This window comes from Nicotiana tabacum, chromosome 7 (genome assembly GCF_000715075.1).
Source record: "Nicotiana tabacum cultivar K326 chromosome 7, ASM71507v2, whole genome shotgun sequence".
Lineage (NCBI taxonomy): Eukaryota > Viridiplantae > Streptophyta > Magnoliopsida > Solanales > Solanaceae > Nicotiana > Nicotiana tabacum.
Window position 1 is genome coordinate 139,103,307 of NC_134086.1, and position 71,400 is coordinate 139,174,706.

At 39.1% G+C, this 71,400-nt stretch overlaps 5 protein-coding genes across 5 annotated transcripts; 3 read left to right on the forward strand and 2 right to left on the reverse strand.

Moving 5' to 3' along the window:
- Nucleotides 1-31,426: 31,426 nt before the first annotated feature.
- LOC142162323 (uncharacterized) lies at nt 31,427-32,078 on the reverse strand. The gene is made up of 3 exons (XM_075218665.1): nt 32,026-32,078; nt 31,687-31,852; nt 31,427-31,630 (listed from the first exon to the last, which is right to left on the reverse strand). Exons 1-3 carry the CDS (start codon nt 32,076-32,078, stop codon nt 31,427-31,429), a joined length of 423 nt encoding a protein of 140 aa, XP_075074766.1.
- Nucleotides 32,079-33,276: 1,198 nt separating this feature from the next.
- LOC107832163 (ABC transporter G family member STR-like) lies at nt 33,277-37,095 on the forward strand. Its single transcript, XM_016659975.2, has 4 exons — nt 33,277-33,957; nt 34,231-34,410; nt 34,559-34,827; nt 35,290-37,095. The coding sequence occupies exons 1-4, from the start codon at nt 33,589-33,591 to the stop codon at nt 36,965-36,967; spliced, it is 2,496 nt and encodes an 831-aa protein (XP_016515461.2). The 5' UTR covers nt 33,277-33,588; the 3' UTR covers nt 36,968-37,095.
- A 4,069-nt stretch (nt 37,096-41,164) lies between these two features.
- Nucleotides 41,165-44,846, forward strand: LOC107832175 (calcium-transporting ATPase 12, plasma membrane-type-like). Its single transcript, XM_016659991.2, has 3 exons — nt 41,165-42,133; nt 42,292-42,845; nt 43,026-44,846. Exons 1-3 carry the CDS (start codon nt 41,308-41,310, stop codon nt 44,667-44,669), a joined length of 3,024 nt encoding a protein of 1,007 aa, XP_016515477.1. The 5' UTR covers nt 41,165-41,307; the 3' UTR covers nt 44,670-44,846.
- Nucleotides 44,847-48,628: 3,782 nt separating this feature from the next.
- LOC107832186 (G-type lectin S-receptor-like serine/threonine-protein kinase At1g34300) lies at nt 48,629-51,253 on the forward strand. Its single transcript, XM_016659999.2, has one exon. It carries the CDS (start codon nt 48,666-48,668, stop codon nt 51,030-51,032), a length of 2,367 nt encoding a protein of 788 aa, XP_016515485.1. The 5' UTR covers nt 48,629-48,665; the 3' UTR covers nt 51,033-51,253.
- Nucleotides 51,254-51,457: 204 nt separating this feature from the next.
- LOC107832192 (perakine reductase) lies at nt 51,458-55,429 on the reverse strand. Its single transcript, XM_016660009.2, has 7 exons — nt 55,266-55,429; nt 54,713-54,883; nt 53,781-53,984; nt 53,353-53,525; nt 52,970-53,066; nt 52,688-52,841; nt 51,458-51,805 (listed from the first exon to the last, which is right to left on the reverse strand). Exons 1-7 carry the CDS (start codon nt 55,317-55,319, stop codon nt 51,624-51,626), a joined length of 1,035 nt encoding a protein of 344 aa, XP_016515495.1. The 5' UTR covers nt 55,320-55,429; the 3' UTR covers nt 51,458-51,623.
- Between the last annotated feature and the right edge of the window lie 15,971 nt (nt 55,430-71,400).

Consider the following 71,400-nt stretch of genomic DNA (forward strand, 5'->3'; position numbering starts at 1 on the left):
AATTAATCTTCAAATTAAATCCAACAATATTATAACAAAGATTCATGATTCAAACAAAATCAAAAATTACAAACCAAAACATAAACTCACATTAATTCACTAGATTAAAACGAACTTCAAACAATCAACAAACACGAATTAAATCTAAATTAAACAACAAAGAACGGATTCAAGCGATTAAACTAACATATTTCTATATTACAACTTAATTCTTTTAAACGAATAAAATAAACCGAAGAAGAAATAATTGATTGAATTTCAACTTGAATCTAACCATATTAAAATTAAACTAACAATTTCTTTTACAAAAATAAATAAAAACACATGAAACAAACTGAAAAATAATTAATTAAATTTCAATTCGAATCTAACAACATTAAAATTAAACTAACAATTTCTTTTACAAACTAAACTAAAATTAAACCAACAATTTCGTTCACATTAAAATTAAACTAACAAGTTCAATTTGCATCTAACAACATTAGAATTAAACTAACAATTTCTTTTACAAAATAAATAAAAGCACATGAAATAAACTGAAAAACTAATTAATTAAAGTTCCATTTGAATCTGAAAATTAAATCAACAAAAACACATGAACAAACTAGAAAATCAATTCAACTATAAGCACGAACAAAACAAGAATCAAACATTTAACTATTTTAGATCCGAGAATATCAAAACAAAATACGGACAAAATGAAACTCAAATCCACTAACCGGATTGAAGCGACGCCGAAGATCGAATGGAAAGTAGTTTGGTTGTTTGGAAGAGGACGAAGAAGGAGACGTAATAGTAGCAGCTCGATGGCATGAAGGACGCAGCATCCAGGAACGAGCCGGAGAAGAGAAAGCAACCAACGTGACGGGCAACGCACAACGGAGAAGACCAGCGACAGGCAGCAACTACAGTGACGCATCCATGGCTACATCAACACGACGGAGAAGAAGTAGCGAACTGGAGCTTGTGGACGCAGCCATGGTAGCTAGGAGAAACAGTGAACGGAAGAAGCCATGGTAGCGAACTGGAGCTTGTGGACGCAGCCATCGTTCCTAGCTGGATGTAACGGAAGCAGCAAAGGCGAGCTGGAGCACAGTGACGGGCAGCAGCCATGGACGACATCGGATGAAGAACGCAGCAGCAGCAACGTCGGAGAAGAAGAAGCAACGATCAACGTGAACTTGAAGAAGAAGAAACCCTCGCGATCTTGAAGAAGAAGAAGAAACACGGGCAACGGGTGTGTGTATATTGCGTTGCCGTGGTTGTGTGTGTGTGTGTGTATGTTAAGGAGAAGAGGCGGGGGAAGGGCAGCCATTGATGAGTTTGTTTGGAGCTTTTTGGAGAAGAAGATAGAGAGGGGGGGCGGGTAGGTAATATTTTTTTTTGGGTTTTGTTTTGTTTTGTTTTTGGTAAAAAATTGAAAAAATGAAAAATGAAGAGGGGGAGTTGGGTCTTTGGGTTATGGACTGGGTCGACCCGGTTTCAAATGGACCGGGTCATGAGGAAGGTTGGGTATTTTTTGGGCTTGTGGCTTGAATTTGAAGAAGAGCCCAATTCCGATTTTCTTTACATTTTTGTTTTCTTTTCTTCTTTTATTTTTCTAAAACTAAATTCTAAAAATCCTTAAATTATCATATGGAACTAAATTAATTTATAAAAGCGCAAATTAACTCCCAATAACAATTAACACACAATTAAGTAATAATTAAGCATGAAATTGTACAATTGGACATTAAATGCTAAAAATGCAAAAGATGCCTATTTTTGTGATTTTCATTTTTGTAAAACAAACTTAATTACTAACAATTGTAGGATTAAATTCTAAATGCAAATGCGACATATTTTTGTATTTTTTTATTAATTTAACAAATAAACATGCGCAGACAAATGTGAATAATTATCCAAAAAATACCACAAAAATTCAAAAAATTGCACACCAAGGAAAATTATTTTATTTTGAATTTTTTGGGAGTAATTCCTTCATAGGGCAAAAATCACGTGCTTACAGCTGCCCCTCTTTGCCCGAAGACACGAAGGGTTTTCGTGCAAAGATAAAGTGAGCGATTTTTGCCCATCCGAGTACTCCATGTGAAGCATTTTTTGAAAGATTTGACCGAACCTTTGCTTCAAAGGTTTCCTACATATCTTGGGCTGAACAGGAATCAGGTCAATGTAGTTCGGGAAGTTTTGGTAGCTGGGACTACCGTGGGACTGCAATGTTGCCGTTGTTGCATGCTACTTTCACTTGTTTGCTGACCTCCTTATTACACCATGCTTAAAAGAAAATAAGAAGCTAGGCTAGACTACGGATCATAAGATCTCATCTATCTGCAACTTGTTCTTGATGCCTTGCTTTCTTGTCGGCTTGTGTTTCCTCCGGTGCTTTTCTTCCGTGAATTTTGGGATGGCCTTTTGCCTTTCTGAATACCAGTTTCATCATTTTGCTCGGTCCGCCGGGGATATGGCTTTCTTCATTAAGCTTTTCGGCGGTTCCTCTGGGGATACAACTTTCTTCATCAGATTTGTTATGTTGGGCATAATTTAATGTTCACAGACCGCTTCTTTCAAGACGCGTATTTTCTTCCTTTTGACTCATGCGCTTGAATTTGTGCTGGTACCTCTTGTTGCCCCCTTCTGCTTTCCGGTGCTGGGGATTTTTATTGTTTCCTGCTGGGGATTCCTGTTGTAACCTTGTGCCTTCCGATGGGGTTACTGATTTCAAAATCTGAAGTATAAGACTAAAAGTATTCCTCTCGTTATACAGGTGGGCGCCTGAGTGTAAAATATGAAATGTATGCCCGCATTATACTGGTGGGCGACCAAGAACATGAAATGAACAGACAGAAATGTATTCCCGCATTATACTGGTGGGCGCCTAGGACATGAATTGAAAAACTGAAAGGTATGCCCGCATTATACTAGTGGGCGACCGAGGACATGAAATGAAAAGACAGAAATGTATTCCCGCATTATACTGGTGGGCGACCGAGGACATGAAATGAAAAACTGAAAGGTATGCCCGCATTATACTGGTGGGCGACCGAGGACATGAAATGAAAAGACAGAAATGTATTCCCGCATTATACTGGTGGGCGACCTAGGACATGAAATGAAAACAGAAATGTATACCCGCATTATACTGGTGGGCGACCTAGGACATGAAATGAAAAGACAGAAATGTATTCCCGCATTATACTGGTGGGCGCCTAGGACATGAAATGAAAAACTGAAAGGTATGCCCGCATTATACTGGTGGGCGACCGAGAACATGAAATGAAAACAGAAATGTATACCCGCATTATACTGGTGGGCGACCTAGGACATGAAATGAAAACAGAAATGTATACCCGCATTATACTGGTGGGCGACCTAGGACATGAAATGAAAAACATAAATATATTCCCTTATTATACAGGTGGGCGCCTAATGGTAAAGACATGAAATGTATTCCCTTGTTATACAGGTGGGCGCCTAATGGTAAAGACATGAAATGTATTCCCTTGTTGTACAGGTGAGCGCCTAATGGTAAAGACATGAAATGTATTCCATTGTTATACAGGTGGGCGCCTAATGGTAAAGACATGAAATGTATTCCCTTGTTATACAGGTGGGCGCCTAATTTCAACAACAACTTTGAAAATAAAATGTCATTCCTTTCTTTAGGCTAGCGAGATTTCAACAACTTTTAAAAATAAAACGCCTTTCCTCTCTTCAGGCGGGCTCATGCCTTCAACAACTTTGAAAAATAAACGCCTTTCCTCTCTTCAGGCGGGCTCCTGATTTCAACAACAACTTTGAAAAATAAAATGCCATTCCTTTCTTTAGGCTGGTGAGATTTCAACAACTTTTAAAAATAAAACGCCTTTCCTCTCTTCAGGCGGGCTCCTGACTTCAACAACAACTTAAATTTTAACATGCCATTCCTTTCTTTAGGCTGGCGAGATTTCAACAATTTTTAAAATAAAATGCCATTATGTTCTTCAGGGGGGCTCCTGACTTCAACAACAACTTAAATTTTAAAATGCCATTCCTTTCTTTAGGCTGACGAGATTTCAACAACTTTAAAAAATAAAACGCCTTTCCTCTCTTCAGGCGGGCTCCTGACTTCAAAAACTTTGAAAAAATAAAACGCCTTTCCTCTCTTCAGGCGGGCTCTTGATTTCAACAACCCAAAATATCCTATTTTGAGGGTGGATGGACCCAAAATATCCTATTTGATAGCGGATGAACCCAACATATCCTATTTTGAGGGCGGATGAACCCAATTTCTTCAACCTAAATGTAAAGACTGAAATGTATTCCAACTTCAAAACTTGAAATTTAAATTGCCATTCTACAGGTGGGCTCCTGACTTCTTTAACTTAAAATTTAACAATCTCCGTTCTACAGGCGGGCTCCTGACTTCAACAATTTCTTAAATTTTAACATCTCCATTCTCCAGGCGGGCTCCTGACTTCAACTCTAATATTTTTAAAAAATAAATCAAGCTCCTTTCGAGCTTTGGAGAAAGATTCATCGGACTAAGATTTGATATCTCAGGAGAAAATTTCATCAGACTAGGACTTTTATCCTAGGAGGAAAATGTAAAGATCAAAGGTTTGAGAAACTTACCTTTGTAATTCCCTTTTTTTCTTTTCTTTTTCCCTTGTGCTGCTTTGTTCCTGTTTCAACTCTCAAGCAAAGAAAATTTTATTAGTTTTTTTAAAATGGTGGCCGATTTGTGGCCTTGCTGGGGGATGGTTATCTCCTTTGAAAAGCTCGTGTTGTCTTTCACCGAAACTGTTGGGGATAACACTACTGAGAAATTATTTACTTACCTGTTGGGGAATAATATTATTGGGGAGTCTCCTTTCTTCCCCTTTTCTCCAAAGCCACTTCCTTCAAATCTTTTCTCTCTCAACATTGCTGGGGATAAAATGTTATCCGCCGGGGATAACGTTGTTGAGGATAACATTGCTGGGAGATTTTGATTCCTTCAAAACTAGTGCTTCATTCTTCTGAAGGCTGCTAGGAATGATACTGGCCTTTTGCTTTTTCCGAGCACAAGTTTTATCCTTTTGTTCTGTCCGCTGGGGAACAACTTCCTTTATTAAAACTTGTTATGCTGGGGGTAAAACTGGTTCAAAGACCACTTCCCTTGAGACTGGTACTATCTTTATTCTTCCCCAACTGGGTATCTGACTTTCAGAAAATTTTCTAAATGAAAGGAAAATTTTCTTCCCCAATTTGATAATCTCTTGTGGCATGCATTTCTGTCATCATTGCCATTTCGTTTACTTGTTTCAAATCAAACAAAATTTGTTAGTTTAAAACGCGGTGGTTGGTTGTGATACTCCTACTGGGATGGCTTTTCCCTTTTCCTTCCCTGCTCTGCGTTCCAAAACTTGCGGGGATGATATTATTTGTTGGGAATGATCCCTTTCTGCTGGGGATATCCCTCTTCTTTTGTGGCATAGTTCGGAAACTGTCATTTCCCCAACCTTTTAGTCTCGCATGAATTTCCCAAATCATGCTCATTGCTCTTCTTGATTTGTCCACAGGCCTTGGCCTTGAGGTTTATAATCTTTGATTTCGGCAAGGGTATCCCTCTTGACACTCGTCAATCCTTTTGTCAATTCCCTTTTGCTGGGGATATCTTTCTTGACACTGGCCTTGGGCTTGTTCCTTGCTGACTATACCACTTGGATGTATTAGTCAGATCTCATCTTGCATAATTGGAAAACTGATGGCCTATTTTGAAGTCATTTCCCACTGGTTCTGACCAAACAGACTCTAATGGGGAATTTTTCTATGAAAGGAGAAAGATAAAAAAAAGGAACCGAATAAAAGACAAAAGAAAAAGATGACTCTTTAACAAAAGAAACTATAAACAAAAATCTATCAAACGCAGATATCGACTCTAATGGTCATGACATGCACATGTGGCCTATCCTCCACCGTCAATCGTCTTTCAAGATCTTCATTTGGCGATTCCCCATTTGATTCTCAATTTTATTCGACTTGTAGTGCCCGAAGGGTTTTCACTATCAAGCCTCTCTCATTCATTTTTTCCCAGCTTACATCGCCTTAGGGTGTCCGTGAAGATTTTCACCGATAAGAATCTCTCATTTGTATCACTTTCCAGCTGGGGATTTGGAGTGTTGCCGGTATGACTCTCTCTGCTGGAGATTAAAGTCCTTTCTGTTGTGGAACAGAGTGTTATGTTCACCAGTAAGACTCTCATTTGTCTGACTTGACATCTTTTGGAAGACTGATCAGAAGGTCTTTCTTTGGACCGTAATGTGGGTTTTTGGATAGGCTAGAAAGAAAGGGTATTTAAAGGCTCAAAAACAAATCAATTTGAGGTTCAAAATTACAACCTTCGGAACCATATTTGTTTACAACAAGCGCAACCCTTGCCCCAATTTCTTGCTTGAGAATTATTTATTTATATTATTTTTTTTAAAATTTTTATTTCACCATGACCGAGCCGTGAGGCGCCTATGTATCCTCTTTAAGGAATCAGGTCGAACGTAGTTCCCAATTCCTATGTTTTCTTCTAACTTTCTTTTGTTTTCGTTATCATTTTTCTTTTCTCTTTTTTTTTCTCATTTCTCCTTTCTTTTTTGTCGTTTTTTCTTTCTTCTTTTTTTTTCTTTTCTTTTGTTTACCTGCCACGCTTGTGTTTTCTAGTCGTTGCTACTGATTCCGAACGAGGGGTACGAAAGACAAATAAATAAGGCTCAAAAAGGGGTAACGAAGGATAAAGTATTTAGGTAGCAGAACAAAATACTTTCGTTATTCCAGTCTTCAAAACATGTCTAGTGCAAACAACACAATTAAACAAAGATTTGTAGCCTCTTCTGATGGTGCTGGACTTGACAATTATATTCACACATTTGCTTTTTCATTTGTCATCTCTAAAGCACTGTTGGGCAACACTCTCAATCTCATTATCATGAACGACCCTCATGTCAATTTGGCGAATCTTGCCTTTTAACGGTTTTCTTTGTGTTTTACTTGCCCCAGTTCCATATGACTCGAGCTCCGAATAATTTCAAACCGTCCTTATTTCCTTTAAATGTTTTGATCACTTTCCCAGAGTTTTATGATTAACTTTTAAGATTAGACCCATCTGTGCGCACATGTCATGTCACTAGAATCGGCGCTGAACAAAATGATAAAAGGATCAAACAAAAAGATGAATGGAAATAATAAAAGACCGGATTTTGCATTAGATTACCGGTGAAATGGTTTGAATAACAAAACAAACGAAAACAAACCAGAATAAAATCCTAAAACAACCTGGACAAAACTTAAACAAACCGCTATGACAACAGAAAGATGAGACAGTTTGACACAAGACAATATCCGAATTACAACCCTAATAATCCGAACAGCAGAAATGACAACAAAATAAGCCACCAAAAGCTTCTCTCTTGCTAACCAAGGAACGGAGTGTCCTCCCACTTCATCAAAACTGGCATCTTAGCCACTGAGCTTTGCATCAGTATCACCCAGACCATTGCCAACTTCAATATCATCAACCTTAGTCAACAAGTTCCCAATAGGACTCGAATGCTTCTGTCATCAGGCCTGATTCCCGCAAAGTGTGCTTTTGGATCTTGTATTTCCGGCTTACCACAAACCAACCACCTTCTTTCTTTGTGATTCAAAACAAAACAGGTTAGAATGGACTCAGTCGGTCCTCATTATTAACAACATCTTTTTTTCTTTTTTTTTTCTCTTTTTTTTTCTTCGATTTTTTCATTTTTTTCATTTTTTTTCTTTTTTTTCTTTTTTTTTCTTTTTTTTGTCGTGGTCGAATCTTATGGAGATTGCCTACGTATCATGACCCCGCATGAATCAGACCTTGCGTAGTTCGGACCAAATGAAAGGTAACAACAGTGAGACATTTTTTTCTTTCTCAATTTTCATAATAAAACAAACTGGGTTTCAAAAGTTGAAAGATGACCAACAAACTCAAAAATCAAACAACCCACATATTCTAGTCAAAAGATTTATAACCTCAAAACAAAAAGGCCAGCTTCCTTTCCCCGTTTGACAAATGCAATCAAACGGCTATTTTTGCAAATGTGACCCCTTCCCAATTTCACATGAACTTTGAGGCCGGGGAGGATTATTTTATGACACTTTACAAACTTGTCCATTCTTTTACGAAAATAGCCTTTCGACAACTGAAAGATACTCTAAGGCTATTTCGGCAAGAACGGTTTAAGACGCGGCCGAAGCTGGCTCGGCTTATTTTTGACAAAAAATCCAAACGGTATTCACCTGACCACTGACTCTCTTTTTTCAAATTATAATAAAAACCTGGTGTTGCAAACACGACCCTTCAGCGCCTCGGGGACGAAGATTTTTAAGGCTGTGTGGGTCAACTGGACCAAAAATCCTAAACATGACCCAAAAGGTGGTTGTTTATGCAAAGTTAGCCTTCCGGCGTCCCTTTCGGGAACATTCGGCTATTTTTGACAAAAACAGCATCACCCTGACTTATTTATGACTCTTTTTATCATTTTTCAAAAATAGAAAACTCAACATTGCAAACACGGCCTTTCAACGTCTCGGGGACGAAGATTTTTAAGGCTGTGTGGGTCAACTGGACCAAATCTTAAAAAATGACCCAAAGGTGGTTGTTTATGCAAAGTCAGCCTTCCGGCGTCCCTTTCGGGAACATTCGGCTATGTCTTGACAAAACAGCATCACCCGACTTATTCATGACAAAATTAAAATTTGACATTTTTTTTTGTTTTTTTTTGTTTAATTATTTGTTTTTGGCTATTTTAGCAAAAGGTGGGGTTGGACCCGATGAGGGTTGCCTACGTATCTCACATCCGGTGAGAATCAAACCCGCGTAGTTCGGGTAAATTAACCGAACTATTTTAAAACAAGACTCTTTTTCATTTTCATTTTTGGCATTTCATAAGCAAAAAATAAAAGAAAAAAAACTGCTTTTTAAAGATAAGACTCTTTTTTTTCTTTTCTTTTTCAATGAACAACATATTTTTCCCAACTAAAAATAAAAGACTCTTTCCCTTTTCAACAAACAATAAAACAACCTATTTTTCCGAACTAAAAATAAAAGACTCATTCTTTTCTTTTTCCCCCAACAAATAAACAACCTAAAAATAAAAGATTCTTTTCTTTTCTTTTCCCTTTTGAGTAACACAAACTTATTAAAAAAAAATTTCGTTTTTCATTTTTTCAAAGTTTTGGCAGAGTTTCGACAGTATTTGGGCATTGGTTTTTTTCCTGAAAATATGCAATTAACTCTCCATACTGTTATTTCTCTCTTTTTCTCTTTTTCTCACTTTCATAGTATTCCCGATATTCAAAAGCCGATCAGCATGCAAGCCCGAAATAAATAAATGCACAGAACACAAGTAGGATGCGTCAAGATGGTCTTTTCATTTCAGGTTGCTAGTCCTAGACGGACCCAACCCGTGTATTGAGTCCCCTAGGTCAAATGCAACGTGATGCAAATAAGCGTTCCTACTAGTGATCCGGCATGAAGTCACGTTATTCTATGTTCAAAACCTGGGTCGGTGTTCTAGGCTGTGTACCCGAGCGGACAACTCGAGTCGAGGAGGGGGCAACTTACCGGGAACCAAAAGGTCATCCGGCTTCGTAACTTGTCCGGACTCTTTCTTATTTCAGGGTATGACACTAACAGAATAGGGAGTCTCAACCAGTAAGCACATCCCCGGAGGTGAAGAGAGAAGGGTTTCGGCACAATTTATATACAGTTCAGATAATATCAAAGCGATAAAAGCAGCATTTAGTACATTAGGCTCAAACATGTAAAAATCAGATAAAGCCAAATATAACAATTTATCTAAGCTCGAATTTCTAACCCTGAACCAGTGGTTCTGGGTTAATAGTCCCCAGCAGAGTCGCCAGAGCTGTCACACCTCCTTTTGGCCGCACCCGCAAGGCGCAGAGGGAGTTTTTCCAATTAAAGGACAATCGAAACGGGATTTATTTGTTTAATTCAGAGTCGCCACTTAGGAGATTTACGATGTCCCAAGTCACCGGTTTAATCCCGAATCGAGGAAAAAAATGACTCTGTTAATAGTCCGTGAACCAGAATCCGAATAAGGAATTCTGTTAACCTGGGAGAAGGTGTTAGGCATTCCCAAGTTCCGTGGTTCTAGCACGGTCGCTCAACTGTCATATTTGGCTTAAATATCTGATTTTTATACAATTATGAACTTATGTGCAAATTTTAACCTTTAGCCGCTTTTATTATTATTTATTTATTGTTATTATTTTACGGAGAATTGCAACATTGTGAAAACGTATTTCAGACCACGTCGCAATCAATGCACCCATGGTTATCGACACATTTCGACTCCGTTGAGATTTGGATTTGGGTTACATAAATGCACACCCATATTTAAGAAAATGATTTGTTAAAGACGCGCCTAGAACGATTAGCGTATTGTTGTTTTGGGAAAGGACGTAAAATTTCTCTAGACGGCCAACTCCGATGTTCTAAGTAATTAATGCATACATTTGTGAGGGCCCCACAATCTATACATTTTACTAGGCGAGGCTCATCTCATTTATTTTAAATGGACAAATCCTAAAGTGACTACATTTTTTCTATTAAAATTAGTCTCTAAAATAAATAAAGAAAATCCTAATTAATTACGAGCCTTTTTTTATTTAAGAAAGCATGATATACTAATTTCTAGATTAATACAAATATTGATGAAAAGGAATTTTACAAAAAAAAAAAATCGAAATTATAAATAAAAATAAAATTCGACAACTAATATTCAAAAGAATCAAATATAGCTAGATTAAAACTCGCATTGTTATAAAAACTATTGAGATTAATTATTCATAACTTTTTAAAACTAGATTTAACCATAATTACTAAAGCTTATTAGAAAGTTTATTAAACTTAAACATTCTTCTAATCTTGTTTGAACTCAAATCATGCCTTAATGCCTAATTCATGAAATTTAGTTCAAATTCATGCCTTAGCTAAATTTAGCTACTTGTTTACGATTAACCTACTGTTGATAATCTTAAAACCTTCATAACTAGCGAATTAACCCGTTTTGCCTAGCCGATTCATTAAAGACTAACTTATGTTATTTTCTCTTATTCCAATTATTATTCAGTAATACATGAAATAGCCTAAATACAATCAATAAAAGGAAGAAAGAAAAAGCGAAATCAAAACTTCAAAATTCCATTCTTCATATGTATTCGTGCTTCCACATTATTATCTTCTAATAGCTAGTATTACAGTCGTGTACCTGGTATTGGAAATAAAAGAAGATGAAGATGAGAATCAACAGCAGTAGTAACAATACAACATATCAACAACAGCCCAACAACAGTAATAACCCAGGAACAGAGTTTGCAAACCGGTGGAGTAGTAATCCCAAAAAAAAAACTTCAAGCTTCGATGAAACAACAACAATTAATGCTGATTTCAAACAATGAAGGAAAATAGAAGAAGAATTTTTTTTTTAGTTTTTTGTTCTCTCCTTTAGTTTTGAATTTCTCCAATTTCTATCTCTCAAAATTCTTCCAAAATCTCCTCTCCTTTTTAATTTTTTTTTCCTCTTTTAAGTGTCAAATGAGTCTCTTATATACCCCAAAGCAAGACCCCAAATCTCTTCCACTATGGGCACCCTTTAACTTTTATTATCACTTACACTTTTACTTTAGTAAAAGTAGTCAACGTGGGCCCTCCGTGTTCCCTCTTTTTGAAAAGTAGTCAAAGTGGGCCCCCATGTTCCCTTTTTTTGAAAAGTAGTCATAGTGGGCCCTCATGTTCCCTCTTTTTGCAAAGTAGACATCATTACGCGCCTTTTCCTTTTTGCTTTTATCATTATGTATGGTCCCCACCATAATTAAATAATCCGTAATTAGTTAATTCCCGTTTTACCCCTAAAACTACTGTTACGCCCCGATTCAAAATCTGTTTAACTTCAAAATTATCTAAGAACCTAAAATTAAATTACCAGCTATAACCAATCCTTAATCCAGTTCAATCAACGAATTCAAACTTAAACTATGAACAACGAATCAACAATCAGAATTATTTTGACTGAACGATATTTTTTAACAACACATATATTTGCATATTCAACAATATTAACAAACAAATATATTCAAATTAAACAAAATAAATGAACAGATTCAAATCACTAAAACTCAACTAATCAATTAATCTTCAAATTAAATCCAACAATATTATAACAAAGATTCATGATTCAAACAAAATCAAAAATTACAAACCAAAACATAAACTCACATTAATTCACTAGATTAAAACGAACTTCAAACAATCAACAAACACGAATTAAATCTAAATTAAACAACAAAGAACGGATTCAAGCGATTAAACTAACATATTTCTATATTACAACTTAATTCTTTTAAACGAATAAAATAAACCGAAGAAGAAATAATTGATTGAATTTCAACTTGAATCTAACCATATTAAAATTAAACTAACAATTTCTTTTACAAAAATAAATAAAAACACATGAAACAAACTGAAAAATAATTAATTAAATTTCAATTCGAATCTAACAACATTAAAATTAAACTAACAATTTCTTTTACAAACTAAACTAAAATTAAACCAACAATTTCGTTCACATTAAAATTAAACTAACAAGTTCAATTTGCATCTAACAACATTAGAATTAAACTAACAATTTCTTTTACAAAATAAATAAAAGCACATGAAATAAACTGAAAAACTAATTAATTAAAGTTCCATTTGAATCTGAAAATTAAATCAACAAAAACACATGAACAAACTAGAAAATCAATTCAACTATAAGCACGAACAAAACAAGAATCAAACATTTAACTATTTTAGATCCGAGAATATCAAAACAAAATACGGACAAAATGAAACTCAAACCCACTAACCGGATTGAAGCGACGCCGAACATCGAAGGGAAAGTAGTTTGGTTGTTTGGAAGAGGACGAACAAGGAGACGTAATAGTAGCAGCTCGATGGCATGAAGGACGCAGCATCCGGGAACGAGCCGGAGAAGAGAAAGCAACCAACATGACGGGCAACGGACAACGGAAAAGACCAGCGACGGGCAACAACTACAGTGACGCAGCCATGGTAGCATCAACACGACGGAGAAGAAGCAGCGAACTGGAGCTTGTGGACGCAGCCATGGTAGCGAGGAGAAACAGTGAACGGAAGAAGCCATGGTAGCGAACTGGAGCTTGTGGACGCAGCCATCGTTCCTAGCTGGATGTAACAGAAGCAGCAAAGGTGAGATGGAGCGCAGTGACGGGCAGCAGCCATGGACGACGTTGGACGAAGAACGCAGCAGCAACAGCGTCGGAGAAGAAGAAGCAACGATCAACGTGAACTTGAAGAAGAAGAAACCCTCGCGATCTTGAAGAAGAAGAAGAAACACGGGCAGCGGGTGTGTGTGTGTTGCGTTGCCGTGGTTGTGTGTGTGTGTGTGTATATGAAGGAGAAGAGGCGGGGGAAGGGCAGCCATTGATGGGTTTGTTTGGAGCTTTTTGGAGAAGAAGATAGAGAGGGGGGGCGGGTAGGTAGTGTTTTTTTTAGGGTTTTGTTTTGTTTTGTTTTTGGTAAAAAATTGAAAAAATGAAAAATGAAGAGGGGGAGTTGGGTCTTTGGGTTATGGACCGGGTTGACCTGATTTCAAATGGACCGGGTCATGGGGAAGGTTGGGTATTTTTTGGGCTTGTGGCTTGAATTTGAAGAAGAGCCCAATTCCGATTTTCTTTACATTTTTGTTTTCTTTTCTTCTTTTATTTTTCTAAAACTAAATTCTAAAAATCCTTAAATTATCATATAGAACTAAATTAATTTATAAAAGCGCAAATTAACTCCCAATAACAATTAATACACAATTAAGTAATAATTAAGCATGAAATTGTACAATTGGACATTAAATGCTAAAAATGCAAAAGATGCCTATTTTTGTGATTTTCATTTTTGTAAAACAAACTTAATTACTAACAATTGTAGGATTAAATTCTAAATGCAAATGCGACATATTTTTGTATTTTTTTATTAATTTAACAAATAAACATGCGCAGACAAATGCGAATAATTATCCAAAAAATACCACAAAAATTCAAAAACTTGTACACCAAGGAAAATTATTTTATTTTGAATTTTTTGGGAGTAATTCCTTCATAGGACAAAAATCACGTGCTTACAAGCAAAATGAAGAAGTGCAGTATGCAAATAATTACCAAGTACAAAGGGGCAATGCTCCTAACCAACAACAACAATGGAAATCCCAAGGAAATTGGGGGAATCAAAACCAACAAGGCAATAGTAACTGGGGGAACAACAACCAGAACAATCAGGGCAACTAGAACAATCAGGGCAACTGGAGTGACAACAACAACAACTGGGGAGGAAACAACAACCAAGATGGTTGGAACAATGGCAATCAAGGGAATCAGGGGCAAGACTTTCAAAGGCCTCCAATGTATCAACAACCAAACAACCCACCTCCATTTCTATCTCAAGGTCCTAGCCCATCAAATAATAAGATGGGAAGGATCGAGATGATGTTTGAACAAATGATGAAGAAGAACGCTGACTCTGATGCCCAATTGGCATTCCACGATACTTCAATATGGAATTTGGAGGTTCAACTTGACCAGATTTCATAGTCTTTGAATACTAGCCCTAGGGGGGCTCTACCTAGTGATACGGTAGTAAACCCCAAGAGTGGGAACAACACCGGGCATGCAATAGCGGTGATTACTAGAAGTGATCGAGGTGCTGATGTGAATACCTCCAAGCAAAAGGAAATTGTGAGTGATGATATTTAAGTGCAAGATGATGATGTTCCTTTAGTTGATGAGCAAGTGAGAGAAGACAATGTAAATCTGGAAGTGAGGATTGATGTTCATGATGATGAGGTGGAGACCCAAGATGATGTGAACCCGTCTAGGGAACACGTAATAGACATACCGGAAATGGTAGTGACCAAGGCTAAGGCTCCCTTGCCTAGGCCTACTCCACCTTACCCTCAAAGGCTTGCAAAGAAAAAGAATAAGAACCCAATTTAAGAAGTTCATAGAGATGATGAAAAACTTGTCAATCAATGTTCCTTTAGTGAAAGCTCTTGAACAAATGCTGGTTAACCCAAGTTCATAAAGGACTTGGTGACTAAAAATATATCCATGGATTGTGAGACCATCACCAAGTAAGTGCAATTGTGTACTCGATGACTCCAAAGCTTGAAGATCCCGGCGCTTTCACTATTCCATGCACCATTGGGAGTGCAGATTTCGCAAAAGCATTGTGTGTCTTGGGAGCGAGCATAAATTTGATGCCTTACTCCGTCTTCAATACTCTGGGTATTGGTCAACCACGACCTACTTCAATGAGGTTACAAATGGCGGATAGAACAATGGAGAGGTCGCTTGGTATTGATGATGTTCTTGTTCAGGTGGACAAGTTCATTTTGCCTGCTGACTTTGTGATTTTGGACTGTGAGGTTGATTATGAGGTTCCAATCATATTGAAAAAACCTTTCCTTGAAACTGAGAAGGCCTTAGTTGATGTGGAAGTAGGGGAATTCACCTTCCAGGTGGGTGATGAAAAAGTAGTCTTTCATGTGTGCAAGTCAATAAAGCAGCCCAATAGTACTGAAATGTGTTCTTTTGTGGATCTTGTCACAGAAGTGGTAGTTGATGATACTAGTGCAATGATAAATGTGGAGTACCCTTTAGAAGTGGTATTGTTGAACCTTGATGTCAATGAGGATAAAGGCCGGGTGAAGTGTGTCAATGCTTTGCATGGAATGGGCTCTTACTCTTATGAGCCTCGAAAGCTCTCTTTGTATCTTGAGAATAGAAACACTCCACCAACAAAGCCCTCAATCAAGGAACCTCCCGTGTTGGAGTTGAAGTTGTTGCCTCCACACCTCAGGTATAAATTTTTAGGCCCTATTTTAACTTTGCCAGTTATTCTTTCCTCTTGTCTTACTAACATGTAGGTAGATGACACATTGGTGGTTCTCCAAAAATGGAAGAAGGCAATTGGATGGACTCTAGCTAATATCCGGGGAATAAGCCCCGGCTTTTGCATGCACAAGATTATTCTTGAAGATGATGCCAAGCCCTTCGTGGAACATCAAAGGAGGTTGAATGAAGCTATGCAAGAGGTTGTCAAAAAGGAGGTGATTAAGTGGTTGGATGCAGGGGTTGTGTACCCCATCTCAGATAGTTCTTGGACTTCGCCGGTGCAATGTGTACCGAAGAAGGGTGGTATGACTGTGGTTACCAATGCGAAAAATGAGTTCATTCCCACTAAGACTGTCACCGGATGGAGAGTGTGCATGGACTACCGCAAGCTGAATAAAGTGACACGCAAGGATCACTTTCTATTTCATTTTCTTAATCAGATGCTAGACAGACTTGCTGGGTGGGCCTTCTACTATTTTTTGGATGGTTACTCCAGGTAGAACCAGATTTTTATTGCTTCGAAAGATCAGGAGACAACAATCTTTACTTGTCTGTATGGCACCTTTGCCTTTTCTAAGATTCCATTTGATTTGTTCAATGCACCGGCTATATTCCAGCGGTGTATGATGGCCATATTTACTGACATGGTGGAAGACATTTTGGAGGTATTCATGGACGACTTCAGTATTGTGGGTGACTCGTTTGATGAATGTTTGAACAATCTTGACAAGGTGTTGACCCAATGTAAAGAGACCAATCTTGTGCTTAACTGGGAAAAATTCCACTTTATGGTTGAGGAGGGCATTGTCCTCGGCCATAAGATTTCAAAACATGATATAGAGGTGGACAAAGCTAAAATTGAAGTGATCTCAAAGCTTCCTCCTCCTACTTCAGTCAAGGGGGTTAGAAGTTTTCTTGGGCATGCGGGGTTCTACCGAAGATTCATCAAAGACTTTTCTAAGGTAGTGAACCCTTTGTGCAAGTTATTGGAAAAGGATGTCAAGTTCGTGTTTAATGATGAATGCATGAAGGCTTTTGAACTTCTCAATTACAAATTGACAACTACTCCCATTATTACCGCACCCAATTGGAGCTTACCTTTTGAGCTCATGTGTGATGCAAGTGACGTTGCAGTTGGAGAGGTCTTGGGTCAAAGAGTCAACAAGATGTTTCACCCGGTGTAATATGCAAGCAAGACAACAAATGATGCTCAAGTGAACTATACGGTGACTGAAAAATAGTTGCTAGCAATTGTATTTGCAATGGAGAAATTTAGGCCGTATCTTATAGGGGCCAAGATGATAGTTCATACTGACCATGCAACATTTCGCTATTTGATGACAAAGAAGGATTCCAAGGCGAGATTGATGAGATGGGTTCTATTGCTTCAAGAGTTTGATATTGAGATTGTTGATCGTAAAGAGAGTGAAAACCAAGTGGCGTACCACTTGTCCCGCTTGGAGGAGGAGGGGAGGCCTTGTGATGGCCTTAAAATTAATGATTCATTCCTTGATGAGCAACTTCTCTCCGTATCTGTGAATAGCATGCCTTGGTTTGCAGATGTTGCCAACTTTCTTGTGACCGGTTTTGTTCCGTGTGAGCTCTCTTCTAACCAAAGGAAGAATCTCAAATGGGATAGCTTGGAATACTATTGGGATGAGCCTTATTTGTTCAAAATTTTCAATGATGGTGTGATCCGAAGATATGTTCTGGAAGAGGAGCAACTGAGTATTCTTTATGCTTGTCATTCCTCTCCTTACGGTGATCACCATGGTGGGGCAATGACAGCTTCAAAGGTGCTTAGCTGTGGATTCTATTGGCCTACATTGTACAAGGATGCAGGTGATCTTGTGAAGAGATGTGATGAGTGCCAGAGAGCTGGCAGAATTTCAAGCAAGGATGAAATGCCTCTCACCACTATTCTTGAGGTTGACATATTTGATGTGTAGGGCATAGACTTCATGGGACCTTTTGTAAGTTCATGTGGCAACATGTTCATTCTCGTGACCTTTGATTATGTTTCAAAGTGAGTTGAGGCCGTGGCTTTACCCAAAAATGAGGCCCGGAGTGTTGTGGCTTTTCTCAAGAAGAGTATATTTACTCGGTTTAGCACTCCTAGAGTAATCATTAGTGATGGAGGGTCTCATTTTTCCAATAAGGTATTTGACACTTTTCTTGCAAAGTATGGTGTCAATTACAAAGTTTCTACCCCTTACCATCCTCAAGCTAGTGGGCAAGTTGAAGTCTCCAATCGGGAGATCAAGAGTATATTGTCAAAGATGGTCAATGCAAATAAAACCGATTGGTCAAAGAAATTGGATGATGCTCTTTGGGATTATAGGATTGCTTATAAAACTCCGATTGGTATGTCTCTATACCGGTTGATGTTTGGGAAAGCTTGTCATATACCGGTCGAGGTAGAGCATAAGGCTATGTGGGCTTTGAGGAAGTTAAATCTTGAATGGGATGTTGCAGAAAATCTTCGGGTGGAACAACTTAATGAGCTTGATGAGTTCCGATTCCATGCCTATTCCATCTCGTCCTTGTATAAGGACACGATGAAGTACTTACATGAAAAATATGCTCGTGGCAAGGAGTTCAAAGTAGGGGATTTGGTTCTTTTGTTCAATTCCCGATTATGACTGTTTCCGGGAAAGCTAAAATTAAAATGGAGTGGACCTTTTGAGGTGGTGCTTGTGACTCCATTTGGTGCTCTTGATTTGAAAAACAAAAATGGTGAGATCTTTAGAGTTAATAGGCACAGAGTCAAGCACTATCTTGGAAAATTTGATGACAGCCACGTGGTGGCAATGATCCATCTCAAGTGATTGATGGTAACCTGCATCGTGCCATGACATTAAATCAGGCACTTCTTGGGAAGCAACCCATGTGTTTTTCTTCTTGTTTTTCTTTGATTATCTCTTAGTGTAGGATTTATTTTTGGACTAACTGGTTGTGAGATATGTATAGGGATGTTTGATGTAGTGCAAGACTAAGCTGGCAAAAATATGTCACTCTCTGAAGTTTGGACCGCGGCCGCGCTCCATTTTTCACGGTCCGCGGTGGCCTTTTCGCGGGGGCAAAAATTGTTCGCGGTCAGCGGTGCTAAATGGTAAAAAATGGAGGCTCTATAAAATTTCAACCGCTGTCGCGGTGTATTTTTCGCGATCAGTGGTGGCTTACCGCTGTCGTAAAGGATTTTTCGCGGTCCACGGTGATCTCAAAGCAACAATTCTTCTGAATTTCACAACCGCGGTCTGCGGTGCATTTACCGCGGCCACGGTAGGTTAGAATAAGTGGGTCCCAGGGCTTGCCTATAAATAGACGCTCAGGGCCCCCTTTTACACTTTTCGCTCTTTGCTCTCTCAAACACCATACACTACTGTTCACTCTCGCCCTAACTTGTACAAACACAAGAACTGAGTTGAATTTGTTTCACATTTCACATTTGGTAATTCTAAGCAACCCTTAATTTTTAATTTTGTTCTTATTCTCTTATAAATTGATAGTTATTATATCTTCTTCTTTTTCTTTTTTTTTTCTTTTAATTTTGACTTAGGGCTCCATAGTATAATTAGAATAGGTTTTAATTAGTCAGAAATGGTGATTAACTACCTAGTGGGTTGATTATGTGTTGATTAATGCCAAAATGCACAAAAATTTGAAACCCCAGGTGCTGAGCCCAAATTTGACCTTCGCGGTCCGCGATTGCTTTTTCGCGATCCGCTATCATCTATCTTTGGAGAGATGTTTAAGTCTTGATTACCGCAGCCGGGCTCCATTTTCCAAGGTCCGCAGTGCCATTTAATCAGAGAGTGGGTAGTATGAAACCCACCTCTCCGCGGCCGCGGTTGATTTTTCGCGATCCGCGGTGCACTTACTGCGGTCACACTCCATTTTTTGCGATCCACGGTGGCATTTAATCAGAGAGTGGGTAGTCTGAGTCCCACCTTTCCGTGGTCCACATTTGATTTTTTGCGATCTGCGGTGCAGCCTTCGCGGTCGCAGTGTATTTTTTGCGGTCCCCGGTCTGCAATTTTGTTTGCACTATCAACTATTTTTCTGCATTGCTTCTTCTAGTATTTTCACTAACAAGTTTATACTGATTGTACTTGCAGACAATGGTTAAATCTAGAGGAGCTGGTGACAAACAAAAGGGTAGAGCAGAGTCCTCCCGGGGTAGGGTATGAGGCATGATTAAATTGACCCTAGCGGTTCGGAAAGCAATTGGGGAAACTAGAAAAATCATCAGAGCTGCAGATAGAGCTACTTCCCATTCTGAGGGAAGTGAGTACTTGCCTTCCCGGGAGACATCAAAGTCTGATTCAGTGCCCGAATATGTACCTGACTTCCCAGAGAGACACAGGTTGAGAGATGTACCTACACCTCTAGACTCCCTTACTGCTCGTGCTCCAGTTCATGTATCTTCTGAGTCATATGAAGGCTCAGTAGAGAGCGGTGATAGTTCAGCTTCAACCTTACCTACACCTTCGTCACCTGGACAGGATGTAGATGGCAGGGTACCGGATGGAGATGGAGGGGGTGTGCCTCAAACTAGGGGTGTGGAGAGAACTAGAAACCCCAAGGTCTGGCAAAAGTGATTCGTTAGTGAGTTGGCTTATCACAAGTTTCGGGAGTGGTGGCCTCTAAGGTCGTTTATTCTTGAGCGCTAGTTCATAGAGAGGGATCTCCTACCGCACAATCCCAATGTGAAACAACAATTCAATGAACGAGTGGGGTAAGATTACTTCACCAGCAGGGTGTCAGAGGCAAACGAGCACCTAGTCAAAGAGTTTTACGCTAATGCTTCCCACATCAAAAAGGATACCAAAATGACTAAAGTGCGGAACTTGAAGGTGAAGTTTGATGGGAAGCCAATAAATGAATACCTGAGCTTTAATGAGGAAGATGAATCATTATACTTGGAGAAGTTGGCACTTGATGAGGCAGCCCGTCCATGGTTGGCATCATATTTGGCACTCCCAGGCACCACCCCAGCATGGTTAATATCAGGAGTTGCAATCTTGAGGAGAACTTTGAGGCGAAGGGGTGGGAGACTTTTGTATGCAACAGACTGGACCCCGCTACCCATGAAAACTCCATGCCGGTCTCCCGGGCTGTATTGGTGGCGGCTATTATGGCGGGATTCCCGATTAATGTCGGGAATGTCATGTCTAGAGTAATCACTAGAGAGGTCAATGAGGGTGACAAATCATACCCCTTTCTGCACTTCCTTACAATATATTTGGAAGACCAGGAGGTGGAGAAAAGAAAATTTGACGTGAAGGTAAAACCCAAGATGCCCTTTTTATGGTACAACCTCAAGGCTGATGACAACCCCAAAGGCAAAGATCATAAAGGCAAAGCCACTACTTCTACTGGCTAGTCTGAAGAGCCAAAAGTAGTAGTCACTTCTTCTCTGCCTCCCACTTCCATACCAGAGCCTGCCCACAGACCATCTACTTTTACTCCTTCAGATATTCCATCCTTATCAACATACCCATTGATAGTCCACAGATTGAGCCAAACACTCTCTAGTATCAACAACTAGATGCAGGCAACAACTTCTAAGCTGTCTGTACTCTTCAGTTCAGTAGTAGCTCAGTTAGTGCCCTCACAACCACAGGTGCCAGCTTCGGTAGAGGAGACTCTCAAGGAGCTTCTGGAAAACCAGAAGAAGCTCCATGATAACCAAAAACTGATAATGGATGCTCTTGTTGATCAAGGAAAAACACTTAAGGAGCTGGGCAAATACACAAAGAAGATGAAGCATACACGGGCATCGAATGAGTCGATTAAGGAATTGAGGGGAGAAGTGGAGAAGATGAAGGCAACTAACCATTTACCTTTAGAGCTACTATTGCATGATCAGCCTCCAGCACCTCAGACAGAGCATGTTCCAGAGCAGGAGATTGAGAGAGCTTCGAAGAGGAGGAGGATGCTCCCCCAGGTGGATGATGTTGAGGTTGAGTTGGAGGAGATGGAGGGTGCCGCTTCTAGCCAGCCACAGGCCCCCGGGATAGATGATTCAGGTGCCCAGCCACAGGATCCCGTGCTACCACATGACCCCACTCAGTCATAGGAGCCCATGCTACCACAGAACCCCATGCAGCCGGAGGATCCATAGGGAGTTTTCTTCACTCTCTATCTTTCTTTTTGAGCTTATTTTTGGTTAGTTAGCATTGAAGACAATGTTAACTTTCATTTGAGGGGATGGCCCTACTTTGATTTTTGATTTGGTAGTTTGATTTAATAGTTGGACTGTAATTATGACAATATTTTCTTTTTATGCTTATTTTTCACTTTTGGTATGTATATAACTTTATCTTTTATTTTACTTTCCTTTATTGTTCTAAGTTTTGTCTGTATATAAAGTTACTCTCATGTATATATTCATATCTTATTATGTATATTCATCTAACCCCCCCCTTTTATACATATTCAATTTACTTTCTGTATTTTACTTCATAGCTTCTTTTGCAATTTTCTTAATAGTATAATTTCTTATTTCATTTAATAGCTTCTTTTTCGGTTCTTAGCTTCTTATTTTTCCTAGTTTCAATGATTAATAAGCCTTTGGAATTCTCAATGCCACGGTTCTTTCCAAAGGTGGAGTTTGTGTGAACCGGGTGGCTCTTCCTGATGACAGATGTAATGACAACCTTCTTAAGGGTTTAGTCTGTTTTTATTTTTGTTTTTGTGTAAATAGTAGTTAGTAAGCAATGGTGACTTAGGCAAAGCTTCACTTGGGCCTAACACATTTACCTTTGACCTTATAGTTAAAAACATATTGTTGTGTATAGGATGGTGATAGTTATGACCATTGACTAACAAATTTAAAAGTACATAAAACAAAATAAAAAATTCTCTATCCTCTGCATATGCACTGTGTTGGCTAAACAATCATCGAGTGGTTTCTCAGAATTATTTGTGTTGCTTAAATCTTAAGCTAAGGTTGTTGTGGGCCCCCGACTCTATTTCTTTAGCAATCCTATAGCTTGTGTGGTGAGGTATTGATTTGCAAGTTCAAGTCTCGTGCCAATGAGTCTAGAACTTGCCCTGAATGTTTGTCTAGGCGAAATCCTAAGTGTTGCTTGGCTTGAGAAGTGATTATAGGCTCCCATTGATCCCAATTGAAACTTGAAAATATCTATAGCCTACCAATAATGATATCCCTAGTCAACCCCGTTGAGCCTTAGTCCTTTTTCGTTCAATAACCATAATACAAACCTTTATCCGTTCTAAAATGACCCTCTTTTGGCACCCTATCTTTCCTTAGCACAAGGCAAAAGCATAAGTTCGGGGGGAGAGACGAAGAATGCAAAAGTGATAAAAGGTACAAAATGAAGAAAAGGAAAGGTAAAGAAAAACAAAAAGAAAGAAAAGCCAAAGATTCAAAAAGAAAAAAATGAACAATGTAGAAGAAATGAAAGGATTCAATGAAAGCAAAAGATGAAAGGCATGGAAAGATTAGAAAGGAGAAAAAGAATTGAAATGAACAAGAAAGAGTGACAGTATGTCTCTTTAGCCCCTAAAAGGAGAAGTAAATGACTCAAAGAGTCGAGAAAATGTGTGCCAAAATGAAGCAAATGAAGTGCTTAAGGAAAGAGGAAACCTTCTTAGACCAATATATCCTACCCTGAACTAAAAGCCTTCACTACATTCCCACAAAAGCCCTATATGATCTTGAGTTGGGTGAGCTTATATTAGTGGTGAATCACATAAGGGGCAAGCCTATGGTACGTAGAGCCGGATTTGTGACCTTCCTTTGAGAGAGATGAGTGTGTTTTCTACAATCCTCGTTCTGAGTGCTACAATCTAAAAGTGAGGTTTGCTTATGGAGAGTTGAGGAGTTGAGTTTGGGTTCCACAACGACCAATGTAACAGAAAGAGTTTCCTTGATGAGTTGAGTCAACTCTTGATACTCTTGTGTCGCACTATAGCCATGGTGATAAAAGGTTGTATAGTGTTGAAAATGCATTTGAGTTGAGGGTAATTGTTAGTCCCAATTGATTCTTGAGGAGGTTACTTTAGAACAACTGAATTTTCCTTTCTATTATCTTGTGGAGGTGGGAATTACTTTGTTTGCTTGAGGACAAGCGAAAGTTTAAGTTTGGGAGAGTTGATAACTAGGGATTCTAGTCTAGTTTATGCTCCTTTTTGCTTGAGTTTTGGACTAAAATGTGTACAAGTATTCCCCAAAAGCTAGCTTATTGTGCTTGTTTACAGTGTTTGGTCCAAAGGAGACAAGGATGTGTTTGGTCAAAAGGAGACAAGGATGTCATAACCAGCTCAAAAAGGAGTGAAACATGCATAAGTTCAAAATTCAGTCAAAGCAATGCTACAACGGAAAATCCACTACAGCCGCAAAAGACTCACCGTGATCGCGGTCCTTTTATTGCGGTCCCGGTGGCAAGGTTCAGAGAGATACCGGTTGAGGCATTTCAAGTTACTGCAGTCCGCAATGATTTTATGCGACCACGGTACCCCTACCGCGACAGCAAACCTTTTACTCCGATCCGCAGAGGAGAGATTCAAAGAGCCTTGAGTTTGAGCAAAAGATGAAAACCGCGGTCCGCGGTAGCCTCACCGTTGTAGCGGTCCATTTTCCGCGGTTCGCGGTACCTCTTTCAGGGGCATTTTTGTCTGAAAAATTTAGCTGTGTATAAATACTTTCTTTTCAGATTTTAGGTCATCTTATGTTAGCTGAGCACGTGAACGTCAACTTTTGTCCATTTTGAGTAATTTTGTAGCTTACTTAGCAATTAATCTTAGTCTCTTATCTTGTAATTACAATTTATGGATTTTTCTTCATCTCAATCTATGATTTCTTCTTCAATTATGAGTAGCTAAACCCATTAACTAGGGTTGTGGCTCAACCCTAGTGTGAGTATTTAATGGGTCTCTTGTTTTAGGGCTTGGATGTTTATGGGTTATGGATATTTGGCCTGATTTATGCTTTCTATGTTGAATTAGCATTTGCAAACACTAATTTGTGCCTTTTTGACTTAGGTTCTTCTTGAGAAAGAGAGACTAAGACTAGGAATTTCAGGCCAATAAGGAATCAGGGTGTATTCAAGAGATTGATAGCCCCAATTAAAGGGTTAAACCTAGAGATAGTAATACCTGACTTGAGCCAACATTGCTTGCACAAATTGAACACCCAATTGGGCTTGAGAAAGCCAATTAAGGAAAAGTCACTCTTACTATCGAGAGGTGTAGAGTGAGTAGCTGGGTGCATTGGCTATATCACGATCCCAACTATAACATTATTTCCCTAAGTTTGAGATCCCGTTAGATACTCACCTAGGAGAAATTAACTTCTCTAGTTCCTCTTTACCCATTTAAAAAACTCTACAAAAACTTCTTTTTAGTTTAAATCTTATGCACCATTAGTATAAAATTAGAAAAAACAAACAAACAAAAATGATTGAAACTGCAATTAAAAGCACTACACATTGCTAGATTAGATAGGAATCCAACTCCAAATACATCTAGCTCCCTGTGGATTCGATCCCGACCTTCTCGGGTAAAAGCTGCATTGACCGCTCTTGCCACTCTGTAGTGGTGTAGGGTTGGACCCGATCAGGGAGCAGGATAAATACTGACCTGGGGGTGACTGAGAGAAACCAGGAGTTGGCTCCTCTTGGGTGGAGGGATCAGGCCCCTCAGTTGGTCCCCCAGTAGTATTTTTCGGTGTTGATGATTCAATAGGCACCAGTTCCCTACTCTCCACTAGTGCATTTCTTCCCTCTGAGACTCAGACGTACCTTCTCCACCCCCAATAACACTTCCCTCAGCAGCTATTGACAATATATTTTCTATGGCCTCTTGTTCTTGTAACCCCATGGTAAACTCAAAAGTAGGAGGAGTATTACCTATAGAATCAAAATCAGGGGTTGTCACTGTCGATTCAGCATGGATAACAACCACATCTTGTTCCTTGGCAGAACTTTCTTCCCTAAGTAGACTAGAAACTTCTGGATTTTTTTCTTTCTCTACAGTATCTTGTTCGACCATTGCTTTAGGCGAGGCAGCCTGAGAGGTCATAGCCACAAACTTTTTGGGAGTTGAAGTTTTGCGACTCCGATGAGAACCAGTACTCGACTGGGTCGAAGAGTAGGATGGTTGTGACTCTGATTTAGGGGTTGGACTGGACGGGGTAGGGAGTGTTGGCTCTAACACTAGTGCTTTAACGAGTGAATACACAATAGGGACGATGACTTTAGCACTTTGGGCTTCCTGATTTTCAGTCATGATGGAGTTTAGTGAGTTGAAGAAGAAGGTATTTGGTTTGAAGAAGGAAAATGAGGGATTTTGGATTTTTGATGTGGATATTTGTGAGAGTTACTGTGAGAGGCCTTTTTTAATAGGGGTAAGGGATCGGTTAGGAATATGTGGCAATTTGGGTAGTCGAGTCATTTTATAAAGGGTTGAGATGATTGAGTTCAAAAAATGGGAAAGAAAAGAAACTGACAATTTGATGACGTGGCACCGTTTCATCCGTTTAAAAATTTTTGTTCATGAGAGTACAGAGGAACTACTAACCTGTGTCGAGGGAACCAGGTTTCCTGATAGTTTTTGCAAATGAAAACTTCATCATTTGACCAACGTGCAATGTATTAGCTGATTCTTTACTCTGTAATCGTCATGCGTGTCCACCTGTAATGGTATAAAGATGAGTTAGACTTTGCCAGAAAATACTTTTTATCTATTTTACCTATACATTTCTTTCGTAGCCAATCATAGAGGGACCAGGTCCTCATCTTAATTTCATCAACCCTAGTGCCAGGCGATTCTTTTCAAAATACTCTCTACTCAGTGCTTTGGTGAAGATATCTGTAATTTGATCTTCTGTGCTGCAAAACTTTATGCATATGTGCCCTTTCTCAACATTGTCTCTGAGGAAGTGATGTCGCACATCAATATGCTTTGTTCTTTTATGTTGAACTGGATTTTTTGCCATGTTGAGAGCACTAGTGTTATCACACAGTAAGGGCACACAATCAAAGAACAAACCAAATTCTTCTAGCTGTTGCTTGATCCACAGTAGTTGAGCACAGCAAGAGGTAGTTGCCACATACTCAGCTTCAGCAGTTGAAAAAGCCACTGAATTTTGTTTTCTTGTGCCCCGTGAGATTAGGCACGATCGCAGAAAGTGTGCCATGCTAGAAGTGCTTCTCCTGTCCACCAGATATCCAGCATAGTCAGCATCAACATACCCCATTAAGTCAAAGTTATCTCCTGGGGGATAGTAGAGAACCATGTCCTGTGTTCCCTTGAGATATCTCAGAATTCTCTTTGCAGCCTTCAGATGAGACTCCTTTGGATTGGACTAAAACCTGGCACAAAGTCCCACACTGAAGACAATGTCTGGTCTACTTGCTGTGAGATGTAGAAGTGACCCAATAATGCCTCTATACATGGTCTTGTTTACAGGAGAACCAGGTTTATCCATGTCTAGACGAGTGACTGTGGCAATGAGAGTATCAATGATTTTTGATCCTTCCATGTCAAATCTCTTCAGCAGCCCCTTGATGTACTTTTGCTGACATATCATTGTCCCCTAGGGAGTTTGCTTCACTTGTAAACCCAAGAAAAAATTTGGTTCCCCTATCATGCTCATTTCAAACTCACTTCCCATAAGTTTTGCAAATTCCTTACACAGAGAATCGTTTGTTGCTCCAATAATGATGTCATCAACATAGACTTGCACAATGAGCAGGTTCCTTCCCCGTTTCTTCAAGCAAAAGGTGTTGTCAATTTTTCCTCTTGTAAAACCATTTTTAGAAGAAATTTTGACATCTTTCATACCAAGCACGAGGAACTTGCTTTAGCCCATACAAAGCCTTGTCTAGTTTAAAGACATGCTCCGAATGCTCATGATTCTCAAATCCAGGTGGTTACTTGACGAAGACCTCTTCCTTTAGAAAACCATTTAGAAATGCACTTTTGACATCTATTTGGAACAATTTGAATTCCATATGGGATGCAAAGGCAATGAGAAGCCTGACAGCCTCCATTCGAGCAACTGGAACAAAAGTTTCATCATAGTCAATTCCTTCTTCTTGATTGGAGCTTTGAACTACTAGCCTTGGCTTGTTCCTTGTTGTATTTCCAAACTCATCAAGTTTGTTTTTGAATACCCACTTGGTTCCCATAACAGTTCGGTCAGCAGGTCGTGGAACTAGGTGCCACACACTGTTTCTCTCAAATTGATGAAGCTCTTCTTGCAGAGCTATAATACAATCTGCATCTTTCAATGCTTCCTTGATATTTTTGGGCTCTATTTGAGAGATAAAGGCTGAGAAGGCAAGTGAGCTTCTTGTCTTTGATCTGGTTTGAATGCCTGAATTAAGAGGAGTGATTACGTTTTCAAGGGGGTGTGAACTTTTGTGCTTCCAGTTAGACACATGAACCTCATTGTGAGAAGGTCCAGGTATTTCTGATTGTGAAACCTTGATTGCTTCTCATCTCAGCATGTGGTATGCCTTGGACAACATCGACAACTCTATTCTCAGCTTTAGTTAGTGTGATTTAGGGACCAGGTTCCTTTCCATCAGTTGGAGATATGGTTGCACCATTCTCATTTGAATCTTTGACATGGCTCATCATATCAACCTTTCCATTTGCCATGTCAATAACTTCACTAGGGACAGTTGACTGTTCTCCATCTTGATCACTCTTATCATGTAAATCCTCTCCACATAAGTGGTGAGATTCATCAAAGATCACATGTATGCTTTCCTCACCACATTGAGTTCTTTTGTTGTACACTTTGTAGCTTCGCTTTGCGATGAATACCCTAGAAAGATTCCTTTATCACTTTTGACATTGAATTTTCCAAGTGCTTCCTTGCCATTATTGAGAACGAAATATTTACATCCAAAAGTCTTTAAGTGTGTCAGCTTGGGCTTTCTTCCATTCAAAAGTTCATATGGAGTTTTGTTCAGAAGGGGCCTGATCATGCACCTGTTCACCTGATAGCATGCAGTGTTAACGGCTTCTGCCTAGAAGCTTTTTGCAATGCCACTATCAATCAATATTGTTCTTGTCATGTCTTCTAGAGTCCTATTCTTCCTCTCCACAACACCATTTCGTTGAGGTGTTCTTAGAGCTGACAAATTATGATTGATGCTATTTTCAGTATAGAATTCATCGAATTTGGCATTGTCAAATTTTGTCCCATGGTCAGACCTGATACATACTACATTATGGCTCATCTTCACCTGTATCTTCTTCACAAATGCCACAAACACTTGAAAGTTTTCATCCTTGGTTCTGAGGAACAAAGTTCAGGTGAATCTGGAGTAGACGTCCACTATAACGAAGATGTACTTCTTTCCTCCTCTACTAGGCACCCTCATAGTTCCACAAAGATCCATATGGAGGAGATCAAGTGGCCTTGAGGTTCTAACTTCCTTTTTGGGCTTGAAAGAGGATATGACTTAATTTCCCTTTACACACACATTACACACCTTGTGATCCTTAAAACTTGACTTGGGCAGACCACGAACCAGGTCTTTCTTGACCAATTTGTTCAACAATGTAAAACTTGCATGACCCAGCTTTTTGTGCCATAGTTCAGCATCATCATCAACATCACTTAGACAGTTGAGATCCCCATTTTACAAGGACTTAAAGTCAACAACATAGATATTCCTGTATCTTTTGGCCACTAACACCACTTCACCAGTCAGAAGATTAGTGACTGTGCATATCTTGGATACAAATTTCACTTTGTTTCCTTTGTCACAGATTTGGAAAACACTCAGCAAGTTGTACTTCAACACATTCACGTATTACACATTTTCAATTGAGTGAGAGAGAGACTTCCTAATCCTTCTAACTCTAGAATGTATCCCTTCTTGCCATTTTCAAAGGATACACTCCCTCCCTGCAGGGCCTTTATTGAAAGAAAATCATTTGTGCTTCCAGTTATATATTTTGAGCAGCCGTTATCCATGTACCATTGTTGGCTACTCCCTTTCATTGTTCCCAACACAAGAAAATCAAGAGTTAGACTTAGGAACCTAAATAAGTTTGGGTCCCTTGTAATGAGTAAAAGGGTGAGTGAGGGCTCTTTTGGTCCAAGCAGGCATCACACGCTTTTTATATGAAGGACCAGTTTCTCTGGTAGTAGTTATTTTTCAGCAAAAACTTTGTTTTTATGTTGAGACTGAAATCTGGCCTTACAGTTTTCCTTAAAGTTCCCAGTGTTACCATAGTAAGCGCAAAGCAGTTATCAAGTATAGTAACGTACTTGCTATGTGGGTTGTAGGGAATCTTTTTTCCTTTGGAACCTGATTCCTTGCCTGCTTCCCCCACTGTTTGTATACATAGTAGTGATTGCATCAGATGACCAGGTCCACTTAAGAGATTTTTCTAGGTCACTCTTCAATTTACCTAAATCTTCCTGAAGTTGTCTGTTTTTCTCAAGCTCGGTACACATACTAGATTTACTAACTTTAACTCATTTTCAAGCTTAAGATATGCCTCACTTGCAAATTCCTTTCCTTTTTGAGTGTCCCAGACCTACTCTCCTTTTTTAGTTCCTCAATTGTTTCCTTTATATCTACAACTGCTACTACTAGGTCATCTCTCTCATGCTCAATGTTAGCAACTCTCTTAGTCAAAACTCCTTTCTCCATTTTAACACACTCAATGGTCTCTTTTAGATCAACCACAACAACCTCTAGATCATCTCTGTCATGTTCTCTCTTTGCAATTTTTTCAGTTAAGACATCTTTTTCTTTCTTCAGACTCTCAATGGTTTCCTTTAAGTCTACCACAACGACTACTAGATCATCTCTCGACTGTTCTGCTTCTCCTAGTCCCATAGTTAATGCATCTTTATCATTTATAAGACTATGATAAGCATCAATTAAAACATTTGCCAAAGACATAAGTTTTTTTGGAGAATAAGACTTTAGATTTCTTTGAACATCTAGAAAGTTTACTTCATCATTATCATCATCATCTTCATCATCTTTAGATTTTGCCATCAGGGCAAATATTGAGTCATACTTAGCTGCTTCACTTTCTATTGCCATCATGGAGATATCACTTTAATTATCATCTTCTTCTGATTCGTTGGAAGAGTCTTCCCATGCAGCAAGAGCTTGTTTCACAACATCAGCGACATTTTTTTTCTTGAATCGCTTGTCAGGAATCGGGTTCCTCTTAGCTGCTCTGTCAGTGTTGTGTTTGTACTGATCTTACTTGAGGAAAGGGCAGTCCTTGATGAAGTGCCCTGGCTTACCGCACTTATGACATAGATCATAGCCTTTTGTCTTGCTGAAGCTGCCCCCATTTCTACGAATCATTTTCTGAAAACTTTTTGTCAGGTAGGTCATATCAACATCCTCGCCACCTGAGTCATTGTTGTTCGTCTTGAAGACTAGGTTCTTCTCCCTTTTGGGTTCTCTTCTCTCATTTTCCTTCTTCTTCTTCATCTCATAAGTCTTCATATACCGACAAGTTCATCAATGGTCAGCTCCTGCAGATCCTTTGCCTCCGTGATAGCATTTACTTTACTTTCCCAGGAACCAGGTAATACACTAAGTATCTTCCTGACGAGTTTGTTCCTGGGAATAATCTCTCCCAGAGAGTGGAGCTCATTGATGATAGATGTGAAGCGAGTGTGCATATCCTGAATGAACTCATCGTCCTTCATCCAGAAAAGCTCATACTTGTGGTTAGCATATCAATCTTGGACTGCTTTACCTGTGTTGTCCCTTCATGAGCTGTTTGGAGAGCTTCCCAGATCTCCTTAACAGATTGACATGCGGAAATCCTATTGTACTCATTTGGTCCAATACCACAGACGAGGATTTTCTTAGCTCGAAAGTTCTTTTCAATATCCTTCCGGTCAGCATCATTATATTCCTTTCTAGTTTTAGCAATGTCACTACAGGGTCTCCAATGGTCTTTTTGGAGACGAAGGGTCTATCACAAATGGTATTCTAAAGCTCCGAGTCTTCAGCCATGATAAAGTCGTGCATCCTTGTATTCCACCATTCGTAGTATTGGCCGTTAAATCTTGGTAGTTTGTAGGTAACTTACCTTCTTCGAAGTTTGACGCAGCAGCCATGAGGATCCTTTCTAGGTGTCAGCATGATAGAAAGAACTTGTTCTGATACCAATTGATAGAAACTAAGGGTCCACCAAACTATATAGAGAATCAGGTTCTTTATTAGTTCCCATAGAACACACACACTGCAGTAAGTAAATGACATAATGAAATTTTACGTGAAAAACTCCTAGCTCACGGGATCACCCTTGTCGGATTCCAACTTCACTGCTGAGCAAACTTTAAATTACAACCTATTGTAACATAGGAATTAACCTCTTAATCCCTCACTAACTTGTAACAACTCTATTACAAGCCACTTTGTAATAACTCTATTACAAAGACTTACAACTCGACTAACTCTAGCGAAGACACAAACACAAGGGTTTATGATTTACAAAGATTCCCTGCACAATGCTTCTAACTAAGCTAAGTAGGAATTACAAATAGAGTGCTTTAACAAAGGTACAACACAACGAAGTACATGTAATAACTCGATACAGGGAACTGGTCTGTTGTTATGTTGTTCTTTGTTCTTGATACCCTTGAGAGTCACTTGCAAGATTGATAGATGACTTGAGAGAATGCTTAATCAGATCTTGAATGTGCAAGTGTTTTGTTTTACCTTTGCTTGATGTTAATAATTCATTTGTAACATCACTTGAATGATGTAAGCAAGTTAGGTAAAGGGCATTCCCCATAAAGTTGACTGCTGCACTGTTTTTGTATTATTGCGTGTGCAGACAACTTTACAGCTGGGACGGTTGACTTGTACAGTTACCGTGGGAACTGGTAGCTATGTGTTCCCTCTGTTGTTCTTTTGACTCTGAAAAGTTGAATCGTGTTCCCAACTGGAGATTTGTTGATCTTAAATTCTTAAAAATGTGTAACAGGTTCTTTATCTAATTTTTAACAGTAAGTTTATTAGATCATCAAAATATAACAGGTATACACATATAACCTATCATATTCACTTTTCAACATTTATCACTGACCAAGCTCAGCTGACTTGAAATGTCTTGCAACCGAATTTTAGTTGTCTCACACAACCTTTAGGACAAAGATTACCGTTGTCCAAAAGCTGAGCCACTTAATGTTTTTTTTTCTGTATATGACCGTGACTAAAACTGTAAATATCCATGTCTACAAACACATCTATGATGGAGTAACCATATGTCTCTTCTGCATAAACAAGAAAACTCTCCAGTAAAAAAACAAGAACATTTGTCTCCACAAACTATTAGACAAAATATGACATTCCGACATGATCAAAGCAAACCAACGACAAAACCAAAGTGAAAAAAAGGACATAGGCCAAAAGAGAAAAAAGAACAATACAACTTTGTACAAAACTTATCGCCTTCAATCTCCCTTGCACCTTCTTTACAATCACAGCCAGCTAAATTCCAATTTCTTTTTGTTTTAGCCGTCCCATTTCTTGTCCAAATCTCAATTTCTCTATCCCCTGCATTTATAAAACTTGACGAAAGCTTAGCGACTCATGAACTAAGTTCAGAAAGAGGAGGAGTAAAATAAGTGCAGCTTCAGAAAATCAAATGGCAAAGTTTAAGCGGACAGATAAGAACAGGAGCTTAGAGAGTTTGCTGGACTTGGACAAATCTGCACAATTGAATAAGATCAATAGTAATAATTTGGCGAAGCAGCCAACTCGCAAGCTAATTCCAGGACATGGTCTTGAGTTCAATAATCTGTCTTATAGTGTCACCAAAAAAGTAAAGAAAGATGGTGTTTGGATAAATAAGGAAGCTTATCTTCTTAATGATATATCTGGACAAGCATTGAGAGGTGAAATCATGGCTATTATGGGACCTAGTGGTGCTGGAAAATCTACTTTTCTTGATGCTTTGGCTGGTCGAATTGCTCGTGGAAGTCTTGAAGGAACCGTCAGAATTGATGGCAAACCAGTTAAGTCTTTAATTCAGTAACTTTCTCTTAATTCAATAACCGTTAAAGTTGCTGCAGTGTGACCAGTAGGTCACAGATTCAAGCCGTAGAACCTGTCTCTTGTAGAAATACAAGGTAAGACCGCATACAATAGAACCCTGTCGTCCGGTCCTTCTTATGTCGCCCGTACCCTGTGCCGGTCTGCCCTTCTTTTTTTTCTTCCTCTTAATTCGTTCTCCAATTCTTTTCTGTTTAGACTATTTCTAGTACTAAGGGCTAATTATGATGTGCAGGTGACAACAAGTTACATGAAGATGATCTCCTCCTATGTAATGCAAGATGATCAGCTCTTTCCTATGTTGACAGTTTTCGAAACATTCATGTTTGCAGCTGAAGTCAGGCTTCCACCTTCAATATCTAGAGCCGAGAAGAAGAAAAGAGTCCATGAACTTCTTGAACAATTAGGCTTAACGGTATGTCAAGACTCACTAATTTCCTCATTTTTCACCCTCGCATCCTGCAAGTTACCTGCTTTACACTTTAGATGATCTAGCCTTATAATATAGAAATTATTTTACACTGTCGGTGTATAGAAGGTAAACTTATTATGTGTCTGTGTAGAGTGCAACACACACGTACATAGGAGATGAAGGAAGAAGAGGAGTGTCAGGGGGAGAACGTCGGAGAGTCTCAATTGGGATTGACATAATCCATAAGCCATCTCTGTTGTTTCTCGATGAACCTACATCAGGTCTTGATTCTACGAGTGCTTTTAGTGTGGTTGAGAAAGTGAAAGACATCGCTAAAAGTGGTAGCATAGTCCTCATGACCATCCACCAACCTTCTTACAGAATCCAAATGCTCCTTGATCGAATCACAGTCCTTGCAAGGTACTATATATTTCTGTCCCTCATTAAAATAGGCTACTTGAAGGTGGAGAATTAAAATAGGCTACTTGAATATTGTCCTTCTGGTTCAAACTCTAGTTTGGTTTTTGCTAGAATCTGCTACTTGGTTCTCTACACTGTCCCCCCACTCACAACCCCCAAATCTGATCAAGCAAAGAATTTTTATATTTGAAAACTATTAAACTTTAGCCTTCCCATTTTACCTTTAATGACATACTCGTATAGCCATAGAAAAGACAAATCATCGTTTAAGACCACAAGCTTTAAGAGTTTTTGGTATGTGCTAAAAATCTTTCTTAAACTTTGTAATCAGTTTAGCCTTATTGTATAAAATGATATGGAGGGTATTTGAGATGAGTTGGTGTTCAAAGTTCTAGCTGGTTTTCCATGAATTGTATATTTGAGAACTTTCATGCAAAATAGAGTTGCAATGTGAATATGCAGGGGCAGACTTGTATATTTGGGAAGTCCAACAGGAGTAGCAGCTTTTCTAGCTGGTTTTGCAAGACCAGTTCCAGATGGTGAAAACAGCTTAGAGTACCTCTTAGACGTGATCAAAGAGTACGACGAATCAACTGTGGGGCTTGATCCCCTTGTCTTGTATCAAAGGGATGGCATCAAACCTGATCAAGCTGCAAAAACCCCTCTCCGAAAACCACCCAAAACTCTAAAAACTCATCGTACTCCTTATGCAAAGTCACCCTGGACCAAACATATCAGCCTCCGCAGCTCTCATTTTTCGGCCAATGGAAACATGAATTCCCAAAGAGATCCTAAAGATCAGTCTGAATCTGATGTTAATAATTATGGTTATGATGATGAGGACGATTTTGATAACTCATTGGAGCGGAAGGTTCCACAAACACCTATGAGTATGCAGAGTGGGATTCATCCACGTTTAGCTTCACATTTCTACAAAGATTTCTCAGTTTGGCTATACAATGGTGTTAAAGGAACTCCTCGCCGTCCACCAACATGGAAAAATAACGGAGCACAAACACCTTTTTCTGGTTTTAAATCAAGCATGTCCTCAGGCCAATTCTCAATGATTCAACAAACACCTTCACGTCATGTGATAACTCCAGTACCTTCAGCAATCTTTACTCTGGGACGAGAAGGAATGGATCACTCATCATATAATCCATCTTATGAAGAAGTGTTTGAAATTGAAGAAGTACTTGATGAGCCAATTCATAGGCACAAATTTGCAAATCCATGGATTAGAGAAGTTTTAGTACTCTCGTGGCGTACTACATTGAACGTGATTCGCACTCCTGAACTGTTCCTCTCCCGTGAAATTGTTTTAACAGTCATGGGACTTGTCCTGTCTTCCTTCTTCCAAAGACTAAGTCATTTCAACTTCAAAACAATCAATCACCTCCTCAACTTCTACATCTTCACCATTTGTCTAGTCTTTTTCTCGTCGAATGATGCTGTTCCTACTTTCATCCAAGAAAGATTCATCTTCATTCGCGAGACATCTCATAACGCTTATAGGGCATCTTCCTATGTCATTTCTTCCCTTATCGTATACCTCCCCTTCTTCGCGATCCAAGGCTTCACATTTGTTGGCATAACGCAATACATTCTTCGCCTAAATAGCAGCATTCTTAGCTTTTGGCTTATACTTTACTCCTCACTCATAACTAGCAATGCATATGTGATGTTAGTTAGTGCACTTGTTCCAAGTTACATCACAGGGTACGCGATCGTTATAGCTACCACAGCTCTTTTTTTCCTAACATGTGGATTCTTCTTGAAGAGAACTCAGATTCCTTTGGTTTGGAGATGGCTGCATTACATTTCTGCAATCAAATATCCATTTGAAGCATTGCTTATTAATGAATTCAAAGGCACAAAACATTGTTACAATGGTGACCTTGCAGATCTTTCACCTGGTCCTTTAGGTGATGTGAAGATTAGTCCATTGCATAATACTGCAATTTCTAGAGGTGATTTGCCACAAAATTGCACATTGATTGGAGAAGATGTTCTGTTTTCTATGGACATTACAAAGGAGAATATATGGCTGGATATTGTGATCCTGTTGGCTTGGGGAGTTCTTTATCGTCTTTTCTTCTATGTAGTTCTTAGGTTTTACTCAAAGAATGAAAGAAAATGATGTATTTTCCTGTTTAAAGGTTTGTTAAAAATATATCATTTGTATTTTTTTTATTTTTCACCCATAATTCTAGAGTTTTGTATGAACTGACTCGCTGCTGAAAGGTGCAATAATCATGTTATTGTCAATATATGGTGTGAGTATAGGCTTCTAAGAGAGGTATCCACCTATGCAATTATATATGCAGTTAATTAGGTTTGTGACTTTTTTAGTCGCTATTAAAGTACTGCTATATATTTGTGGCCCGGTTGTTTTCCTTTTTGTAGCGAGATTAGTTGCCACAAGCGGATGGCATGCACATTGGTATAAGTTTTAGCAAAATATATGTAAAATAAAAATAATTTTGATTAGCCAATATTTTCTACGAGAAAATTAGTAATATTTAAAGAATAATTTACTTGGCTTCAAGCTGTTGTGGCGATAAGAAGTAGCCACAAAAGCTAAATAAAATGCCATAAAATAGATTTTACGTAGGTAGTCATTCCAACCATGGCACTACTTTTAGTGGCGACCTTGATGTTGCCAACAGAATATCATCACTGAAAACCCTATTCTCTAAGTGTTAAAGTGCGTTGAAGCTTCTTTAAATAGATTTTAGGTAGGATGTCTTTCTAACTAGCGACATATGGCACTACTTTTAGTGGCGGCTAGTGATGCCATAGAATATCGTCACATGAAACCCCATGTTCTGTGTGTTAAAGCTAAGGGTAGTACGTGGGTCGGGTCCGGTCCTAAGTGGGCTTTGTGGGCCACAAAATAAATTTTAGGCACCTCACTACCACAAACGGCGACATATAGCATTACTTTTGGTGGGAACTAAAGAGGTTACCACAAAATAATATCACCGAAAGCTTTATTTCCTGTAGTGATCGAGAATAATTCTATATACAAGAATGGCATGTGAAGAGTTGTATGTTATGTTGCCATTAAATACGGGCTAAAGGTCTTAAAGGTTATTGTTGGTGCAGACTTCACAAAGCTTCAAGTCAACACAACTACAAGAATGACAACTCTTTCAATTGCAACATCATTTCCAGCTGAGAGTGGGAAAAACGCAAAAGGAAAACGAAGAAAGAACAAAAGTATTATTGGTGACTTAGACGTTTTATTTAAGGATTCAAACAAGTACTTTCAGCAAAACTCTTCTGTTTTTATTACTTATTTATTTCCTTTTTTCCTGTGATGATATTTTGATTTTTAGCTATAGCGTCAACTTGATTACGTAAACTAACTTACGTCCTCGTATTTGATCATATATATATTGGGCCTTGACTTGATCTCTCCCTTCTACTAACGAGTCAATCTTTATTTGTTATTGTTCTTCAACGCGATGTTAGTGCGTAGGGGTGTTTATAAAAATCCGAAACCTGAAATCAAACCGAAAATCAAACTAAATCGACTAAAAAATCGATACTTTTTAGGTTTGGTTTGGTTTGATTTTAGTTTTGAATTTAAAAATCGATAAAATTTGATTTGATTTTGGTTTTAATCAAAAAATAACCGAAAAAAACGAACCAAGCCGACTACAGAAGTAGCTATTTAAATTTATTATTACACACACACACATATATATATTTATATAAAGTTTCTAAAATTTTATGGTAAATATTAGTCGTTTGTATTTTTAGTTTAGTTCTTTGCTATTATAATAATCTAATTCTTTGCCTTTACATTTTAGTTTGATTGGTAGTTTTCTTTTGCTAAGTACAAGAATTTATGTCATGTTAAAAATAATCAATTTTTAATTGAGTACTTAAATTATTCATCACTATTTGATTCAATTATCATCAATATATCTTGGTAAATGATAGATTTTTCAAAGAGCAATTGGTTTGATAGTGTTATATTGAAAACGTAGTCGTCGAAATATGTGTTTGGTAGTGTATGTCTCATATTTAAGAAGAAAAAAACGATAAATAACCGAAAAAATTGAAAAACCGAAAAATCGATAAAAACCGACTTAATTGGTTTGGTTTGGTTTCACTATTTGAAGAACCGACTTACTTGATTTGGTTTCTTTTTAGGGAAAAACAAATTCAAACTGAACCATAAACACCCCTATTAGTACGTAAGAGACCGAAGAATTAACGCATTTTGCTCTCCGAAAATTTATCCAAATTAATTTTAATTATCCCCAAATTTTAATTCTAATCTTTTTAAGTTTCTCGGTTCTAAAATAATAATTTTACATATTTAATAAATTTTTAAAATAAATACAGGGTTTGATCCAAAGCTACTTGGTTCAAGCCCGTATGCTGTATACTGGCTCCACCCCTGATTATTCTGATTTGTGAACACAGTACCTTTTAACGTTTATGCCAACTACTTATAATTCAAGATATTTCACTTTTGAGCCTAATTCTTATTCCTAAGGATAAGGCAGACATGTGACTCTCATACGTCACTAAGGGCTTGTTACATTTTTCAAGCTAAAGAGAGTAAATTTCGTATAAAACTGTGTAAATAAACGGACGTCTGCAGTTCACCAAACTTGATTTCACATTAAATGTTTAAAAAAATAACAAAGGAATAAACAGCAAATTCTTCAGCTCATGTATGTTTAAGATTCCATTACAATACCTATTTTTTTTTCCCAATTTTACTCTACTTGTGTGTTCCCTACTAAGAAGAAATATAAGAGAAAGCTTGTAGAAGAAGAATTAAAAGGTAAAATATATAACTGGTCAATACAAAAAATATAAAGGAAAAAAGTTGAAAACAACAAATTTATTAAAGAAAGACCTAATCGAAGTCTTTTTACTTCGTTATATTGTATGGTCTACTCTTTATGCCATCGACTCGTCCAATCTCTCTCTCTCTCCCCCCCCCCCCCCCCCCCTTTTTTTTTTCTTACAATAATTCTGATTCACTTTTAATTTGATGCTTCTCCTAGCGTAATCTAAAACAAATAGGAGGGAGTATTTATTTAGTTAATATGCTCTATAGACATACATATATGTATATGTCGTACCTTGTCACACGAGTCCTAAATTCGTTACTATGTATATATTAGGCTAAGTTATGATTGTTTAATTTCGCAAATATTTTTCTTGACACCAAAATATAGGAGAACGATTTTCTTTTCTTTCCGCTTGTCATGTTCTAAATTTTCGATCCTCATTAATTGATAGTTGAAAATGTTAGACAGGAAATTGAAGGCCCTCTTCAATTGAGAAAACATAAAATAGTGGATGTTCAACGACATTTAGACGTTTACTTCTTTTAAGTTCCAGCTATATTTAGTAAAACAAAATAATACTTCAAAGAAGACCGACTTTGATCCATGCATGCAATGACGATAACGTCATGACATCATTTCAAGTAACGTTTTAGTACTACTAATGGAAGAAATGGACATACTATTCTTGAGATAGCGTCTAACAGTTATAATCCACACACAATGCAAAAATTTCTCCGACATTCCATAAAATGATGTACGAAGCATCTCGCATTCACGCGAGGTCCTAAGAAGGGCCGCACCCAAGAAGATTCATAACATATAAAACCGGTGTATAAGCTCACCGATAATGTACGAAGCATCTCGCATTCACGCGAGGTCCTAAGAAGGGCCGCACCCAAGAAGATTCATAACATATAAAACCGGTGTATAAGCTCACCGATAATGTACGAAGCATCTCGCATTCACGCGAGGTCCTAAGAAGGGTCGCACCCAAGAAGATTCATAACATATAAAACCGGTGTATAAACTCACCGATAAACAACGAATAGTAGGATTCAACAATATATATTAGTACAGTACTAATTTTTTGAACCAACGAGCTTTGTTTCTAGTAGTCGAAATGTTGAAAAAACTTTTTTTTTTAAAACGCCAGTATAACTAAAAAGCTACCTTGAAAGAAAGAAAAAAACGAAGGCTGAGCATATCTTTAACTAACATCCATTTTCAGATGCACTGCAGTATCCAATGTCTTTTGCTGTAACTCGTCAGCCTTGTAGAGGAAGATTTTCAGTAAAACAAAAATGCTTGCTCCTTCACGAAGTGAAGTAAATACGTTCTTTATTAAAGAAATTGACTCATCATCTGTTACACATTAATTAACAAACTATTGCATGGAATATGTAACCGTAATTTCTTCACATTTTCCTTCCTTATCTCTTGCATATTTTTAAGGAAATAACGCGCAAGCATCACATAATAAACTACTGTAAATTAAGTAAGAATACTGGAATGAGAATTCGGAAGTTGAAGGGAAATTACTTATTTCCTTGGTTATATATGTACTACTACTTCATGCAATGCATACAATTTGCAAAAACTCAATATTTACCTGCAAAAGAAAAGAAAAGCATAGCTATATTTTTTTTTGTGCTAATCCTCTATGGCTCTCCACTCACCCAAACACAGTGATGCCATAATATTTTTAAGCAATGACAGTTCCCTGGGGAAATTAAAACCCCAGAAGAGGTTGCAGTTGGTTTTTAGAGCCATATATTTTGTGGCTTTCTTGACCAAGAAAAAGATTGGTAGAAACACATTAATCCTTTCTCAGTTGTTGTGCAATCCATCTGTCGTAATTGACATTGAAAGCATCAATGATCATAAGGAAGACGAACTTTTTCATGGCATCAACAAGGAAGCACTTGCCAAGTTGGTCAGAGAGAAAGATTTCAATGGCCTCCTCCAATTTGGAGGGGTGCGACAAATCGAAGAAATTCTTGGAGCAGACCAGAAGTCAGGCTTAAGAATGAATGAGAATGACCTAAAACAAAGAAAGGAAATTTTTGGCTCCAACATATATGAGAAGCCACCAGCCAAGAGTTTCTTGAGTTTTGTACTTGAAGCTTTCAAAGACACAACCATTATCATCCTTCTGGTATGTGCTGTTTTCTCCCTTGGATTCGGAATTAAACAGCACGGACCCAAGGAAGGATGGTATGATGGCGGAAGTATCATCGTTGCAGTTGTTCTTGTCCTTGCAGTCTCTTCCATCAGCAACTTCAAACAAAGCAGGCAGTTTATGAAGCTCTCGGATGAAAGCAAAGATATAAAAGTGGAAGTAGTGAGAGACAGACGCAGACAGGAAGTATCAATCTTTGAAATAGTGGTGGGTGATGTCGTCTGTCTTAAAATTGGCGATCACATTGCAGCAGATGGACTCTTCTTGGATGGCCACTCGCTGCAAGTAGACGAGTCCAGCATGACAGGTGAATAGAGACAGACCTACGTTGTTTCAGTATAAATCAATGAATATATATGTGAAAAACCCTAAAACGTAGTATGAATATTTAAGTTTTGAACCTATACTATAAAGAGCTCAGAACTCTTAACTCAATAAAATTAAATTCTGAAACCACTTATGCAGGTGAAAGTGATCACGTTGAAATAAACAAGACACAGAATCCCTTTTTGATCTGCGGAACAAAGGTAATGGACGGATATGGACACATGCTTGTCACATCAGTGGGTACAAATAATGCATGGGGTCAGATGATGAGCAATATAACAGATGACAAGAATGAGCAAACCCCACTGCAGCAACGGCTAAACAAGCTTACCAAGTATATCGGGAATGTTGGTCTATTAGTGGCTTTTCTTGTTCTAGTCACTCTATTGATCCGTTACTTCACAGGACATAGTGAATATGACAATGGTCGTCAGGAGTTCATAGGAAGCAAAACCAAAGCAGGTGATATCATGAATTCTTTGGTTCGTATGATTGCTGCAGCAGTAACCATCATAGTGGTTGCAATTCCAGAAGGTCTGCCATTGGCTGTCACACTAACTTTGGCATATTCTATGAGAAGAATGATGCTCGATCATGCAATGGTCCGTAAGCTATCTGCATGTGAGACAATGGGATCAGCAACTACCATCTGCACAGACAAAACCGGAACTCTCACCTTAAACAAGATGCAGGTAATGGATGCAGCCTTGTTTACTGGGTTCAACTTAACCCACTAACTTCCATACGGCGCATAAATACTTAAAAATTTACTAAATTTTGAATCCATAAATTTGAAAGTGCAACGAATTCAATAGTAAGAACTTATTAAAGGTTGAACTAATCAAATCTAAATTCTGCTTTTACCTCTGCAGGTAACTGAATTTTGGTTAGGAACAGATATGATTATGACGACATCACAGATAGCACCTGAAGTTCTTGAACTGCTACAAGAGGCTGCTGGTTTGAACACTACAGGTGAAGTTTACACGTCACCTTCTGGTCCTCCAGAAATCTCTGGTGGCCCAACTGAGAAAGCGATTTTATCATGGGCCATGACCAGTTTACTAGTGAACTTTAATGAATTAAATCGAGAGCATCGAATCCTCCATGTTGAAGTTTTCAATTCACAAAAGAAAAGAAGTGGGGTATTGTTAATAAAAAATAATACAGGGAAAGTTCATACACATTGGAAGGGTGCTGCAGAGATGATTCTAGCTATGTGCTCCACTTATTATGTCAAAGGTGGAATAATTTCACCTATAGATCATGAAGAAAGAAAAGAACTTGAGTTGAAGATCAAATATATGGCAAGCAAGAGCTTGCGATGTATTGCATTTGCTTGCAAAGAAAGCAATCCAGAAAGTCAAATTCTTGAAGAAACCGAACTAACCTTATTGGGTCTAGTGGGTCTAAAGGACCCATGTAGGCCTGGTGTAAAAGAGGCAGTAGAATCCTGCAGGGCTGCTGGTGTTAGCATAAAAATGATTACTGGGGACAATGTGTTCACAGCCAAATCAATAGCTCTTGAATGTGGAATTCTCCAACCAGCTGAAGACTTGAATATTGCAGTAATTGAAGGGCCGACATTCAGGAATTACTCACAAGAAGAGAGAATGAAGATTGTTGAAAGAATACGCGTTATGGCAAGATCTTCACCATTTGATAAGCTTTTGATGGTTGAATGTTTGAAGCAGAAAGGCCATGTTGTAGCAGTAACAGGCGATGGAACAAATGATGCTCCTGCATTAAAAGCCGCAGATGTTGGACTTTCCATGGGAATCCAAGGCACAGAAGTTGCAAAGGAGAGTTCCGATATAGTTATCTTGGATGACAACTTCAATACAGTGGTCACAGTCTTGAAGTGGGGTAGGTGCGTATATAATAACATTCAAAAGTTTATTCAATTTCAGCTCACAGTAAATGTTGCTGCTCTTGTTATCAACTTTGTTGCTGCTGCATCATCTGGAGAAGTCCCTCTGACAGCAGTGCAACTTCTATGGGTTAATCTCATAATGGATACTCTTGGGGCCTTAGCTTTGGCAACTGAGCGACCCAGTAGTGAACTAATGAACAAAAAACCAGTTGGACGAACTGAACCTTTGATAACTGCTGTGATGTGGAGGAATATCATTGCTCAGGCCTTATACCAGGTAACAGTGCTATTGATCCTGCAGTTCAAAGGAAGTTCCATCTTTCATGTGAATAAGAATGTAAAAGACACCTTGATCTTCAACACTTTCGTCTTCTGTCAAATCTTCAATGAGTTCAATGCCAGGAAGTTGGAGAAGAAAAACATATTCCATGGAATACTGAAGAACAGACTGTTTATTGTGATAGTGGGAATGACAATACTTCTCCAGGTAATTATGGTTGAATTCCTGCGGAAGTTTGCTGATACTGAAAGGCTGAATTGGAGGCAATGGGCCGTATGCATGGGTATTTCTTCACTTTCATGGCCTATTGGTTGGATTATGAAGTGCATTCCTGTATCGAAAAATGAAAACTTCAATCACTAAAGCTGCAGCTAAAGACACAAGAATATTCAAATAGTACTTAGCTCTTCTCCCTTTTTTCTTTCTCATCCATTTAGAACTTTGTTTTTTTATTGCTTCTCCTAAATATGTCTCACTGCTTTTTACAGTTTGACTTTTATTATAATGTTATATTGAAGTAAAGTTTAATCCTTTAAGGCCCCAGATATGCATCATATGAGTGTTATACCACTGATGTTCAAATGGTATAGTCATACAATTAAACAAGATTAAAAATCATCACATCTAACAAGAAGGCACAAGTATAGTCTATTACTTTAGGAATTCCAACAATTTGTTTAACCGATACAAATTGTGACCCCGATCTCGCAGATATTTCAATTCCAGCGAATGATGATGCCATATCCTCAATCCGATTAATTCTTAACAAATTAGTATTCGCAATTTGTGAGGGTCATTCTAGCTATATAAGAAATCCTTGATTAATATAATAACATAATAAGAGAGCTTTTGACGCTGTCGAAAAAGATCTTGTCCTCTTGAGGAGTAGCCTCTTTTCCCTTATTTATTTTTGGTGCACCCATGATGTTCCTATTTGAACGGAAGATTGGGTGTCATTCGTAGAAAACCATGTCTTATTGTAAGGTTTTCTACTTTTTGGGTATACCTCTTGTATACGGGCTCTTCTGCCCTTTCTTAATAAAAGTTATTACCTTATCAAAAAAAATAATAAGATAAATAACTTACTCTTACTATTTCCGAATTTCAAAAAAGAGATAAAATTGTTGGGGATATTACACATACATTTTTTATATGAAGACATAAGTAACACATACATAGAGGAGGTTATTAGAATTTCAAGAGAATTGTGATCATAAAACAGTAATTTTTCATAAAACTTTGTGTGTTTGACTTGGATCAGTCTAGTGAAATCTTGATCATTCCAGATTTATGTTCCTCCCAGTGGAAGATGCAGCTCTTCTGGCAACGGATACATCCGAATCCAATATTGTTGACACGGGGTGTAAATATATATGTGAAAGCACACTAAGAAATTCAACAAATATAAGACTGAACCCATAATCCTAGAAGTACTATGAGTCTTAAAAACCTTAAAGACTGAACCAATCAAGTTTTTAAATCCTGAATTCGTCTTTGGTTTCTCCAACAATGACTTGCATCCCAACTCTACAGTGTCTTGCTAAATTCTTTTGGCTATTTACTTATTGCTATCAACATATCATGTTATCACCTAGGTAAACTACAGCTAACTCATGGTACAACCATTTCCAGTGACCAAACACCTTCTGGTATGTCAATATGGATATTTCTTAACCATTGTCAAGGGGAACAAAAGAAAACAAGCATCAGCTTGCACGCCGGCCTCTCCCCTCTCATTTAAGCAGTCGATAACAGATAATTCAGGGCGACACCACATAGATGAAGGTCCATACTCATAGACGGATCCATAATTTTAAATTAGTGTGTGAGGATTACCAATACTTACATTATTACTTTTTTCTGATGGTAACAAGTGCAAACTTAGTATAAAAAGATAATTTTAGACTATTTTTTGCTTTATCCAAACTGAAGGTAGTGAGTGAGGACTTGCAGCGAAGCTCTTCATTAGTTATGCCATTGAAACTGGAAAAAGGGGGAAAAGCTCAACAAAAGCAGGCCATGAAATTTTATTTTTATTTTATTTTATTGATTAAGGTTACTAGATGCTTGAGCTGCATAAGCAAGTCTATAACAGTGCACCAAAACCCTAAAATCAGATAATTGAGGGGTTGGGAAGATTTTCACCTTGAGTACCGAGAAGCGACAATAATATATGACCCCATTTGAGCTGCTCGCTTCAACATTGTGGGGACAAAGGAATAGAAAATTCGAAATGCTGTCCCATGGATTCTTATAATTTGTACGGAGACTACTTTGATTGAGATAAAACAATGGACTATTGTCGGCGGAAATTTGCAGAAATCCCCATTTTCTCCCGCAACCAAAAATAGAGAAAAGCAGAATCAATCAGGCTACTAACGTGTAACTTTGTCATGGACTTAACCCGCACCAAGTCGCCATTTGGATTTTACCGGTAATTTTAGAGCTTTGAACCTAAAACTCCCCTTAAGGACATATTTAACCAAGTTAACAAAATCTATTATTTTGACATTATATTAAGAAACTATAAATAAATAAAAAATGTGTTTAGTAAAAAAAATTACAAAAACATTATGCAGCGCCAAATTACGAAATATATATATATATAGAGAAATTAAAATGGTTATTTTGGTAAATATAGTATAAACTTTTTAATTTCTGCTTCATAAAGTTACATGTTTCTGCTTCCTTAGAGTGTTTCGTTGAAGCAAAGGGTTATAGGTGTTATTGTTACTCCACTAAGAAGAACAAAAATTGAGCACTTCCCAAACTTAAAACAACCATTTGGTTTAAGAACTCCATAATTTTGCAAGGAATTTGAAAATTAAATTTATGTTCAAGTTTTGAGTGCTCGAGTTTTTTTTTTTTTTTTTCTGGGTCACGTGAGTTAGAATGTACTACGTTGTTATTAGCAAACCTTATTCAATCTGAAACTCTTTTTCGAATATTTATTTGCTAACAGTCACTCAGTTTGCAACATTCTTTTGGATCCTTTTTTTTTTATCTCCCGTGACACGGAAACCGCTAGTAGTAGCTTTAGTTATCCCTCCCCTCTCCCCCTTGTAATGACCCAGTAAGTGGTCAACCCCTTAGGTCAGTTTTTTCATGTTTACATGTTCCCTGTACTTATGGAGCATACAAGGTTCCGTATATAAATAAGGGATAATAGTACTTTTAATCCCTTAATTATTGATAAATTTTATTTTTGTCTTTGAAGTAAATGGCGAAATACATTTAACTTTTGGGTACATAGGTCAAGGGGTTTTCGGGAACAGATAATAATTTAGATAGGAAATTGACAAAAAAAAATAGTTTAAATGGGTTTTAAGGTATTTACTCTTTTTAAAATTATATTATACTCAAACATGAGGTAACAATGCAAACTTATCCTAACACATGGATAGTCAAATGATGTGATGATATATTACTCGTTAAATTTGAGAAAAAATCACAAATAGAAGGGATCAGAAATGCACTTTCAATTAGTCGAAAGTTAAATGTGCCTGATCAATTATGATAAGAACCAAAAAACATAATTTACCAATATTTGAGGGACTAAAAGTGAAAATTGTTCAATTAAAAAGATTGGCGTATTGCATAAGTTAAAAAAAAAAAAAGGAAAACTGACACTATATAGCCGCTCTAAAATAATAACTGAAAAAATATATATTTTTTGTACATATATACATTCTGTACGTTATATACAAAAATTATATATTTTTTGGCTACTAAATATAAATAGTTTTTTTGCGGATTAAAAGTAATAATATCCCTGCAAAGAAAGCTTCCAGCAAAGTCAAGGGTCATGAGTCAACTCAAATTACAAGTCTTCAAAAAAGTTTCAAAAGATTTTTATAGTCTCACAAATTTAGGACATGTTTATATAAGAGCCCGTTTGGACCTAAGAAATTTTTTTCCTTTTTTTCGAAATTAGCGTTTGTTCATAAAATTTTTAATTTTCACTTGAATACGCATTTTAGAAATTTTCAAAAATTTGAAAAACTCCAAAAAAACTATTTTTTTAAATTTTCACTCAAATCACTCACAAAACATCAAAAACAACCCAAAATTATATTCATGTCCAAACAAAACTCTAAATTTCAAATACTATTTTCACTTGAAAATCTTTTTCCTCCTATTTTGGAATTTTACAATTGTTATGTCCAAACGCTGGCTAAATCATTCCATCTAAAAATACGACGTATTCCATGGGTTGGTTCCAAAGAGAAAGCCGCCAGAAGAGTCAACGGTCAAGAGTCAACTCAAATGACAACTCAGTCACAAGTATTCAAAAAGCCGCCATATATATATGATTAGTCCAAAACTCCATCTTTGCTTCTATGCCAAAACCAACCAACCATGTCTTGTCCATCTCCTCCCTTTTCCCTTGATCTGTTCCTCCTCTTTTTTCTATTGAATCATCCACTCTTCTTGTCCGCCCAACAATCAACCAAAATCCTAACGGTATTCAATTCCACACTTTCCCCTTGGACACCAACCCAAAACCAAATCCTCCTTTCTCCCAACTCCACTTTTGCTGCTGGCTTTCTTCCATCAAATTCCACCAACTCCTATGTTTTCTCCATTTGGTATTACGAAATACCTAACAAAACTATAGTGTGGTCCGCTAACCCAAATTCCCCTGTTAATTCTTCTGCTTCCCTTTCTATTTCCACCTCTGGTGAGCTCAAGCTAAGCCCCCAAACTAGAGTCTCCTCAGCTCCAAATCTCTGGCCTAAGAGTAATTTGCTTGTTAGAAATACCTCGGCTCTGCTTTTTTTACAAGAAAGTGGAAATTTGGTTTATGGTAACTGGGGTAGTTTCTTGAATCCAACTGATACATATCTGCCAAACCAGAACATTAATGGCACAAATGCAACTTCCAGTAATGGAAAATTCCAGTTTCTTGGATCCGCTACGCTGTTTTACAATGGAAATGACAGCTACTTCGCTTTTCAAAATTCTCTTCAGCGCTTAGAGGTTACAGGATTAGTGACTCAATCTAGTGGAAATCCCTTCTACTCATCGGATTTCGGTGACCCGAAACTGAGAAGGTTGAAGCTTGAAGATGATGGGAATCTCCAAGTCTACAGCTTTGATCCTGTTTTAAAACAATGGACTGTTGTTTGGCAAGCAATTTATCAGTTATGTACAATCCATGGTACGTGTGGTACAAACTCTATATGCATGTATGATGCTTCTACTACTAAAACTTCTTGTGTCTGTCCTCCGGGTTTTAAGAAGATCTCTGGAGAATCTTGTGAAAGGAAAATCCCACTTTTGAGCAAGACCAAGTTTTTGCCTTTAGATTATGTCAATTTTACTGGTGGGGTTGACCTTAAGGTTTTGAACTTCTCTAGTTGCCAAAAACAGTGTCTTGACAAGGAAAATTGCTTAGGTTTTATGTTCAAGTATGATGGGACTGGCTATTGTGTGCTTCAATTGGATAAGCTGTTGTATGGATTTTGGTCACCAGGGAATGAAGTTGTTATGTATTTGAGGGTTGATAATGAAGAAAAAGATGTTTCAAATTTCACTGGTATGACTAGTTTGATGGAGACTTCATGTCCAGTGAGCATTAACCTTCCATTTCCACCAGAGGAGTCTAAGGCAACCACTAGAAATATTGTGATCATCGCAACTATTTTTGCAGCTGAGTTGATTAGTGGGGTATTCTTCTTTTGGGCATTCCTCAAAAAGTATATTAAGTATAGGGATATGGCTAGGACTTTTGGTCTTGAAGTCATGCCTGCAATTGGACCAAAAAGGTTTAGTTTTTCTGAGATCAAGACTGCAACCAACAATTTCATTGATAAGATTGGGAAAGGTGGGTTTGGAGATGTTTATAAAGGGAAGTTGAACGATGGTCGGGTTGTGGCTGTGAAGTGCTTGAAGAATGTCACGGGCGGTGATGCTGAGTTCTGGGCTGAGGTCACGATCATTGCCCGAATGCATCATTTGAATTTGGCAAGGTTGTGGGGTTTCTGTGCTGAAAAGGGTAAAAGGATACTTGTGTATGAGTATGTACCTAATGGTTCATTGGATGAATTCCTGTTCCAAAAGGCTGCTCGGATTGGATCGCCAGATAGACCTCAAAAACCGATACTTGATTGGAATATCAGGTATAGGATAGCACTTGGCGTGGCACGAGCAATTGCCTATCTACATGAAGAGTGTTTGGAATGGGTATTGCATTGTGATATCAAACCTGAAAATATTCTCTTAGGTGACGATTTCTGCCCTAAGGTGTCTGATTTTGGGCTAGCGAAGCTAAAGAAAAAAGAGGAGGTGATGACCATATCAAGATTTCGAGGCACACCAGGATACGTAGCACCAGAATGGACCAAGGCTGATCCAATCACTCCGAAAGCAGATGTGTACAGCTTTGGATTGGTGCTGTTGGAAATAGTTTCTGGTTCACGGAATTTTGAGCATTATGACTCAAAGGTGGATAGTGATCAGTATTATTTCCCTGCTTGGGCATTTGATAAGGTGTTTAAGGAAATGAACATTGATGATATTTTGGACCCTCGAATCAAACAATCATATGATTCAAGGGCACACTTTGACATGGTGAATCGGATGGTGAAGACAGCAATGTGGTGCATCCAAGATCAGCCAGATGCCCGGCCATCAATGGGGAAAGTGGCCAAGATGTTGGAAGGAACAGTGGAGATCATTGAGCCAAAGAAACCTACCATTTTCTTCTTAGGCGAGGAACAATAGTTTAATCAGTCCTCTATGAATCCCTTAAAATGCAGTTTCAAGAAGTTGCGGTGACCACGTATTGCAGCATCAGCAATAAGAAGTAGATAGGATCATATTTTCCAAATAAACCACAATCAAGATAAATGCCCTTTTGAGGTGTTAAAGAAATGTAAAATATATTGTTAATTCTGTTACTTTGTGTGAATGCTTTAAATGTATGTTGTTGTTAATCCTTTTAATTTGTGTGAACATGAGAATATGGTTATAAAGAGCATGTGTCTTAAGACCCAATGTCCCATAATAATGATACACTTGGCACAAATGAAATACTTCATGGAAAAAATCAAGGCTTAGGCCTAACAATAGTGGCCAGTGTTTGATTACTCCACAAGTAACTTCAATAGAAAAAAAAAATAGCTATCATTTCCACATTGCCTGAGATAAAACACAAGTAGACAGATCTTTATTCAACTGTAGCAATACAAAAAGATTGATCTTTAATTATTCAACTGTCGCAGTACAAAAAGAGAGTAATCAGATGGCAATGAATTCAACAAGGAAACAGGGAAACAACATGCTCAAGCCACTTTGCAACAGGCATAGCATCAATCATTTTCTTGGGGGTGGTGTAATTCCATACTTATATGAAGTCTTATAAAGAGCCTCACCAATTCTCTCCCCTGCCACTTCACCAATGGGCACTGCGTCAGAAAGTTCTTTTACGTCTTCTTCTGTGAGCTTCACCCTCACAGAACCTATGTTATCATGAAGATTTTTAATCTTCGTCGTACCTATAATAAGAGAGAGGAGGCTAACTCAGTAATCACAACACCATGTCTTTAAGACATCAAAGCACAATTTGTGTCAGCATCTGATTTCTTGATGCTTTCCGTTTCTTTGAGGCAGAAAATTTTAAACAGGAAATATTGCACCGCTTTCTCGTCCTTTTTTTCCCTTTTTATACTGGCATACAGCCTCCAAATCTTCTGGTTAACCAAGTGTCAAGTGAGTGCATATGCACAAAGCTGTCATGTGATAAAGCGGGCTTTGCATTACAAAACTTAATAGCAGCTAATTAACAATCATGTCCGCATCAATGAAAAACATCTCCCCCCCCCCCCCCAAAACCCTCTCCAATGTTATACAAAGTCTAATTTCATTATTGTGCCTAAAGTCATCATTACCAGATGGTTCTGGTGTCATGTCTATCTCCCTTGATTTTAGTATGGTCAATATGGCTGGTGTTTACAATGCATCTTCGTGAAAGCTCTAAAATGTAAAATCCAAATCGTTTGCTCTATGAGAAAGAGGTGCTTTCCTTGTTCTTCCAAACAGCCTAGAGTGCAGTCGTGTAATAGTTAAAAACACTGCATGAAGTCCATGTTGAGTAATGTTTTTAACTAAGCTGAAGGAATATATACATTGGTAATTGGTATAATATTAGAGACGTAAGAGTGGAAATTTTCTACTTTGAGGTAAATCACATCATCCCTTTCTTCTCAGTATGTTAAGGTCTTTCCACTAGCCAAAATCCTGAAAACAATGCTCACTAACTCAGCCTTTGATGACAAATTCAGTTCGTAGAGAACATTGCTTTTCTTATACTTACTTCTTTCTTTGCAAGTACTCTGTGATCATCTTGCATTAGTGCAACTATGAAAAGAATTGCTTACCAGGAATAGGTGCAATATCATCCCCTTGATGAAGGACCCATGCAATAGCAAGTTGAGCCGGAGAGCAACCATGCTTCTTCGCTATTCCTTCCAGACGAAAATATATAGATTTGTTCTTTTCAAAGTTCTCTCCAGTAAACCTAGGATGTGTAACCTGATAGAGGGTAAACGTGTTCCAAATTCACAAGCGTACATCAAAAATGGATCCGTGCAAAAATATCATAATAACAATGGAAAAAAGAATTTAAAAGTAAAACAAAAAAAAATTGTTTGTTTTCTTACCAAAAAGCTGTTAGCTGGCAAGCTTTCAATAACCGCTTTTCCAGCAAAAAGCCCACGTCCAACAGGGCCATATGGAACAATCCCAATTCCAAGCTCCCTAGTAGATTCAAGATAGAAAGAAAAGTAGAGTCAATATTTCTCAGCATCGCTCCATTAGCTTCCTATTTACTCCTTCATCATTCTGATTGGGAGGGAGGAAATAATATATTTTCATACAAAAGAAAAAAAGAAAAAATGACTAATAAATATCTCCCCTGGACATGCCTCTTTTCAGTTAAATAGTACTCCCAACTCTAATAACTAGTAGAAATTCCCAGTGCACGTGTGTCTTTGATTTCAAGGTTCTTTTCTTTTTGAAAATGTATAATGTAGTATAGAGAAACCTGCAAACTGGAACTATGTCATCCTCAATGTCACGTGTCCATAAGGAATACTCCTGTTGTACAGCAGTGACGGGATGAACTGCATGTGCTCTCCTTATTGTCTCCGGGTGAGCTTCAGAGAGGCCAATATACTTTATTTTACCTTCTTCAACTAACTTCTTAAGTTCTTCCATCTGTAACAAATCTCACCACGATAAGGAAAACTAAAGATAAGTGAAAAGCAGAATCAGAAAATTAGCTTATCAGTAAACTGTGACATGTATAATGGAAAATAGACAAAATAAGACATAGAAATGCTTCATAGAAAAAATAAAAGCAAGATTCTTCATTAAGAATGCCGGCATTGTTGGAGACCCCCTACTCATAGCAGATGAATTTTGTGTGGGCTAAGTAACTAAAGTTGAACCATAAATTGGCAAAGCACTTACTGTTTCTTCAATGGGCACTGTTACGTCTATACGGTGCACATAGTAGAGATCAATGCAATCCACTTGTAGGCGCTTTAAGCTAGCTTCACAGCAGGCACGAACATATTCAGGAGTTCCTTTCACTGTAATCTTAGTTGGTTCAACCTTATAAATACCAAACTTTGTGGCAAGCTGTATTTTTTCTCGAGGCAATTGCTTTAATGCCTGAAACAGTGAAGTTCTTAGACGGATTACAGACTACTTAAGGAAAACCAAACAGCTATTTTACTGAATAAAAATGGGTCTTCTGAATTCTATTACCTCGTATAGAAGACAATCCAAACATGAAGAACATAATTCAATTTTCTTCAGTCCAACATTGTCGGTAATATATTCATAAATTCTGCATTAACATTTCCCTTCCATTTTTCTTTTTTCGCCAACTTAAGATATGGTATAAGGGAAAATTGAACTCTTCAAATCTATATATTCTACTGGGGATAGTATGACTTAGTTAACGATTCTAGACAAAAGTTGGTAGCAACTTCTCTTTTCCATACTGGAAAACAAAATCAGTAGTCTGACAGGATAGTTATCTGAGTGAAGCATGAGAAAAATGGTAATCCTATCATTTTCGAGAGTCATATAGCTGGACCAGTCTTTTTCAGGTTACACTAAAGAGAGCATTATATGTATCTCGTAGAGACTGTAATAACGGAGGAGACATGTTCACCAGAATCACCACTTAGACAAACTATATGGAACTGTTCAAGAAAAAAAGAAATCTGTAATATTGTACTACATCTTTAATGTGTTCATCAGATAGAGTAATACTAGTAGCCTCAACAAGTGATTGCTTCTATGGACAAAAAATCCAGTTGAAATTGAACTGCTAAAGAAAAATGCATCTTGTGATGATCATGATTCATGAGTAGCCAATTGTCTGTATTTACCTTCCCGACCAAGAATTCATTCGCATGATCCATGCTATAAATGTCGGACGTGTCAAAAAATGTGACTCCTTTACTAAAAGCCTCCTTGATTATTGCAATCCCTTCCTCCTCGGGAAGAGGAGCATTATAGACTCCAGTAAGCCCCATACAACCGAAACCTAATTTGGAGACCTAGAAAACAAAGGTTTAACATGCTGTCAATGACCATGACTCCAGAATCATATAATCAATACCTGAAGAAAGAAACAATTTTGCACAAGGGAAAATAACAGGTAGAAAGCAAATTATAGGTAAAAGAGCGTCATTCTTCCTAAAAATTATATACATACTATGGTTCAATACAATGACAAAACAAAAATGTTCACATTACAGAAATAAAGTACTATGACATCTCCTTCTGAATTCCACGATATAACAAGTTAAATCTCACCACTAATGTGAAAACCAACCGAAATCAAAGTAATCTAAGTTCCAATAGAAAAACATCCAAAGACTTGAATTGACAAATGTGATAAATTGTCCAAAGAAAGAATCATATGGCCTGAAGTTTTACCTCAAGTCCTTGGCTTCCCAGTTTTACTGTTGGCATCTCAACCTCGTCCGCCATTGCTCAATTGAAGAAGAAGAAGAAGAAGAAGAAGAAAGAAAACTCTCTTAACTCTTTTTGCTGTTTTCTTCTTTTTTGGGCTTTTCTCAACTAGTATGACTAAAATTGAGTAAATTTGCACTCATTCAATGCAGATATATACACTTTCACCATCTGTGTCCCCCCCTCCCCCCCAAAACCTCCCCCACCTACCTCGATTAGGTAAGCAGGGTGTGGTTTGCATCAACGATTACGTTAAGCCTTCTATCATTTTCAAACCTCTTCCGAATTTTCTCTCTCGATTTTATCTTACATATTTTTTTTATTTTTTTTTTCTGCAAATCTGAACTTTGTATAAGAAATATAGTTACTTCGATCACCCAAAAAAGTATTTTAAAAAGTTACTATGTAATCCCAATTATCTCCCTCTAATTCAAACTATATGCTGTAATAGTTGGTAAATATTTAGTTTGTCATATTTAATACTCCATTAGTGATTATTTCGAAAGTCAAATTCCTGTTTTCGTTGACTTACAACATTTTCAAAAAATATAGGAGTAGTAATTAACTATAGCAAATTCTGACAATAAATACATGTTTACCGTGAAAATGGTAATAACAATTAAATTTGATTTTGTGATTCTAAAAATACGTGATCTATTTTTATGCTGGTTGTTAAGGCAATAGATGCTAAGTGAAGTATTTGGGATCAAGATATGAGCTTAAGACAAGATGTTAACCAAACCGAATCGTTGTCAATCGAGGCCTTGAGCTTGCTTATTCAGGGCCTCGGGGTTGAGTCTGATGTTCGCCAAGGGCGGTCGATGGAGACAAACATTTATAATAAAATCAATGATGGCTCTTTATAGCCAATAATAAGCAATAAATGAAGAACAATAAATATAAGTAATAAATAAAGTGATGAGACCAAGAAAATGTTCTTGTGTATTTAGTATTGAGCAACAGGTGTCTACAAAATGACAAGGATCCCCTTTATATATAAGGGGTATTTCCAACATAGTACAAAAAGCACTAATTACAAAGATATGAGGCTGGTACATCCATTTAATGCCTTGATTCGCTTTTTTGGCTAGTCCACTAGACTTGGCCAGTTATATGTACGCGCCTTGGGAACTTCACCTTGATCCGCCGAGACAACTAATTTGCACTGCCTCGAGGTCGGTCGTTATTTACGCTACCTCGAAGTCGACCACCGAGAACCCTCGGAGTCGAATACTAAAAATCCTCGAGATGCCTCGATGATCGTAAAATCGAACGGTCGATTTTTACCATATACAAATAGTCCCCGCATTTCCTAGAGCAAAGTGATAGGAAACGATTTTGAACTCCTACTCTTCAAGCATCATCATCATGACGTCATCCCATCATAGCATTAAATGTCATAACTCAAAAGCCGCACAAGGGTCGCCGTCAAACACGACTATCGAGAAGCCCACAAACCGCTATTGGTTCATCCTTTCCGCTGCCCATAGGGCTTCTATAAATGCATCAGTCATTTGATAATTTACACTTTTACAACATCTTCAAGTTTCCAAAGCCAAATCTATCCCCTTTCACATTCTTTCTTCTTCTGTGCTTGATTCTCTACCTACTTTCTCTGAAAGGCCCTTTCACCATCATGGCTAGAACTTCCAAGACAGTTCCTCGGAAAGACGAGGCTACCTCTTCATCTCGAACATTCAGAGGAAATTCCAAAGTGATACCCACCGTTGAACAGTGTACCCCCATCAAATTCAACATGACGAAGGATTTTTCCGTCGACAGACCCTCGTCTACACCGGGCTGATGCGAACACGTGTCCCGGTATATTAGCGTTGTGACCAACATAGGGAAAGTGAAGGAAGACTGCCGATGGAGGGAGGCATCGCTGGTTGAGATCCCCCATTCTAACGAGAGCATAACGGACCACAAGGCTAGCTTCCTTTATGTATATACATACCCATTCACTTTGGGTCGGGTTGATTCTTCGAACCCTTCTTCACCGACGATAGATCCTGTCATTCTCGACTTCTACGACAAGTACCGAGTGACGTTCGGCCAAATCTATCCATCTTTCTGGAGGATAGTCTACATGCTCTGCCATTTCTCCAACGAGGTCGAGGGTGAGACCTTTACCCTTGACCATTTGATTAAATTGTATAGCCCTCGATTTTATCGAGTTTGATTAAGCTTCACCGCCAGTCCAAAAACTCATTTTTCTTGAGCATCGATGAGGACAAAGATCGAGGATGGATGAACAGGTTTGTCCGAGTGAGGACCTCGGACATCATCCCTGCCGAAAAGATGCCCTTCCCGGAGGAGTGGAACACGCAGCGTAAGTACCTCTCCTTCGAATATGCTTTATGGCCTTCTTACTTTTCTCCCAAAATATGATCTCATCTTGGTTTATGCAGTCACAGTTTGGTATCCTGAAGCGGTTCAGGATCTGCCAGGATGGGTTAGGAGATTGGATACGTCGTTCCCGTATCTCGTGTGGTCTTGGCCCAATCTGGATAAAACGCGGTGGGTGGCCAAGAATCATGGTAAAGTCCTTCTTGCCCCCTATGTCTTATTTTTACGCTTCTCCCCCGTATCCTTTGTGCTGATAAGTTTTGGCCACTATGTTTGCACAGGCCTTGGCAATGGAGTGTAAATGAGACCGCCTCCCGACGGCGAGGTGGAGGCTTCAGAGCCTGTTAAGGGCAAGAGAATAAGGCGGTTGTTGATTCTCCTACGACAAAGAAAGCTAAATCACGCAGGCCTCGGGCTGCTGCCAGGACCTCATCTTAAACTCCTAGAGCAAGTCCTAGTACAAGGGATAAAGACGATGATGAGGACGAGTACCGTTTGGTACAAAAAATGAGGTCGGGTGCGGATGTCCGACATATGTTCCGACTAGAGGCCGCTAAATCGGGAACGGTCGATTCAGATCGATCTCGTGTGATGGAGACCCTCGAGAAGGGTGCGAATGCGGTCCCTGAGTCGCTGATCGGATATGGCACAGTTCCTACCGGGGAGACCGGTTCTGCTGGTTCCAAAGGGTCCGGGCCCGGATCCTTTCGGGGGCAGGATTTGCCCCTTAGTGACATCGATGCCCTGGTGGCCTTAATTTGGGCCCTCAGTTCTCGTCCAGGGAATTAAGGGATGCTCAGGACCCAAAAGTTGCCAATGTGGGGGTCCTCTCAAGGGGGGAGGTGCGCCTGGAAACTTCCTTGATGACGTTGGCGATGCCAGCGAGGACATCGATCTTGATGCTCCCATCGCTATCGAGGCAGCGGATAAGTTCTAGCGGCAGGTGATAGTTGTTCATGTATACTTTTTTAGTCCCAAGCATTTTTCCTTGTTTTTCTGACTCTACTGTTTCGTTGCAGTCTAAGGAGATCTATGATTACGCCTTCTCTAGGCTTCAAGATGAGCTTTTAGGCCGTGGAAAGGAGTTCGAGAAGCTCACCTCGGGTCTGCAGGAGTCGGAGGCCTCTTCTGCCTGAAAGGAAAGGGAGTTAAACGAGCTTCGGGCGACTTTAGAGGGAGTGCTCCAAGAAAAGGCTGATCTTGCTGAGCAATAACTTGTTATTCGTAAACTCGTTCATCGTTCTCATAATTCAATATTTACTGACTTATCTTTTCCTCTGCAGATCGGGCAGAAGAATGTGGAGATCCTCGAGCTGAAGAAGCGATATGAGGTAGTGACCTCGGAATTGGCATCAACCCAGGGTCTTCTCCAAAATGCTCGAAAAGAGATTGTTGTGCTATCTGCGGCCAAATCCGAGGTCGAGGAAAAAGTCGCTACTTATCTGAAGGACGCCGCCATTGTGAATCAAATAGCCAGAAATATATCGGTGGAGGCCGAGCAAAAACGGATTCGTACTATCGCTCACGCTAGTCCAAAGGCAAGGAGGCAAGCCTTAGAGGAAGCCAGTGCCAAATGTGTCGATCCCTCAGCTAAGATCGAGGAGGCCCGAGAGTCGGAGAAAGAATTGGCGCTCTTAGTCGCTTTGGACGAAGGTCTCGTAGATGGTTCGGAGGGTAGTGGCGATGAAGAGTACGCATGTGTCGCCTTTGCTACTCATTTTTCTTTCTGTGTACGTATTTCCGATGAGACAGGTCTTGTAAATATGCCCCTTGTAAATATATTTTTTGGCAATGCAAGAGAATTTTTTCTGCTTCAAGTCTTTCCATTCTTTATATTCCAGTGTTCATGCGGAGTTAGCCTTCGAATTTTGATGTTGGCTCTTTGGAGCCCACACTTGGAGTAATCGGGGCCCTCGAGATCAGGTACTATCTCGAAATTAGGTCGATATCTCCTTTGGGGTTGATGTTTGTGATAGCAGAAAAACCTCGAGGCCTCAAAACCTCTCAAACATCGCGCGATAGTATCATTTATACGACCTGATAGTGGGGCCCCCGAGGTGGTCCTGCCAGTACATTTCCCAAAAATGGTGCTGTCATGGCTAGACTAAATTGGTCGTCTGGATAGGAGAACAGTCGCCGCTTGCCTCTATATATGAATTCGCTCATTTCTCAACTGGATATTCTGCTATTCTGCGTAATCATCCCTCTTATAAAACTTTCGTTCTTTGCGCTAGTTATCTCAGCGTTTCAACTCAAAGCCTTCGCCCAAATCTTCATCCTCCTCTTCCTATTTTACCGCAGTCATGACTGCTACATCGACATCTTCCTATCAAGGAGAGGGGAGTTCTACATCTGTTCCATGTTCGGTCGGTGGTACACCATCGGTATCCGGTGAGCGGGCTTTGAGGTGCTTTGTCTTGAGGAGAGACTTTACATTGGAGAGACCCCCCAACGTTCAAGGGCATCGGGAGCATGCATCGAGGTTCATTCCCTCAATTAGGGAGGAACACCTCGAGATGATTAGGAAAGACTACGAATGGGGAGAAGGAGTGGTACTGCAGGTACCTTACCCGGAGGAGAGCATCATGACCCATGTCGAGGGATTTTTGAGCGGTATACGTATATTTTTACGTTGGGTCCCCCCGACAGGGTCATGCTTGAATTCTGTAGGAGATACTAGGTTACCCTGGTGCAGTATTACCCATCCCTTTGGAAGATAGTGGAGATGATAAGGTACTTTGCAGATAAGGCCAGGCTCGAATTCACCTTTAGCCATCTCATTATGTTATATCAGCCTCTACACTACCGGGGCTTGATTACTCTACGGCATTGATCCACCCGGTCCCCTGCCGTTAACCACAAAGAGGACAAGGACCAAAGGTGGATGAGCCGGTTTGTTCGAGCACAGACAGTCAATATTATCCCTGGAGAGTTTCTGCTATTTCTTGAGAAATGGAATTTCACACGTAAGTGGTATACTTGTATTTTTATTGCTTTGTCCATAGTGGAGGCGGGCTCCGTAAATGCATCTTTTTTCTTTTTTAGCGATTCCCTAGTTGCCGGACGAGGTCCCTAATCTGGCTGAATGGTCTCGTAAACTGGCAGCTTGATCAACCTATGATAAGCGTAAATGGCGAGACCTGTCCAAGGGGAGATGGGAGGCAAAACATCATGGTAGGTGTTTAGTGGCTTGTTTCCTCATAAAGGTACTTTCTTTTTAGCGCACTAACTCTGCCGCCGCAGGTGTTGGAGGTTTTTCCGAGATGAGGTCGTGCCCCCTGGGGGAGGAGGAGAGATCGCCGACCTCAGGATCGAGGATCGACAATAAACGGAAAGAGCCTCCAAGGTGTGAGTATGCTCGCGGCGGGGTGAGTCCTTATCTGAGGTTCAAAAGAGATGAGTCGGCTGATCTTCTGGCTTCGGAGGCCTCTGTTTTTGAAAGAACATTTCCCTTTCCTATCGAAGGTACTTCAAGGGACAAGGTTTATGCAACATCTTCCTCTTCTCCTATCGAAGGCACTTCGAGGGAAGCTAGGCCATCGGGCGTAGGCTCGACCTTTGGCGAGGCTCAACGGCTTAGCTTTATGGTAAGCTTTGGAAGTCATTATAGGCTTCTTTCGGTTTCGAGCCCTCCTTTCTTATTGAGTTTTCTTTTGCAGGCCTTTGATAAACTTAAGTCTGAGCTGCTTCACCGTGAGGCTAGGCTACGGAAAGCTTTGGCTAGGGAGAAATCCCTTAGGATCCTTTGTACAAAAAGGGAAGGCGAGCTGGTATACCTGCGGCGCGAAGCGGATCGAAGTCGGAGCTATGAAAGCCGTCTCAAAAAATAGGTAACCTACATTTTATGTCGATGTATGCTCCCCCTTCCACTTTCGGAGATTAATATTTTGATATTTCATTTGGAGAGCAAAACGGAGGAGCTGGAACGACTCCGGGGCGAAGTTGTCCGGTTCAAACGTGAGTTTAACATGTTGAAGGCTCAAGTAGATGCCCAAGTTGCGACCAAGGAGGGTGCTTTGGCTAAAACTTTTGCCCTTGAGGTGCAAATCCGGAACGCTCATGCAAATGATTCTGTTCGAGTGAATATAGCTTGAGTCTGAGCTTTTGAAGTCAAAGGGCGAGGTTGTGGATGCCCGGACTGAGGCTGTAATGAGCCGCGCAAAGGCTGACCAGAAGGTGGTGGTCTATTTGAAGGGTGTTGTTGATGCTAGAGCCGAGCTGAGAAAGGATCTTGACTGTGCAATCAGTATAAAAGAGTACGTGATGTGTAAATCTCGGAGGGAAACCCTCGAGGAAATTCATGCCAGATGCTTCGACCTCTCGGAAGAATCAGGCGAAGGCGGAAGAATTCGATGCTAAATTCCTCATATTCGATGCCGAGGGTAGCAAGGATGGGGCCGACGGGCCATAGTCCCCAATGGGGACGTACATTTTCTTTTCTGTTTCCGTGTATAGTACTTTCAGAGTACGTTGTAAATGGAGCTTGTATTTTTTTGCATGTATATATAAAGAGGAAACCTCGTGGTTTTGTTTCTCCTACATTTCTTTTTGTCTGGATTTTAGCCAGATGAGCTGGTCTTTGAGTTAAAAGGAATCCTTACATTCGTGGTATGAACATGGGGCTCATTAGGCTGGCTCGTAGGCTCTTACGCGCTTGGTTGATGCGACCTTTCAGTATAAGTCGGCGTTCGAGCTCTTATGCTTGTGCTCTTAGGCATATTTGGTCAACTGTTTTGGGTTCAGTCTCCGAGTCGGGTATCGACTCGAGCTCATTCGACCCTCAAGTTTTTGAACTTCAAGCTGGCCTTTAGGCTCTTAAGCATTGGGTTGGTACGACCTTTTGTGCGGGCTGGCGATAGTGGCTCTTACGATTTGGGTCGATGCGACCTTTTATGTGGGCTGGCGACTATGGTTCTTACGCCTTGGGTCGATGCGACCTTTTATATGGGCTAGCAACAGTGGCTCTTACGCCTTGGGTCGATGCGACCTTTTATGTAGGCTTTATTTTTCCCTTGATAAGGATTTTTTGAAATAGTGTTTGCCTGACTCTTCGACGGTTTAAAAAAACCTCGATTGTGAGTCGTTATATGGCGATGATCGAGCACCTCGGGAGGTTTGGCTCAGAGGCTGAGTATCTTGAAGATAGTGTTTAGGAGCTGACATAGTCGAAGCTCTTTTGCCAATGTCGAGGGTAGCCTGTTTAACCGATTCTTTTCGAAGTGTATTCGAAGTAATTAAAGGCCTGTGATTTTATAGCGACGGTCGGCATCCATGAGTTGTGTTAGTTTGGCTGGTACAGCCTTGTAGCCGTAATCATTTGTGTTTGGCCGGAGCCTTTCAGTATGAGTGAAGTAGTTTCTGTGCCTATATCGAGGGTATGCCTTTTTAGGGGTCTTACAAGTTCGATTTATAGCCTTAACTTTGAGATCGGGTTTATGCCTTTAGTAATGTCTTACAAGTTTTACATGCCCTTGGAGTCTTACAGTTTTGGATACTTGGTACAAGTATGGTTCATGCCTTGTCTGAGGACTTACAGATATTGTTACTTGGTACAAGTGTGGTTCTTTCCTTGCTTGAGGTCTTACAGATATTGTCACTTGGTACAAGTGTGGTTCATGCATTGCTTAAGGTCTTACAGATATTGTTGTTGCCTTATATAGGTCTTACGAGACCGAGGTATCCCGCATGTGGTCTTACAACCTCGGTTTTGATAAGTTGATGGAGATGGCGATTGGTGGCAGTCCCCGAGTCGTCAAGGATTTCTCGACTCGGGAGCCATTACTTGTAAACTTGGTATTGCCTCATTGAGAGCTTACGATTTTAGAGTTCCTGACCCGAAGATCATGCGGCCTTGAGTTTTTTACGCCAATCCTTGAGTGTTCGGGACGTTTTTGGCTCTGGGGCCATTTTGTGATCTTAATGTTGCCTCATAGAGGGCTTACGAGTTAGGATCTCCGACCCGAGGGTCGCATTGTTTCGAGTTGTCGATGCCAGTCCCCGAGTATTCGGGACATTTTTTGGCTCCGGGGCCATTTTTTGCAAAAAATATTGAGCTTTCTTGAAACGCAAAATGCTTTTGGGAAGTATTCTTTGATTACTTGGTACAAGTATACATGCCTTTGTTATTAAGGGCTCAGTTGTTCTATACGGACACGGTTTGTTCGGCCGTTTAGCTCGGTACATTATTTTCCTATCGAGACCCCATTTGGCTTATCTTGGCTTCTCTGAGTAGGTGACCTTCTGGGGGGATGCCCCCAGTATTCGAGGTTGATTGCAAAAGAAGCCTTGAATACTTGTTGAGTCTTCCTTAGGTAGCATATGGATGTTGCTTCGTTAAAAACCTTGTCGGTAAAACCCTTCTTGGGATAAAAACCTGGTCGAAGGAAAAGAGTGCAACACATGCTTTTGAAACCTAAGGCCTTCGAATTAGGAAGTGTTTTGGCCATTTCGATCGGATACCTGCATTCAGGTTAGTGTAGAATGTGATTGAAAGAAAAAAGAGACGGCCATACCTTCGTGTAGAATGTGCTGATGGTGTTTCGGGCCCTGCTATGTTTCAGTCGTTTGTAATGAGGACACGGTACGGTCCTCTGCTTTATTTAGTCGGGGGTAGCCGAGAATGTAGCTTGTTATCTCTATTTTATTGTTTGCTTATCCTTCAGCTCCTTCGAAGGTGAAGGTACCGGTGTCGGTGCCACATCGTGCACCACAAACATTTTTCTTGCCGCATGTTGTTCCCCGTAGACGATTTTAATCCCATCCTTTGTCAAGAATTTCATCATTTGATGGAGGGTGGATGGTACTGATCTCATGCAGTGTATTCATGGCCTTCCGAGCAAGGCGTTGTACCTCATATCTCCTTCAACAACATGGAATTTGGCATTTTAGGTGCCACACCTCCTTTTTCAGCTACACCCCGCAAAAGGGCGTAAAAGGGAGTTTTTCCAATTAAAGGACAATCGAAAACGGGATTTTATTTAAAGATTCAGAGTCGCCACTCGGGAGATTTATGGTGTCCCAAGTCACCGGTTGAATCCTGAATCAAGGAAAAGATTGACTCTATATTACAGTCTGCGAACCAGAAATTCGAGTAAGGAATTCAGTTAACCCAGGAGAAGGTGTTAGGCATTCCCGAGTTCCGTGGTTCTAGCACGGTCACTCAACTGTCATATTCGGCTGAATTATCTGATTTTTATACAATTATGAAACTATGTGCCAATTTTAACTTTTAATCACTTTTATTATTATCATTATTATTTTAACAGAGAATTGCAATATTGTGAAAACGTACCTCGAACCACGTCACATCAATGTATCCGTGGTTATCGACATATTTCGACTCTGTTGAGATTTGGATTTGGGTCACATAAATATGTACCCGAGTTTAAGAAAGTAAATTATTAAAGGCGCGCCTAAAGCGACTAGCGTATCATCATTTTGGGAAAGGCCGTGAACTTTTGTTAAACGGCCCCTCCCAAAGTCTAAGGAATTTTACAAACACTTATAGAGGGCCCCGCAACTTATGTATTTCATTTGTCAAGGCTCGTCTCCTTCATTATTTAAAAAAAGAATTGCAACATCATGGAAATGCGTCTCGAACCACGTCACAATCAATGTACCCGTGATTATCGGCCTATTTCGACTTCGTTGAGATTTGGATTTGGGCCACATAAATGTGCACCCGAGTTTAAGAAGGTAACATTTATTAAATATGCGCCTAAAGCAACTAGTGTGTTATTATCTTTTGGGGAAGGCCGTGAAATTCGCCAAACGGCCCGTCCCTAAGTCTAAGTATTTTAAAACAAATATTTATGAGGGCCCCGCAACTTTATATTTTTTATTCGGTGAGGCTCATCTCCTTTTTATTCAAGGATATCCTAAAGCGACTATGATTTTCTATTTATTGGTCTCTAAGAACAAAGAAAAATCCTAATCAATTAGCATCATTTAGGAGCTATTACTTTGAACCTATGACTTCCAACTAAGTCAAACTCTCAACGGTTTTGGGGCCTCAGGGTCTGCCCAGAAATGAAATGGCCAACCTACCTTGACAAATTGTTGCGGGTATGAAATCTTGGGCTGTCTGAGAAGGACACTGAAGCCCAAATTGTCCGCTTAGAGGACTGTTATGCCTTTAATTGTTAAATCAGACCCAATTTTCACTCGAGTTAAATACACGTATACTGAGATGCTACAAGTCATTCAACATGCACTCGATGATCATGAAGATTACCTCACTTGCTTATCTATTAATGAGTTCCTAATTGTTACTACAAAGGGAAATCCGACCGGAAGCATGATTGGATTTGAGCAACAGTAATTACTAACTCAAACTAACAATATTAAACCAACACTCAATGCTTGAAGGAATCATGAATTTAGAAATGGACTACTGAAAACTATTAGAACCGTTTATCGCCCTGGCATCTGTTGATTATTAACTCAATGTCCAATTGCAAAACTTCTCCTCATACAGATCCAAATTGCACTACATTGATAACAATAGCTAGACAAAAATAAACTGCTAACTCCAGATTCAACACACTTTTCTAACTAGTTTAACAATCCTTAAGCTAACAATCCTAGATTCACCATTCAAAATATCCCTACTTTTATTACAATAGGCATTCAATCACTATATAGAGAACTACCTAACATAACAAAATTATCAAAATAGAACTACGACAGATATTCAACTTCAGTTTCATTTCATGTTTCCAACAGATGGAGCTACATTCGACATGGGCTCGAAATATGTACCTGGGATTGACAATACAAGAAGAAGAAGAGGATCAGCAGTAGTAGCAATACAACATAGCAGAACAGCGAACAAACACTACGCGTACCAAACAGCAGGTACCAACAGCTAGTGACATATGCAGCAGACCCAAGCGATAAACCAGAAATCCAGAAGTGTTTAAAACCCAACAGAATTACCAGAACTGACTCAAAACCAGCCTGAATAAACCCAAAATCACTAGAAAACCAACCAGGAAACCTCTAAGACTCTCACAATCAGAAATCAAGCTAGAAACATGCAACTCATCGACTGGAATTCTAATTTGACTTCAGGAAACTAATGCAACAGTAGGTTTTCTCAATCTTTTTCAAAGTCAGGCAGTGTGTGACAATCTTTGGAATTTTCTATTTGTTTTTGACTCTCAACCCTTACTGCCCATTCTCAACAAAAAGTCCCCTTATTATGTCCAAACCTTGCTCTATTTATCTGCCCAAAAACAGACCCTTCCCCCTTTCAAAAGCACTTAAACTAATACCACCACCATCTTTTGCCCATGATATTCTCTTACAGCCCATTATCATGTGTCTTGTGTCTAAAGGCATGGGCAGCTTATAATATTCCATTAATCTCCATGCTATTATGTTTCCCAAGCCACTACTACTCGACAAAATATTAGTTTAATGGTCAATTAAGTACCTTCATGGTCAGACCACTAACACTAACCCTTTCAACCCTTTTAAAACCCCAAAATACCCCTGAAAACTCCTGTGACTTAATGTTCTACCTTAAAACCCTTTAATCTATACTGCATCTTTCAGCTATAACCAATTCAATTCAAATTCAAATGACCATTCAAACTAGCATTTAAATCAGATCAAATGGCAGCAACAGAAGAACCCTGATTCAGTCAGAATTGAAGCAATACGAATCACATTATTATCAGGTTATTTAATCAGAATTAAAGCATGTAAAACTAATCGACGACACTTATTCAATCGACTACACGAATTACAACACATACAATAAATAGAAAATAAGAATCGAACATGCACACAGGTGATTCGAATCGTATTGATGGAAACAGGGATTCATAATAAAACTTAACTAATCGACGATACTCATTCAAATCGATTATATAGTTTTATCACATTCATTAACCATGACCAAAAAAAGTTTGACCAAATAAATGGTCATTGAAGATGGGCAGAATCAATCGACAAAAGAAATTGAAAAACCAATAAAACTAAACTAAACAAATAAACAGAATAAACAAACACAAACTGGAACAAACATGAAAGGGAAAATACCTCAAGAACTCGGGACCTGGACGACCCTGATTCAAACTCAAACTCGAACTGTTTGAGGTCGAACGAACCTTAATCGAGTGTTCTCAACTGAGAACACTTCGACTAAAGTTGGTTTGACCCCAAACCATCCTTCAGTTGGGACATATTTCAACCTCTGGCTTCCTAGGGTTCTTGGGGGTTTGATTTGGGGCTCGAGTGGTTCTGGTCTGATTCGAACCAAACCAACGGTGGTTTGGTGACGAGGGAGGTCAGGGACATGTCCGGTATGAGTTTGGGACTGGTTGGGGTAGATCTACGTCCTGCTCGAATCTTCGATTGAAGATTCGAGAAGCTGGAGGTTGATTCGAGGCAAGCGGTTAACAGATCCGTAACGAGGGTGGTCAGGGGGTGCCTTGGTGTGAGTTTGGGACTGGTTGGGGTGGGTTTCAAGTTTTGCTCGAATCTTCAATTGAAGATTCGAGAAGCTGTAGGTTGATTCGAGCAAAACGGGTAAGGGATTCGTGAAGAGGGTGGTTAGGTGATCTAGGGGTGCTGGTTTCATGGCCATCGGCGTTGTTGCCGCCGGCTTTCAGGCGAAGGGGTTTCAAGGAGGCTAGGGTTTGGAGGGTTGTTTGGTTTGGTCTCTGAAGGAGACGATGCCCGGGGGTATGTCTTAGGGGGGTGTGAGGTGAGAGGTTGGGTTTATATATGGAGGGGGTGGTCTAATCCTGGCCGTTGGATCAGGCACGATCAATGGCCTGGATTAGTTCATTTAAAGGAGACGATGTCATTTTGGGGTAGTACTAGGGCGGGGTCAATCCGGGGGCAAGTGGGTTGGGTTGTGGGGATTGTTCTGAGGCATTGGATCAGATGAAATGGGTGGCCTGGATCTATCGGCTATATACGACGTCGTTTGGATATATCTGGGGATTGACTGGACCGTTTGATCGAGTGAGATCATAGGCCCAGATTTTTTATGCCCAAACGGCGTCGTTCCATCCGCCCTCAAGGTTGGCTGGGTTGGACCGGGCAAGAGGGTATTTGGACTGGGCCTGAACTCTCTTTTAAAATTGGCCCAGTCCGATTTTTCTCTTGTTTTCTTCTTTTTCTTCTATTTTCTTTTTAATTCCCAAAACCAAAATTCTAAAATAAATTGTAAAACCAAAATTATCCTACAAAATACTAGTCAACCCTTAATAATAATTATCACACACAATTGAATATCAATTAAAAATAAAATCACACAATTTGACATTAAATGCTAAAATGCAAAGTAAATTATTTTTTTTGTGATTTTTCATTTTTTAAAACAAACTTGTTTGTTTAATTAATTCCTAAATTGTAAAATTAAATCCTAAATGCACATGCAACACATATTTTTAGTATTTTTCTTAATTACAGTAGAAATAAACACGCGCAGACAAAATACAAATAAATTACAAACAACACAACTAGTGTTCTTCTAACTAGTGTTGCCTTCCTTCCGACTTTTGAACTTTAACTTATGCTGGGGATCTTTGTCGTAACCCTTCGCTCTCTGGGCGGGCTCCTAACTTCAACAATTTCTTAAAACATAACACCTCCATTCTCCAGGCGGGCTCCTGACTTCAACTATTTCTTAAAACATAACACCTCCATTCTCCAGGCGGGCTCCTAACTTCAACTACTTCTTAAAAATATAACATCTCTATTCTCCAGGCGGGCTCCTAACTTCAACTACTTCTTAAAAATATAACACCTCCATTCTCCAGGCGGGCTCCTGACTTCAACTACTTCTAAAAAATACAACACCTCCATTCTCCAGGCGGGCTCCTGACTTCAACAACTTCTTAAAAATATAACACCTCCATTCTCCAGGAGGGCTCCTGATTTCAACTACTTCTTAAAAATATAACACCTCCATTCTCCAGGAGGGCTCCTGACTTCAACTACTTCTTAAAAATACAACACCTCCATTCTCCAGGCGGGCTCCTGACTTCAACAAACCTTAAAATATAACACCTCCATTCTCCAGGAGGGATCCTGACTTCAACTACTTCTTAAAAATATAACACCTCCATTCTCCAGGCGGGCTCCTGACTTCAACAACTTCTTAAAAATATAATACCTCCATTCTCCAGGCGGGCTCCTGACTTCGACAACTTCTTAAAAATACAATATCTCCATTCTCCAGGTGGGCTCCTGACTTCAACAAACCTTGAAATATAACACCCCCATTCTCCAGGCGGGCTCCTGACTTCAACTACTTCTTAAAAATATAACACATCCATTCTCCAAGCGGGCTCCTGACTTCAACAACTTCTTAAAAATATAACATTTCCATTCTCCAGGCGAGCTCCTGACTTTGACAACTTCTTAAAAATATAACACCTTCATTCTCCAGGCGGGCTCCTGACTTCGACTATTTCTTAAAAATGTATTTTATTGATGTTGCTCCTTCCTGCCTCCCGAACCATTTTCCTTCTAACTTGAATCATCTTCTTTCAATTGTTTCCCTCAAAACTGGTGTCTTATTCCTCCAAAAACTGCTGGGGATAACACCAGTGTTTTATTCAAAAATATGTCATTTTCCTACTTCAAAGACTACTTCCTTTAAAGCTGGCGCTTTCCTTCCACTAGAATTACTTCCCTCCGACTGGTGTTTTCACTTCTCTGAAACCTGCCGGAAATAACACTACTGGGGAATTATCTTCCTTCTTTAAGACTAGTTACTTTCCTCCTTTTAACAATGGTGGGGATGGCACTGATTCACGGACCACTACCCTTAAAACTCGGGTTATCTTGCTTCTTCCAAGATTGCTTTCTTTAAAACTTGTATCGCCTTCTCTCGTATACTGCTGGGGATTTCACTTCCTCCAAAACTTGTGTTATCTTCCCTCTTCCCCAAGTGGCTATCCGATTTCCGAGAAAATTTTCGCAATGAGAGAAAATTTTCTGCCCCAGTTTGATAATCTTCTTTGTGGCCATGTCTTTCTGCTGTCAATAATATTTCCTTTCCCTGCTTCAAATCAAATAAAAATTTGTTAGTTTAAAACGTGGTGAGTGGTCGTGCCACTTCTGTTGGGGATGGTTTTTCCCTTTTTCCTTTCCCTGCTTTGCGTTTTATTACAAAACTTGTTGGGGATGACATTATTTACTGGGGATGATATTCCTGTTAGGGATGGTTTTTCTTCTCTTCCTTTCCCGCTCTGTGTTGTCCGACCATCGCGGAACTTGGTTGATAATCTGTCGGAGTTATTCCTGCATCTTGCAAACCTGCTGGGGATCCTCTTGGAATTTGATCCCTAGCTTCTCAACTGTTGTGTTTTTTTCTGTTTTTCTCCAACATTCCCTGGAAATTTGGTCCTCTTGGAATCTAGACCCATTCATCATTTGGTCTTGCGACAAACTTCTTTTCGCTTTGTCGCCTTATTTTTTGGCTTGTCCTATTCGCATTTTGCTTTGCACCATTTTTGCGACTGGTAGTAAGCTCTGAAAATCCTTTTTCAAAAACAAACTGCTGGGGGGGTAAAGTTTTTAAACCAAGAAATGAAAAAGTGATGATTTCAAAAGATAAAAAAGAAGAAATATTTCTGAACAAATGCTGGGGAAAAGGAAAGAAAAGAACTTATCTGAATGATATAACTGATCCCAACGATCATGTCGTGCATTCCGGATTAATCAACCCAGTCTATTTGTATCAATCAATCTTTCGGACGGCCTCAACTTGCCGGGGATAAACAAG

Bases quoted from the DNA above. Each gene is read 5' to 3' on its own strand.
- LOC142162323 (XM_075218665.1), bottom strand. From the start codon at position 32,078: ATGCTGACACCTAGAAAGGATCCTCATGGCTGCTGCGTCAAACTTCGA. The intron at 31,853-32,025 runs GTAAGTTACCTA...TGCTAAAACTAG, and splicing joins TGCGTCAAACTTCGAAGAAG to AAAGGAATATAATGATGCTG. The intron at 31,631-31,686 runs GTAAAGCAGTCC...TTCTGGATGAAG, and splicing joins CTCATGAAGGGACAACACAG to GACGATGAGTTCATTCAGGA.
- LOC107832163 (XM_016659975.2), top strand. From the start codon at position 33,589: ATGGCAAAGTTTAAGCGGACAGATAAGAACAGGAGCTTAGAGAGTTTG. The intron at 33,958-34,230 runs GTTAAGTCTTTA...TATGATGTGCAG, and splicing joins TCAGAATTGATGGCAAACCA to GTGACAACAAGTTACATGAA. The intron at 34,828-35,289 runs GTACTATATATT...GTGAATATGCAG, and splicing joins CGAATCACAGTCCTTGCAAG to GGGCAGACTTGTATATTTGG.
- LOC107832175 (XM_016659991.2), top strand. From the start codon at position 41,308: ATGGCTCTCCACTCACCCAAACACAGTGATGCCATAATATTTTTAAGC. The intron at 42,134-42,291 runs GTGAATAGAGAC...CCACTTATGCAG, and splicing joins AGACGAGTCCAGCATGACAG to GTGAAAGTGATCACGTTGAA. The intron at 42,846-43,025 runs GTAATGGATGCA...TTACCTCTGCAG, and splicing joins TCACCTTAAACAAGATGCAG to GTAACTGAATTTTGGTTAGG.
- LOC107832186 (XM_016659999.2), top strand. From the start codon at position 48,666: ATGTCTTGTCCATCTCCTCCCTTTTCCCTTGATCTGTTCCTCCTCTTT.
- LOC107832192 (XM_016660009.2), bottom strand. From the start codon at position 55,319: ATGGCGGACGAGGTTGAGATGCCAACAGTAAAACTGGGAAGCCAAGGA. The intron at 53,067-53,352 runs GTTTCTCTATAC...TGAATCTACTAG, and splicing joins GACATAGTTCCAGTTTGCAG to GGAGCTTGGAATTGGGATTG. The intron at 51,806-52,687 runs GTAAGCAATTCT...CTCTTATTATAG, and splicing joins TGATATTGCACCTATTCCTG to GTACGACGAAGATTAAAAAT.